Source organism: Schistocerca gregaria, chromosome 7, assembly GCF_023897955.1.
Source record: "Schistocerca gregaria isolate iqSchGreg1 chromosome 7, iqSchGreg1.2, whole genome shotgun sequence".
Lineage (NCBI taxonomy): Eukaryota > Metazoa > Arthropoda > Insecta > Orthoptera > Acrididae > Schistocerca > Schistocerca gregaria.
The window spans coordinates 84,531,462-84,603,550 of NC_064926.1; positions in this window are offsets into that span (position 1 = coordinate 84,531,462).

Here is a 72,089-nt window from a genome sequence, read left to right on the forward strand (position 1 = left end):
ATATGAGCTGTAAATGGGGATATCCACTGACATAAGCGACATTCACAAACGGCAGATTATTATTACGCAGAGCCTGTGAAGGAGTATCTCGAATACGGCGAAGTTGCTCGAATGTTCACGTGCTACTGTCGTCAGCATCCACGGAATGACGTAAAAGGACAGTGAAACTATCACTAGACGTTAAATGTATGTACGTCCCCGACTCTTCACAGAACGTGGGGTTCGGAGGCTTGTCTGCTCTGTAAAGTAGGACAAATGATGATCTGTGGCAACTCTGACCAGAGACCACAATACTGGAGTACGCACAAATACACTACTGGTCATTAAAAGTGCTACACCAAGAAGAAATGCAGGTGATAAACATTTATTCATTGTACAAATATATTATACTAGCACTGACATGTGATTACATTTTGACGCAATTACGGTGCATAGATCCTTAGAAATCAGAAACCAGAACAACCACCTGTGGTCGTATTAAAGGCCTTCATACGCCTGGGCATTGAGTCAAACAGAACTTGGATAACGTGTACAGGTACAGCTGCCCATGCAGCTTCAACACGATACCACAGTTCATCAAGAGTAGTGACCGGCGTATTGCCCGGACCAGTTGCTCGCCCACCTCTGGCCAGACGTTTTCAATTGGTGAGAGATCCAGAGAATGTGCTTGCCAGGGCTGACCTACTGTGGCGAGCCAATTGCTCAGCCACCATTGACCAGACGTTTTCAGCTGGTAAGAGATCTGGAGAATGTGCTGTATTCAGAAAGGCCCGTACAGGACCTGCAACATGCGGTCGTGCATTATCCGCTGAAATGTAGGGTTTCGCAGGGATCGAATGAAGGGTAGAGCAACGAATCGTAACACATTTGAAATGTAACGCCCACTGTTCAAAGTGCCAAACAACAGGTGACCGAGACGTGTAAACAATGGCACACCCACACCATCACGCCGGGTGAAGCCAGTATAGCGATGACGAGTACACGCTTCCAATGTGCGTTCACCGCGATGTCGCCAAACATGTATCCGTCCATCATGATGCTGTAAACAGAACCTGGATTCATCCTGAAAAAATGACGTTTTGCCATTCGTGCAACCAGGTTCGTCGTTGAGTACACCATCGCAGGCGCTCCTGTCTGTTATGCAGCGTCAAGGGTAACCGCAGCCATGGTCTCCGAGCTGATAGTCCATGCTTCTGCAAACGTCGACGAACTGTTCGTCACACACAATTGCGATAGGCAACAATCCGACCTTTATCAAAGTCGGAAACGTGATGGTACGCATTTCTCCTCCTTACACGAGGCATCACAACAACGTTTCACCAGGCAACGCCGGTCAACTGCTGTTTGTGTATGAGAAATCGGTTGGAAACTTTCCTCATGTCAGCACGTTGTAGGCGTCGCCACCGACGCCAACCTTGTGTGAATGCTCTGAAAAGCTAACCATTTGCATTTCACAGCATCTTCTTCGTGTCGGTTAAATTTCGCGTCTGTAGCACGTCATCTTCGTGGTGTAGCAATTTTAATAACCTGCAGTGTACTTAAGAGCACAGTGTTAATCGTATAATGTTGAACATGGAGCTCCGCAGCAGATCACCCCTACGGGTTCACATGTTGATCAATCGACATCGTCAGTTATGATTGCAGTGGGCACGGGACCATTGCGAATCAACCATCGATCGATGGAAATGCGTAGGCTATTCGGGTGAATGACAATTTTGCTACATTGGGCTGATGGCAGTCTCCATAAACGGCGTCATCGACGTGAACAGCGGCTCGAAACGTGCAGCTCGTCATGGACGCAGACTGGTGGGCGACATTCTCCTGCTTTTCTACGAGACCTGTGATAGTGATAGAAGACTCACTGACAGCTACGAACCACCTGCACCCCTTCGTGCTTGATGGCTTCCCCGACCGACGATGTCATCTTACAGCAGTACAATTGTCCATCTCTCGGAGCCAGAATCGTGATACAGCGTTTGAGGACTAGCTTGCTAAGTGTGCCGACCGGGACTCGATGGAATACATTTCGGAGGGGTCCGAATGTCGACCTGCTCCAGACACCAGCATCTTACATCGCTAACTTCTCTGGTTTCGGCTCCTGAGAATGAATGGATTGCCATTCTTTCACACATCTTCGAAGTTCACAACAGAGCAGGTCAAACGATCATAAAGCGGAAGATTGAACACACTCCATAGTAATGTCCACAGACAGTTATCCACATACTGTTGATCAGATAGTGTTTAAGATCCAAGCTAATGTTCAGCGATACTCGATTGCGGCAGGGCAGAGACAATGCACAATAGGTAGAGCACTTGCCCGCGAAAGGCAAAGGTCCCTAGTTCGAGTCTCGGTCGGGCACACAGTTTTAATCTGCCAGGAAGTTTCAATACACAACAGTTTGCTAGAAGCCAATCATACGGAAAAATCATACATTTTCTAAAATTGAAAAGTTTCGGAAGGCAAAGCGAGCTTTCATTTATATCTACATCCATACTCTAGAACCACCATGAAGTGCAAGGCGGATCGTATGTCCAATTGCAGCGGATATTTGGATTTCTTGCTGTTCTGTTCAAGTATGGAGCGCTAGAAGAATAAGTGTTTGAATGCTTCTGTGCTTGCAGTAAATATTCTAATCTTGCTATCCGTATGTGAGCGATACGTAGGGGGTTGTAGTGTATTCCTGGAGTCATCATTTGAAGCCGCTTATTGAAATTTTGTTAATAGACTTCCTCGGAATATTTTAATTCTGTCTTCAAGAGTCTTCCAATTAAGTTTCTTCGGTATTTCTACGACACTCTCCCACGAGTCATACAGACCTGTGACCATTCGTGCAGGCCTCCTCTGTATACGCCCGATCTCTCCTGTTAGTTCTATTTGGTACGGGTCCCACACAACTGAGCAGAATTCTGGAAATGGTCGCACGGGTTATTTGTAAGCAATGTCGTTTGTACATTGACTGCACTTCTCCAGTGTTCTACCGAGCAAGGAATGTTTATCACTTGCTTTACCCACAACTCATTCCATTTCATATCACTACAAAAAGCTACACCCAGGCATATGTATGTGTTGCCCGATTCCAGCAGTGACTGAAATTATAGTCACAGGAGAGTAGTTTTTTTTTCATTTTGTGACGTCCACGTTCAAACATTTCTGAACATTTAAAGCAAGCTGCCAATCTTTGCGCCACTTTGATACCTTACCAAAATCCGGCTGAAAACTTACGCAGCTTCTTTCGCACTGTACGTCATCACAGATAACTCCATCATCTGCAAAAAGTCTGTGGTTACTGTTGGTATTTTCTGTGAGATCACTGATATACAACATAAACAGCAAGGCTCGCAACACATTTTCCTGCGGCTCATTTCAGGTTACATCTACATCTGACGATGACTCTCCATCCAAGATAACATGCTGTCTGCTCCCCAGCAAAATGACCTCGATAGAGTCATAAATTTCACTTGATACCACATATGATCGTAATTTTGACATTATGCTTAGGTGTGGTACTAAGTCAAATACTTTTTGGAAATCAAAAAATACTGCATCTACCGTGATCCAAAGCTTTCAGAATGTCATGTGAGAAAAATGTGAGCTGCGTTTCAGATGGCCGATGTTCACGGGCTCGTTGCTGGATGGCATTTAGGATGATGATGATGATGTTTTGGTTTGTGGGGCGCTCAACTGCGGGGTCATCAGCGCCTGAGCATTTAGGAGGTCATTTAGTTTAAGATACCTCATTATATTTGAGCTCAGACTATGTTCTAAGATTCTACAACAAATCGATGTCGAGCATAGTGGACGGTAGTTTTGTGGATCACTTCTACTGCCCTTCATGTAGAGGGAGCAGAGAGAACCTCGCCAGAGACACTGCTGCTTACGGCTCCTGTCGAGGGTAGACTATTTCAACCACCCGCCGCAACTGCTCGTAGCTGGCACGTGAGCCACAGCAATAACACGTGGTTCCTAAATTGCCCATTTTCGCTCCGGGCGCTTCCTTGACTTTTGCGACTTTCGGGCTGTGTGGGGCCCGTCCCGGCGGCTGCAAGGCCAGCCCTCATGGACAGGGCGGCCTTGTGGCTGCCAGAGGCTCCCCGCAAGGTCACGGGTGAACAAGGACGCGGCTGCAGTTGCTAAGTCGAAAGCCGCGCCCGCCCAAACTGGGTGAGTGTCGACCACTTTCCGAGGCGAAAGCGCTCTCCAAAACTACGTTTTGAGGTCACTGACATCGTAGTGAATGCAGCTGCCGTTTACTTTGTATGTGTGTGGTGAAGTTGTTATGCGAGGGCTACAGGGCCTGATCAAAGTGATTATAACTGTGGAAGGACAATTTTCTAATTAAGCCAAAAGGAAACCTCACTGTGAATGCTGTGGTCCGCTACTCCTGTACTACCTGTCTGATACGCTACCAACATTCAGACAAATGCATTCCCTCCGCAACAATTTGATGACAACTGTAGCTGCTGGTTGCAGTGTAGGAGGGAAGGACCGATAGTGTATTTCTTTAACTGCCAACCGGCCGGGGTGGCCTAGCGGTTCTAGGCGCTACAGTCTGGAACCACGCGACCACTACGGTCGCAGGTTCGAATCCTGCCTCGGGCATGGATGTGTGTGATGTCCTTAGGTTAGTTACGTTTAAGTAGTTCTAAGTTCTAGGGGACTGATGAACTCAGAAGTTAAATCCCGTAGTGCTCAAAGCCATTTGAACCATTTAATTGCAGCGCAACCCAGTGTGACACTCATACGCTAATTTTAGGGATTATTCAGGAGCCAAAGGCATCGGGGAATACGATGTACTAATCCAGAGCATATACCACGGGAAAAGTAAACAGAGAAATACATCCACGTACGAGGCGTGTCCTAATTCTTTATTTGACAGCTCTTAAAGCTTTTTAAATAAAACAAACTTTATTAATATTCTGTATTTTTAGATTCATGACCACTTATCTGCAGCCCTCTCCAAATTGTAGGATATAACTTGGGTGTGTAACGTAACTATGTTGGTGCGTGAGAAATAGCGCGCTACAGTCAAGTTTCACGAATTCGAAGAGTTCGTCCACACAAGAAGTACCCTCGCCTTAGCATGACAATGCCACACTACACTGGAGAGCTGCGACATCTGCATCACTCCAACGCCTTAGGTTCGCTGTTATCGATCATCCTGCATACAGTCCTATTTTCAGCTGTTTCTAGAGCTTGAGGAACACCTTCGAAGACTTCACTTTGATAGCGATAAATCGATTAAAGATGAGGTGGAGTTGTGACTCCGCAGACAAAGTCAAACATTCTGCAGGTGCAGTGACGATGTGAAAAACCTAACCTCTCGTTGACATAAATGTGTTCAGCGGCTGGGTGACTATGTAAAGAAACAAATACACAGACATGAAGAATAAATATGTAGAATATCAGTGAATTTCTTTGTATTAAAAAAAAAAGCTTTAACAGTTTCCACATTAAAATTTCGGAATCATTTCTTCCACCACACCTTCGTATACACCTTACCTCTCAACGTAGTCTCATTTGAGGGATATACTTTTGGTCTGGAGATCCTCCAGATTTTGCATCCCACTGAAAGAATAGGTTCAGTCAAACTCTGCGAACTACTCATTGACCGCAATTATCACTTCCTTATTTGATGAAAATTGAGTCCCAGCAAGCCAAACCTTGAAGTTAGGGAACAGGAAGAGGTCTCTTGGGGCTAAGTCTGGTTTAGTAGGGAGAATGAAAAACCAATTCAAAGCCCAGGACGTGCACTTACACCATTGTTATCATTGGTGTGTGGAATGGTGCATTATCCTCGTGAAAGAGCACTTTTTTTTACGTGCGAACTTTGGTCTTTTTTTAGACACCGCAAGTTTCATGCGATTCAAAGCTGATGTTCAGCTGTGGTTCTGTCTTTTTCCAAATTATCTATCAGGATTATTGTATAAGAATGCAGGCTTCAGCGGCCGGTGTCATAGTGATTAAAATTCTTCTGGGTATTATGCCGTGTCATTGCTAAAAAACTAACAACAATGATAAATTAAAACCGACGTTTCGGCCGAATTGCAACGGCCTTCCTCAGGGGACGAGGACGGCCGTTGCAGTTCGGCCGAAACGACGGTTTTAATTTATCATTGTTGTTAGTTTTTTAGCAATGACGCGGCATAATACCCAGAAGAATTTTAATCACTGTGAGGATTATTCCTTGGAAACTACAGAAAACAGTGGCCATCACCTTACCAGCTGACAATATGGCCTTTGTCTTCTTCGTTTGCACTAGCGTTCTCCCATTGTTTCGACTGTCGTTTTCACTGGTGTGTAATGATGGGTCCATGTTTCACCAACAGTCTCAAGTCGGCAGAAGAAATCATGTCACATACTTTTCAGCCGTGGTGCGCCTTTTCTGGCACACAAGTTCTTTGGCAGTACTATCGATTACCCTGCTGTACTACGATCTTTGCCCCTGTTGTGATCTGGCGGCGGGTATTGGCAGGTCGGCGAGTTGGTCACCGGACACTCTACGAGGCGCTAGGACGTGCTCGAGGAGACGACGGAGCAAACACGCGGGCTGGGGCACCGGTGGCGCGACCTGTGTACCTTGCAAGTCGGTCGCGAGTTTGAGGTGGACCTGTCTGACGTCAGCTTCGGGCGCTGCTCGTCGCATTGCTTTGGGGCCTGTTTTCTCGGGGAGACCCAACCCTCGAGATCATCTCGAACAACGCTCTCCATCGTACGTGTTAGTGGTTTTGGTGCCAAACGATTTGCGTTGCAGCGAGTGAAGTTGTTAGTCGGTTGGCAGCTGGCCCAGACTGTGACTGTGCAGACCAGCATTTACTATTTGCTTTAAGATCCGCTGGTTGGATGACTGTTAAAAGGCAGATTAGCACGAAGGAGTGCGTGTGATTTTGGGTTTATTGCCATCAAGCGACGTCCCTGATATATTGCAGTAAAAAAAAAATTGCAACTAGTTCTGTTATTTGTGAAACGTGCATTTGGTAAAGCTACTCATTTGTATGTATTTCCTTATATACGTGCACTTATTGAATGCACCCACTCAACAGTAATTGGTATGTGTATTTTATCAATTTAGGGAAGTGACTCCCGGTTGAGCCCCGACGTTTAGGTGTTGTTTGGACGGCTGGTCGGCTGCTTCCGGCATTTAAGTCACCCTTTCCTGGTGTCACTGTCCGTTTGATAAATATAACCAATTTCATGTTTGTTTGTTTTTTATAAAAAATGAAGGGTTTTTAAATTTCATTGAATCTGAATTATTATAGTCACGTGTTGTGCTGCTTGGCTTTTTGTTGGTTCTAAACGAACTGATGCTTTTGGTAAATTACTTTCGTATTGTAACTTTTTTTAAAAAAGTTCGTCCAATTTTTTTTAAAAATCAGCTTCATACTGTAATTTATTTGAAATCTCTGTGGGTCATCTCTTTAAGTCTGTTGGTAATTGTTATCTGCTGTCTTGCTTGTGAAGCAAGATATCTGTAATATTATATAAAAAGATTCCGATGTTGTTTCTTACCTGTTTTGAATAAACAATGAATTTGGTGGTTGTCGTGTTTAAGGAGTGACATTACAGGGGCCTTGACCTTCCATCCTAGGTGCACCCCTCATCCCCACTTCTTAAGTAACAACTGTGTTGAAATGTTGTGCCCCTCATCCCCACTTCTTAAGTAACAACTGTGTTGAAATGTTGTGCCCGATGCCCTCTTGGTCGTCTGTGACCAACTGCGGCACCTACTTCGCACTCAGCTTCTTGATAGCCACTTCTGCGTGCCCCATTTTATACAGCCGCTCAGCTGAGATGCCTGCAATCTCAGCAACATCACGAATTATTAATCTACGGTGTTGCACTTCATGGATTTTTTTTTTTTTTTTTTGTGGTTTCCTTTGCGATGACCTCAATTTTACGGCCGGAAGCGCACTTCGTCTTCGGTGCTTCTCTGATCACTTTTAGATTCATTAATCCAAAAGTACATGGTCTTCAATGATGATGCTGAGACCTTGTGAATTTCGTCTAAACCTGTTCTGATTTGCGCCGCAGTCCAACCCTTCAAATAAAAATGTTTAATAGCAGCAGGAAACCTGGTTTTCTCCATTTTAAATCACACTCGATAGACTGACCAATTTAGACAGCTGCCAACAATGAATTGCATGCTGCACATTGTTGAAATTCCTTATACAATCCTTGGAATAATCAAGCTAACGAACCATGAAGATCCAACAACACTCTTCCATTCATGAAATTTTACCAGACTTTATAATAAAGGGTGTAATGGGTGTAAGTGAATATATTTCTGTGGGTGTCTGAGGACAGTGTATCTAACAATGTTACATCAGTATCTACTTCATTTTCATTGTAGCTATTAGGAATAGTGTGTTTTTAGGTTGGCTAGTATGCTTATTTTCCCTGAGTAGTGGATCACGTGTTGAAGTGCGGACATGTGGACGCAAACTGGTCAGGCTATTCTTATGGATGTAGTCCGCTTAGTGGTGCAGTTACGCTTTTGCAGAAAACATCAGATCGTTAAGTTTGTGTCGCACCTGTGAGAAGACGATGTGACACAGAGGAGAACAACCAACACATTGATGTATATGCCACATATAAAAAATCTGCATTTATACCTGTTACACCTGGTACATATAAAGTGCAGTCGCTTTCATGAGTCCATCTGTATGTGCAGGCTATCCTGCGGTTGTGACTGATACGCACACTGATTCGAAAACTATATATTCGTTTATAGGGTGATTTTTTTCATGGAGTACAAACCGTAAGAGTTGATCGATCAGAGGATATGGAGCAAAAAAGTTCTAATGAACTTGTCCGAAAATGTATGGTTTCTGTGCTAGAAGCCGTTTATTCAGTCATACTTTGTTACAGAGACTGCGACCTAATAAGCGCTGTACCATACACACACATATACAGCACGCATGGTTTCCTCCTAGCTCCCTGTCCTGCCATAGTTGTTGCTAATGGTGTTGGATTCAAGTCTCTTGCTGACTACCTTGTAGTGGATGTGATACAGCGTTGTATACAGTGGTTCCGTAATCGAATGGAGAGCTTGCCAAAATGGTGCTTACTTACATCAAGGCAAATGGCTATGGGCGGTGGGCAGCAAGGTTGTATCAGCACACCTACACCCGCAGTCAACAAACACAGCATTCAAAGTTTGGAACAGAGTTTCGCCGCTTGTCTGAGGCAGGGTTATTTCAGGAACAGGAAATCATGAAGAACGTAGCAGAATGATTAACACTGTGGAAGATGACCGCCGTGTCAGTACTAGGCAGTTGGCCCGCCAGTACGTAGTACGCCAGACACCGTGTGGAACATTCTCCATCACAATTGTTACTACCCTTATAATTTTCAGCGTGTGCAGGGCTTACTAGCAACAGAATTTCCATATCAGGAGCAGTTTTGTCGCTGGTTTCTTCCCCAGGCAACCACAATTCCGGAATTCGTGTCATTCATCCCGTTCACAGCTGAGACCACCTTCACGCGGAGTAGTACCTTCAACTTTCATAACATATGTGTGGGATAGTGTGCAGAACCACCATGGTATAGTGACAGCCAATCACGCTCAGCAATGTGTGGCCGGGAGTAATTGGCGACAGTATTTTGCTACCAGTCTTCCTTCCAAGTCGCCTAAAAGGTCGGAACTACCGGCGTTTCTTGCGGGTGACTTTACCCACCTTACTTGAAGAAGAGCCATTTACCATTCGAAGGTTTACGTGGCGGCTACATGATGGTGCTCCAGTCCGCTTCGCTGTTAACGTCCCGACGCATTTCAGTTGTGTCTTCCCTGGTCGATGGACGAGACGAGGGGTCCAGTTGCATGACAAGCTCGTTCACGGCAACTGAACCAGTGCGATTTCTGGTTATGGGGACATCTCAAAGGTGTCGTGTATGCAGACCCCATTTCAGATATGGTGACACTGTAGCAGCGTATTCAAGCTGCCTTTAACACTGTTGGGATGCAGCCGGCCGATATGAACGTTGAGACAGAATATGCTATGGGCGTACATGCATGTGTTGAGGCACATGGAAACCATTTGCAGCACATAGTGTAACTGTCGCTGCATCGTACAGCGCGTATTAGACCGCAGTCTCGGTGGTAATGTATGATTGAATAAGTGACCTCTAGCATGGAAACCATGCATTTCCGGACATAAGTTCAAAAGACTTTTTTGGACCTGGGTAGATCACATAACTAATGAGGAGGTATTGTGTAGAATTGGAGAGATGAGGAGCTTGTGGCACAACTTGACTAGATGAAGGGATCGGTTGGTAGGACATGTTCTGAGACATCGAGGGATCACCAATTTAGTATTGGAGGGGAGCATGGAAGGTAAAAATCGTAGAGGGAGACCAAGAGATGAATACACTAAACAGATTCAGAAGGATGTAGGTTGCAGTAGGTACTGGGAGATGAAGAAACTTGCACAGGTTAGTGTAGCATGGAGAGCTGCATCAAACCAGTCTCAGGACTGAAGACCACAACAACAATCCTCTCATCGAACAATCCCTAGAGTTCGTACACGGTGAAAAAATCACTCTGTATAATTAATAAATATTTAGTACAAATAGTCTGAGTTATGATGAATTAAATTTAAGCTGTGAAAATGAAGTCATTGCCATCTAATGAACGGCCGCCATAAATATAGAGACCAGCAGTGGCTTGAGAGAAAAGAGCGCGTATTTTAACTCGCAATTGGTGTGGTGGTCTAGCGGTACGCTTGTGAGTACGTATCATAGCGGTGCAATTTTTTTCTCACTCTGCCTTTTAAGCCGTCATTCACATCTCAATGGCACGAAAATTCGACAGAAATGAAACTCCACCTCAGACTCTAGCTCCTCTTTTCCCGGTAGGGTAACTGGTTAGGTACACGCAAGGAGCCTAGGTGACATTCAACTGACTGGAATCGTTTCAGACAGACTGCATAGAGAAGAAAAAACATCCTAATCTAAAACCCGTACTTCGCAATTCTGCGCCGCACAGCATGTATCTCAATGATGAGTTTCCTGTATCCTTCAGTCAAGCTTTGTTGTGGAGATGATTCTTTGTGACAAGAATCAGCAGCAAAGATTTGCGTCAGTGACTCTCGAAAATGCATCACAGTGAATATTAAGCTTCAAAAGAGGTGAGCTCCAATGCTAGCTAAACATGTCGATCATTTATGTCTTTTTTTAATTATTTTCTCGTTTATTTGTGCCACCCCAGTCACACTCCGATTCATACAGAATCACTCACACACACCCATGATTCGCATGGAACACATAACATTCATACTTTCACAAAACTCTCTTCCTGTGTGCTGATTATATCGACTAAGTTACATGAAAGTGATGATATTCAACTATTTACCATCGTTCTCTCAACTTTATTCATAACTCTTCACACTGACCAACAAACAAAATGCGCTAGGTCAGTCAAGTCATTAGGCCGAACATATTTAATGTTACCTGAGTAAAGCAGAACCATGTCTCCAGAATACACTCTGATAATCTAAAACAGTATGGCCACTGCCAGCCGTGACGTTGGATGCCTCATTTTTGGTGTTGAGGACACGCAAAGTGGTAACAAATGTATGAAAGCGCAGCACATACGGACGGGGCATCACCGTAGCGAAGATAGAGGCTGCAAATGGGGAAATCTATTGAGATAAGCGACAAACGGCATATTATTATTACGCAAAGCTTGTGAACGACTGTCTCGAAAACGGTGAAGCTGGTCGCATGTTCGCGTGCTACTGTCGTGAGCGTCTACTCAAAGAGGTAGAAGATCAGAGGAACTATGACCAGGCAGTAAGTGGTTGTATGTCAACGATTCTTCAGAGAGCATGTGGTTCGGAGGATTGTCTGCTCTGTAAAGTATGACAGGTGGTAATCTGTGGCATCTCTGACGAAAAACCACAACGCTGGCGCGCGCACAAATATTTCGAAGCGCACTGTTCATTGTTGAACATGGAGCTCTGCAGCAAACCACCTCTACTTGTTCACACACACACATGTTACGACTCCAGTGGCCACGGGACCATAGCGATTCAACCATCTATTAATGGAAACGCGTCGGCTCTTTGGGGGAATGATATTAATGCTACACTAGGTTCTTCGTTGTCTCCACGAACAACGTCGTCGAGATGAACGGCTGCTCGAAACGTACAGCGCGTCATGGACTCAGGCTGGTGGAGAAGGAGACATTCTCCTGCTCTTGCATCAGACCTGTGGTAGTGATCGAGGACACGCTGACAGCTGCGAACCACCTGTATCCCTTCATTATTGATGTCTTCCCCGACGGCAATGTCTTCTTTCGGCAATATAACTGTGCTTGTCTCGGAGCCAGAACCGTACCACAGCGGTTTGTGGAGTATTATAGTGAACTCACGTTGATGTTGTTGGGTTGTTTTTTTGGGGAAGGAGCCCAGACAGAGAGGTCATTGGTCTCATTGGATTAGGGAAGGATGGGGAAGGATGTCGGCCGTGTCCTTTCAAAGGAACCATCCCGGCATTTGCCTGGAGCGATTTAGGGAAGTCACGGAAAACCTAAATCAGGATGGCCGGACGCGGGATTGAACCGTCGTCCTCCCGAATGCTCACGTTGATGTCTCAAGGAACGTATTCGTCATATGTAAACCTTATGGAAAGCATCTGGGTCACTGTTGGGTGCCATCACAGCGTAGGAACATCAGTGGCCCGTTATTTAGGCGAATTGAAATGAGGTCATCAGTCCGCTAGAACTACTTAAACCTAACTAACCTAAGGACATCACACATATCCATGCCCGAGGCAGAATTCGAACCTGCGACCGTAGCGGTCACGCGGTTCCAGACTGAAGCGCCTAGAACTGCTTGGCCACCACGGCCGGCTTAGGTGAATTACATCTGTGCGTAAACATCGAATGCCACATGCCTCTACAAACCTACCAGTAACCTGTCGGATCCCTGGTACGCAAACTCAGTGATGTATTTCGTTCTAAAGACGGACTAACAAGTTATTGAGCATTTGGTCACAATGTTTTGGCTCATCAGCGTATATACAGAGTGAACAAAAATTAAACCAACAAACTGCAGGGACGAATTCCTGACTAGAAATGGAGGAAAAATGTGTCCTATCAATATGTAGCGGGAAATGCAACGTTGCCACGGTAGATGGCGCTGACCAATAATGGTTCCTCAGACCATGTGTTGTGTGTTCGTTGAGTGATTGGCCCAGTGTGCTGTAAGCAGCATAATGGTCCGATATTCGTGTTGGGAACAAGCAGACATTGTGTTTGTGAACACCTAAGCAGATGGAAACAGATGCAGCTCAGATATGCCAAGCAAGTACCGTCACAGACATCAACCCCATCACACAACGTTCCAAGCCCTTTTCGGATGATCGTGCGATCAGGGGTCCTTCCAGATAGACGAACATGAGGGGAGGCGGCGGACTGTGTGTATACCAGATTTGGAGGATCAAGCGCAACTGGATACCCTAGTACAAGGCCCAGGCAAGTGACCTACTAACACGATTTAAGCCAAAGGACGATACATATATCCTGCAAGGCTACAGCTACAATCCCTGCCACTTGCAGTCCCATGGAGGCCAGTTTGAACATCCGATGTGATGTGAATGTGATGCACCTCTGCGCTGTATTCCGTCGTCGTTCCACAAACACCGTTAACTTCTGGAAACATGTTCACAGGACCTTATTTTCCTCCATTTCCAGTCAGAAATCCGTTCTCACGGGTTGTTGGTTTTACTAATGTTGGCCCTGTACATAAGCAAAATTATTTTTAAATCGAAATTTAATATTCTCATTCGATAGAGTGGTCCCAACTTATTATAACGCGGCATTCGTTTTATCGATACGTATTAAAAGGGACAGTAAAACGCGAACTAGTACTCCAGATAGGAATGAGCAGCGCTGCTGCTTGGCGGTTGTAGTCAACAGGGGCCAGGGCGTTGTTCGGCTGCTGTTGCAGTAGTGGTTATTGTTCACGTTTTAATCTCCCTATTAATACATAAACGAGTATAACACAAGATTAATTTCAGACTACTCTATCGTATGGGCACGTAAAATTACGCTTTAAAACTCGTTTTGTTCATAACAGGAAGCACAACTGATGTTTCTGATCGACACTAGCAGTCATATGAGAGAGCCAATGAGCGGTGTTTGTCTTGGGTGATTCCAGCTACTGCAGTAACGAAATAAAAATATCTACCGAAACGCCAGAGGACATTCTCCAGACGAGTCTTAGGTCGGACAGTCTTGAGAGGAGAGTGCTGTATCGCGGAACACTTCTCACACTTGTGCCTCTAACCAGATTCTTAAGTGGTAGCTTTCGCTTTACGTGAGCTGCAGTCTTTTTCCCAAATTACCAAATTACTGAAAAAGGTAAGGTTTCTCCAAACGCGAAAAAAATTACAAGGTATAACATAGCTATTTATCTAGAAGCAAATATTATGCTGAAATTTAAAAGTGGTCCAATTAAGAACACCTTGTTCAAATTACACTGTGTTAGATTATTAATCTACTACACACCGATATTCAGTACATGAAATAAAATTAAAAAGTATTGTGAGAAACTGCTGCAAGTAAAAAATTTTAGAATAGTAGCTGCTGCCTACTAACACAAGTTTCCATTTTCAAGAAAGAGAAAATTGTTAAGACTTTAGAGAGACGAAATCCATTTTCCAGTGTGGCGTGCTCCATGGTTGATGAGATTCTTAAGTTGCAAAATGGTTCACTACTGACGACGTGTGGCCTCAACGTTAACACGTTACGTAACTAATATAAAAATATATGTAATCTTACTTACCACAGAACTCTGGAGCTGAAGAATCAACAGCCGACCGCTGTGACGGAGCGGTTCTAGGCGCTTCAGGCCGGAAACGCGCTGCTGCTACGAACGCAGGTTCGAATCCTGCCTCAGGCTTGGATGTGTGAGAGGTCCTTAGGTTAGTTAGGTTTAAGTAGTCCTAAGCGTAGGGGACTGATAACCTCAGATGTTAAGTCCCATGGTGCTTAGAGCCATTTGAACCATTTGCAGGATCAACAACATTCTCCAAATCGCTTTATTTTATACAGCACTTAAATATGTAGAATTCGTAATACTTATAAATGCTGCCCTAAAAAACAACCTCTTGTCTCACAATAACAACAAAAAGTAGGAAATTTCAGAAATTTTCCTCTGCGCTTCCGACCATTAACAAACGATTTCAGTTACATAGAAAGTGTAGTGCAAGCTTGGCTTCGTAAATGATTAGAATGTCGGTTCGCTACATGCAGTAGGTAGAACAGCCTTATCTAAATTATGTCTGTAAGGTAACATTACACAAGTACGCAACGAGTTACGCAATCAGAAGTCGTATTTGAATGCGGTTTTTTGTGATAAGGTAATTTTATGTCTCGCATAAGAAGGAGAAACTTCTAGTAGCAGGTAGCGGTATTCGATAGCGATAGGTCTGTGGCCTGCCAAGACTGCGGATTGTGATTTCGGAATTTATTGCTCGTGTTGCTCGGGAACCTATGAGTATCTCAGTGGTCAAATGTACCTAGCGCTCGAATGAGTGACGTACTTTGCGCTCAGCCGTCTAGGATAATAAATCCTTATCATATGCGTTCAGTCAGAAGATGTACACGTTTACAGGACTTGCGCCCACGTTAGGAGTATGCACGGAATCTCAACATAGTGACCATTGCTGCAGATTCCCAGACACGACCAACAAAGGAAAGTGCACAGGCACTGGTGTGCCCTGACGTAACTACGGGTAAGGGCCATGGCGGCTTTGTCCCAAGTGTCGATATCTCTATTCTTATGATCCTTGACTAACATGTTACTGTCGGAGCGCAGCGCCCTCTGTTGTCATGGCACCAGACCTGATGGCCAGTTCAGTAGGCAATATGAGCTGAGAAACGAAGGTGTAAGGAGCTCACCGTGGGACATCTTCGACATGATGTTAGCTGCTCGGTTGCGATCAGTATTGGGACCATAGTACCCCATGCAAGTTACTGTGGACGTGAATTAATGCTGTTATTTATCATCAGAAGGGAGCCGAACTGTCAGGGCATTTGTTACGTCTTCCTTCTGTTTGTCGGATATGGACTCCCGCGTCTCCAGGGTATTCGAAGGGCAATGTGACTGCAAGGTCTGGTAAACGTTTTAAACTGATTCATTGGCTGATACCTCACTACAATTTGTTTTTTGTGTTAACCTTATTTATCATTGGTGCTTGTGAACCTTTAGCCAGTGTAAAGCGCCGTGTTGCAGAAGAAAGCTTATTTGGAAGGTTGGTGGTGTGCACTAGTGTCAGTGTTACCTGCTCTCTGTCCGCTCTCCCCATAATTCTTGTGTTTTTTTAACGTAATGATTGATAATGTAATTTTCAATTGGAGATGCAGCGAAACGATTAATATTACCAGTTACTGCGGATGATTAACTGATCAAGTCAGAATGTGTGTCGACTTTGCTATTTTATTGGCCAATTTACAATTTCCTTTTGTTGTTCTATTTTTCATGAAGCTAATGCTAAAGGCCCATGCTGTCTAAGAAATTGTTTAGTGTGTCTGCTCTATTTAAGTGACTCAGATTATTTTTGGTTTGCTGCAGGACGCATTTGTTCTCTCCGAACTGCTATGGACTAATGTCTGTACGGATGAGCTTTGAATTTCATGCGACTGTCCTTGTGCTGCTTATCTGGTTTGCTAGAAAGTTTACAAATTATTTTTATTTGCTTATTTGATAGTTAATTTAATTGAGATTATTATCCCAAATTTGTTCCTTGAAATTCGAACTAAAAATGGCATAAAAAAATAAAACCCTAAGCAATGTAATGCACCAAGCCCGCTTTTCAATGTACCAAATGCAGGAAAAATTCTATTGCAGAATTTGGCTTGTGAACCTAGAAAATATAGCTTTAGAAGGCTGTGATTTTTGTATACATAACAGCAGTGTTGTAAAGAAGGCTCTGGAGCTATTTTCTGGTTCAATCAGTGTGGTATAGAAGGCTGTGGAGTGTTGTAACAAGTTTTGTGCTGTTCAGTGGAATTCGAGTGAAGTTTGATTTATTGTGCCATTCATTGTGCAAGGGTGAATCTGTTGATCCCTTTTTACAATGCCTAGGGCTGGTAAAGTATTTAAAAATGTAGTAACTCCCATATTTCGAATATAAAGCGAAAAAGTGACATTGAGGTTAGGGTTGGGCCTCCAGATGCAAACATCAGCTTGTCTCCAAATGCAGCTAAAATAAAACTTGGGACAGGGATTGTGTCAGAAGAAACAAATCATGAGAGAAATACGGGTTTCGGAATTATGGATCTGGAAATGGTGGCAGAAGCACTTAGAAAAGCCTACAAGTGCTCTGTTTGTGGAGGACATGTGGATTTGGTTGATGATGGAAAGAGAGAAGGTTTGGTTTGCACATTGCACATTTTGTGTCAAAACTGTGATGCTGACAGGCCATTCTAGACATCAAAGGTCAGTAATAGAATCTATGAAGCCAATATCTGTTTTGCTTATGGACTAACTTGTATAGCGATTGGAAGAGATGGTTGAAACCTTCTATGTGGTATTATGAAAATGCCTGGTCTTCCCTTAAAATTTTCTGCAATGAATACTGCCCTCCTCAATGCAGTTCCAGAAGTGAAGAGAGCATGAAAATGGCAGTCCTGGGGGCAATTCAAGAAAACTGTGAAGCAACTAATAGCAGCGATAAAGCAGATTCCTGTGACAGTTACTGGATGAAGAGGGGGCATTCTTCACTGCATGGAGCTTCAACAATCACTAGTGTCGACACTGGAAAAGTATTAGAGGTGATGTCTAAATATTGTTCTGCATGTTCCTTGCACAAGAAATATATTGATGCAGGTAAAGAAAGAGAATGGCAAGAAGCCCATAAAGCTGTTTGTAGCAGAAATTACGCAGGCTCCAGTGGTGGGATGGAAGCTGCAGATATGAAATTCATTTTCCATAGATCTTTGCAAAAGTATGGAGTAAGATATGTACATTATTTAGGAATGGAGACTATAGTGCTTTCTAAAATGTAATTGAAAGATTGCACTATTGAGAAACTGAAGTGCTTAGGCCATATTCAGAACAGGAGGGGTGGATGACTCCAAAGACTTGTTGCACACAATAATGGCAATTTACTAGAGGATGGGAAGCCACTGGGAGGTAAAAACAGACTAACAAAGAAGAGCATTGACAGCCTACAAGTCTATTATGGCGCTGCAATTAGAAGTAACCTCACAAGCTTGGACAGTATAAGGAAAGCATTATGGACCATTTGCTTTCATTACTTGTCGACAGACACTACACCTCAACATGGCCTCTGTTCTAATGAATGGAGCAAATTTTTGAAAAGTAAGGAAAGTGGGGAAGCTTATACTCATAAAAATATCCTTTCTTATGAGGTTTCAATGGCCATTAAATCTACTTTTAGAGCACTGGCTTCACCAGAACTGCTAGAAAAATATCTGCATGGGAAAACACAGAACCCAAATGAATGTTTCAATGCTCATATTTGGAAAAAATGTCCAAAGACCGTGTTTATTTCGAATTTGGTGGTGAATATTTCTGCTTTGGAAGCTGCAGCAGTGTTTACTGGTGGGAATGTGACAAGACTTCACATCCTCAGCAAGTTGGGCTTTACACCTGGAGTCTTCACTGAGCAGATACTGCAGAACATCGATAAGCAAAGAATCGTGGATGCAGAGACTTCAGTCCAGAACATACAAAAAATTGCTAGGCATAGGAGCACAGAAGCTAAAATAGCTGTAGAAGATGATCAGCAAGAAATGGAATATGGATATGGGCAGTTTTAACTAAGGTATGATAGTTTTTTTTTTACATTTCATCCAAACTTTAAAATGATTTTTCTGCAGCTGAAGGTTTTCTGCTTTCAGGAAGACATATATAAGAAACTACTGGAAGGATTGAAATTAAATTTGGCACAGCTATTCTTTTACTTTGAAGCAATATTTAAGTAGAACAAAATTTTAATCGAGATATTATACACAGTTTTTTGGTTCATAATATATTGAAAAGTTTGCATGTAAAAAAAGTTCAAATCTAAAATATCACAGAAAATAATAGCACTAATTTACCAAAAAGTTACTGCACTTAATTGTACACATATTAGTGTTGATTATTTTACCATTAAAAGAATTTGCCAAATTTTCCTCGAAATTATGAAAAAGTGTACCTTGAAATAATAATGCAATAAAAAATTAAAAATTATCTCACTGAATTAGATTGTTATTAAAAATTATGATTAAAAAAAAATCTGATTACATTTCGATACACAAGTGTGCAAAATTTCAACGAAATTGAACAAAACTTGCAAAGATATGGATTTACAAAAAAAAAAACAGTGCAAGACTGCCACCGTCTCCCCTTAAATTTCTTTTTTAACTTATTAAAATAAAAAACAGTTAAGTTCTCATCATGAGATCAGTTCGTGCACAAAATCTTGCATCAGCAACACTTTCGCAACTATATGCAGCTATAGAAGTAGCATGGCCCATTATTTCTGCAGGGAACTTATTGGGTCCACGCACGCCAAGTCGAACTGCTGCAAAGTACCAGACAAAAGGAGACTCTACACGATTTCTGGAGATATCCCATTACTTTTGTTACCTCAGTGTGTGTGTTAAAATGCTGTGCGCAGAACTGCAGTTAGAGGGCCTTGGTGCTCGGTTCCTATTTGAGTTAGGAACGTGGGATGGAAAATTTTTGGTTTAACCCAGACCAGCACCCATTTGTGTAGCATTTCGAACATCTGTCTTACCGTGCCGATGCTACAGTATATTAAGCAAAGTTCGAACGACGGACAGGAGCTGGTGCCCAGACACATTGTGCGAATCGATTAATTCCTTTGCAACAGGTTTTAGTTAGGCCGAAATTAATGTTCAGTTAATGACACAAACAGTATTTCACCGTGTAATTGTATACTTTAAACATATAGACCGATGGTAATATAGAGAAACCCCATATGCTTTTTGTGTTTTCATGTATCCATTATATCAGGTAAATTGAAGAGAAGGCTCACATGCACAAAAGATATTTTATGTTGTCAACATATCTTCAGAGAGAATAATCGATATCTATCTGTAAATGAGGAAAAATTGCCTCATGTAAAAGAAGAAATCATCCAGAACTTCTACACTAACATGTACAATAGGCCGACATGTGTCACAGACTCGACCATGAGTAGAGTATAATTCCAAAGTGAATGAAAATAGGCATAATTTGATTAATTTTTGTCTATATAGCAACAAAGTATGATTTACATAATGATATATGCTTATTTACTACAAAATATTGAGGAAGCCAACATGTGTTTACATAAATTTTAACGTAACATCAAGAAAACCTATCATGATTGTCTACAATGCATTGGGCTTCTTCTCTCCACATTTGTTTTGGCCAAGAGTAGATAAACGACGCCTAGAGTCTGCTGGGTTATTGTGGATGTACTGAAGGATTTTGTAAAAGTGAGTGCTCAGAAGTCGTCATTGCACAAACACAAAAATGAACAAAGAAGACAATACGACAATGTGCATGCGCCAGTCACCCAACTCTGCTTTGTTTTTACTCATTGACCATAAACTGCCAACTCAATACAAAACTTCCCACAACTAACTTTTAAAATTCACGATTTCGAACAGCTGTTCACAGTAGATGAAAACTAAGTCAAACTTCGAGTTGAGGATAGTTGCCAATCGGGCTTGCTGGAGTTGGTTTTTGGTGTGAAGGTACCTTTACGCGCTCCACTTCTCTGCTTCAGACTTGCGCGAAACGGTTCAAATTTTGTGAGAACGTAGACAAATACATTTAATTAATGGTCGTGAAAGCTTCGTCCGTTTCCACGATATAGTGGCCTACATTCCCACGTAAAATCCGGTTTTACATGAATCGTGCGTGTTGAGAAGGTTTAAAGCGATGCAAATGGTAATAAAGAATATTTACTAACGGTAATTATGAGAATCATTTCTAAAATCTTTCATCGTTCGTATTCTATGTACGAAATATCACTCGTTATTATATGAAACTATGTTTCGTAAAAATGCGTTACATTTTGAGCGCTCCATTTGAATTAATTAAAAAAGCTGGATACTAGAGTTAATCATAGTTTCGTTAGAGACATGTTATTCACCAGTAGTTCAATATGACCGAAAAAATCTTTGGACTTGCAAAACAGTGCATATACCAAACCAAAATTATGCCCAGCCCTGTACAAAATGATGTACTGCTTCATCGAGCATTTAAAGCTTTGTCATTAACTACGTAGAAAATTACTCTAACACTAAACTTGCTATACAAATAACTTATTTCTAACGAATAGAAAATGTTTTACAGCCTTTTCTTTAAAAACTACTATGCTACCTTGCAGATAACTTATTTTTGGACAAAACAAGCCTAAGCTCGTCTACTTTAGTACACGATTTAATAGTTCATAGTATTATGCGATGCATACACTGTTTCGCTTTCTTGTGCTTATGTCAGGAAGCCCAGACTAATAATTAATTCGGATTGGTTGTTGCAACATTTTGTGCCAAAATTATTCCTGTGAGATTTTCTAGCGGCGGTTTCTTAAGTTTCAGTTTTCATTGTTGCATAATTTAAATAAACGATGACAAAAATTTTGGGATAAGAGGTAATAACAAGCTTTATGTTTTTCAGTAGTTTATTACTTTTTGTATGATTCGTTCAGCATTCTTGTAGTGCGTGATTGGAACATCATTCGGGAATTTTTCAAATATTTCGATACAATACGTTCTCTCAGCTGATAGGTAAGTTGCAGTTAACAACAGATAGGTTGGACTGTCAATGGCTTGTGCATATTTTGGTCCATCAGTTAATTAGTGAAAGCTTAAATCAACTAGTTAAACGGTCAAATGTATATTCAATTAGACTTATTTTTATTTATTTCTTTATTTATTCAGCATACCCTCTTCAGGCACAAGTCCTACCGGGACCATCCGACCGCCGTGTCATCCTCAAAGGAGGATGCGGATAGAAGGAGCGTGGTGTCAACACACCCTCTCCCGGTCGTTATGATGGTATTCTTCACCGAAGCCGCTACTATTCGGTCGAGTAGGTCCTCAATTGGCATCACGAGCCTGAGTGCACCCCGAAAAATGGCAACAGCGCATGGCGGGCTGGATGGTCACCCATCCAAGCGCCGACCACGCCCGACAGCGCTTAACTTCGGTGATCTCACGGGAACCCGTGTATCCACTGCGGCAAGGCCTTTGCCATCGTCAATTAGACTAATTAATTAAATTGTATGTTTGTTCTTTCAGTGTCTGAGGATGTTTCGTCCTTCTGGCAGTCAAATCACTGGATGTCGTAGAGGCAGCCCATCGTAGACAAATGTTGCACGCACTTCATGATGCATAACAAAAATCCTTTCGCATTTTATAATGACAGATTATAATTTTGTCTGTGTATTATTTCATACTATTTCATTACGTGATCGGTAATCGGTAACATGGGTCTTGTGGGTTACTTAGAAACTACTATTAAGGAGCGCCATAACGTACAGGTTCATGCTGTGTAAATCTTTCACTTTCCAGATACCATTTGACAACTAACCTTTTTTAACAGATTCGCACAACTTCCGAAGCAGCGAGACACTTCACATGGACAATAAGACAACATCGCTTTTTTTAAAGTGGAATTCTACTTTTTTCTTCGTATCGTAAGTTTATCTATGTAATGAGGTCGTATCATAAGTTTATCTGGGTAATATGAACTATTAAGCTACGTCATTATAATAAACTTCGCACAGAATTTAATATTTCATTCAGTACTGTATTTTTGTTTCCTGTTATTCTGTGCACTGTTTTAAGTATTTAAAGTTATTTTTGATACGTTTATGTAAACAGTCTCATGTGAATGAGATTAACTCCAAGACGATCAACATTAAAAAAAAAAACATAAATATCGAACAGAAATAAAAGAAAATTAAAGAATACGAAAGAAAATAATAAAAAGTATGAAAACCAAAATAAAAAATAAAATAAAACGCATGTGACCTTGACGCGATAGTCAGGCTTGTGTGCTCCAACGACACGGTACGCTTTTCAAACATGTATAACCATACCAGGCAGCTAACCGTACATGTGCCAGACTAACCACGCGCACCTCAAGCAACATTAGTTCAAAAGTCAATAAGAAACCTATACGGAATCAGCCGTTGCCAGTCTCAACAAAAATCGACACCGGTTGCTCAACTATTTTTAACTGTGTTTTGAATTTCTTTGAAACTGTCAGCCGAAAAGCTGGTTTCCTTATTTTAGGCCTGCGCCTCTGACACTCCCCAGGACATATTCTCCTCTTTTTGAGCTGTGACAGCAGTATTTTTTATTCTGTTATGGTATACTGCTAGAAGCCGACCTAGGGGAAGATCGGTTTCGATTCCGGAGAAATGTATGTGCTCGTGAGGCAATACCGACCCTACGACTTCTCATAGAAGATAGGTTAAGCAAAGACAAACCAACGCTCACAGCATTTTCAGACTTGCAGAAAGTTTTTGAAGTGTAGATTGGAATCCTCTCTTCTAAATTCTAAAGGTGGCAGGGGTAAAATACAGGGAGCGAAACGCCATTTACAAGTTGTACAGAAACAAGATGGCAGTTATAAGATTCGAGGTGTACGAAAGGGAAGCAGTGGTTAAGAAGGGAGTGAGACAAGATTGTAGCCTATCCCCGATGTTATTTAATCTGTGTATTGAGCAAGCAGTAAAAGAAATAAAAGAACAATTTGGAATAGGAATTGAAGTCCAGGGAGAAGAAATGAAAATTCTGAAGTTCGCTAATGACATTGTAATTCTGTCAGAGACAGCAAGTGGCTCGGAAGAACGATTGAAGTGGACAGTGACTTGAACGGAGGGTATAAGATGAACATCAGCAAAATAAAAACGAAGATAATGGATTAAATCAGGTGACGCTAATGGAATTAGCTTAGGAAATGGGACATTTAAAGTGGTAGATGCATTTTGCTATTTGGGAAGAAAAATAAGTGGTGGTGGTCGGAGTAGTGAGGTTATAAAATGCAGACTGGCAATGGCAAGAAAAGCATTTCTGAAGAAGAGAAATTTGTTAAAATCTATTTAAGTGTCAGGAAGTTCTTTCTGAAACTATTTAAATGGAGTGTAGCCATGTATGGGAGTGAAAGAAGTTTAGACAAGAAGTGAACAGAAGCATTTTAAATGTTGAGGGTGGATGGGTAGGTCTCGTAACAAATGAGGAGGTGCTGAATTGAATTGAGGAGAAGGGAAATTTGTAGTACAGTCTGGCTAGATGAGGGGATTAGTTGGTAGAACACATTATGAGGCATGAAGGGATCACCAATTGGTACTGGAGGGAAGCCGGAAGGGTAAAATAGCATAGTTAGACCAAGAGATGAATACAGTAAGCAGATTCAGAAGGATGTAGGTTGCAGTAGTTATTCGGGGATGGAGAGGCTTGCATAGGACACAGTAGCATGGAGAGCTACATCAATCCAGTCTTTGGACTGAAGACCGCAGCAGTAACTACAACAACCCACGACCACACTACACAGATAAACTTACGAATCAACAAAATAGTTCAACAAATAAAAAAAAATAAAGGAAAGAAGGAAAGAGAGAGACAGGCCTTATGCACCATGTGAAATGTTTGCTTCGAAACTTAGAAAGTTGTGCGACTCTCTTGGTGTACACATATTACTGTTAAGAAAGGTTACTTGTCAAATGGTATCTCCGTGAAAGATGGTCACAGAGACCACAAAGATATGCACAGCCACCTGCTGTTAGCCATTCCGACTTATGACGGTTGCCGTCCAACGTGCCGGTTATTCGAATCCGAAGTAATCGTTTCGTGCGCCCAATCGCATACAATCACGGGAGGTAGTGGGTATGATGACGAAATCAGGCCGGCAACGTTCTCCCTCGTCGGTGTTTTCACGTACGAACATTTCCGCTGTGATGTGTACAGGGGGCTTCGAATGAGAAGGCGGCGCGGTGTCGCTCCCGTGTTGTCGCTGGGCGCACCGCATGGAAGTGCCTCTGCTGCCGTGTCAAGGGCAGCCGCAACCTGGCCGCCATGCCGACAGCCCCTTGTGATCTACACGACGATGAGCCGAAACAGGCTCCGGTTCAGTGAGTGTGTATGTAGGCCTGATGTGAAAACCACATCAAGGAACCATCTCGGGCGCCTGATCTTCACCTTCCGCTCACTGTAGGTTGAACACCTCGATCCACCTGTGCGCACACGACGCCTCATTCATTTCAAAAGAGACAAAATCGCGACTTGTCTAACCACACTACGGTCAGTTACTATCTAGTTGGCATTGTTTTCTCAATTGAGGACGTTCAGCTTTATACGTCACTATGGGCGAAGTTCTGCCAGCTGGCGACTCCAAATTTCCGTTACATGCAGTACTTCAAAAGAGACAAAATCGCTACTTGTCTAACCACACTACGGTCAGTTACTATCTAGTTCGGCATTGTTTTCTCAATTGAGGACGTTCAGCTTTATACGTCACTATGGGCGAAGTTCTGCCAGCTGGCGACTCCAAATTTCCGTTACATGCAGTACTCTTAGCAATGCTCTGTCATGAAAAGAACTGCAAGGAACCTGTTGCCGTCGTGTTTGAAACCTGTTACCATTGACAGTTCTTGATACTCGTCTCCCGTCTCTGGTCATCAGCCTCTATCCACGTCTCCTTACCCGCCTGCGAGTGGTACACCACTCCATGCTGACATATCGGACAATCCGCTTTGACGCAGCAAGAAATCTGACGTCTTCGTACTGTGCTGACTATATAACCGACTAGCACAAACGCACTACTCCACTGCCATGAATTACGACAGCGGTGGTGGATCACGTGATCACCTTGAACCAGTCACAGTGTAACATGACAGTTGCGACACGCTGTCACGTTTTTGTTACCCACAACGACGGCAACGCCCCAAGTGTCCAGCAAGCGACAGTTCAGAATACGATATCCGATGGTTACGAATACTAATGTTTGTATTGTTTTATAATTTTTACAACAGTGAATGTATGTAGTGCCATGAGAATCGGCAATAACTAAAAAATGCGGCACATTTTTCATTCTTCAAATACGAAACCGTCCACCACATGACAGTTGATCTACTATTCTCTTGTAAGGTACAGATACTATTTATAGCGTAATGTCGCTTTCCTTTAATAACAAAAAACTGCAACGAAACGCCTGAAAATCCGACCGTTTACAAAAAAAATGCTTATGTCTACCCAACAAAGCCGAGATATGCTCGCTACATTTTCAGCCAAATCAGTGAATGTCGAACGCAGGAAACCTATATGGAATATAATACCAACATTAATTAACGTACCGAACAAGCTACCACAACTGTAGCTTAAGGGAAAACCATATAGACGTGATAATAAATCGTCAGAAGCAATGAAAGGGCTTCCCAACACAGGAGAAACCACTTCCTCAATTGTTGCTATAGCTGAGCTACAAACAGCAAAGAATCTTCAACACATTCGCTTTTGAGTCAAAGATAATTGCATTTACAAAAATGTTAGTGTATTAGAAAAAGTCGAATGAAGTGTAATATTGACAAATCACTTCCGTAGGTTTTTTTTTAAGTTTTAAAGAAAGTGCCTACAATAATAAAAGCATAAAGCAACATAAATATATGCTTCTCTGGCATGAAGTAATTGTTTACATTCTCTTACTTTCAGTGGAGGAAGCTGTAAATATACACATATTCGAAAGTATTTCTTTGTGAATAACGTGTAAATTTTGTCGCTCAGTCAATATGAATCAGCTTATTTTTACAAGAGTTTCACGATTATTCACGTATCTTGGTAACATATATAACGAGCATTCGTTAATCAACCTGAAAAAAAAATTGTCCTTACCAAGCATGTCACTGTCCGCTTTCTCACCACCTATATATAGTGTTTCAAACTGACCTGAATAATAGGAGATGACCAACATCTTGTCCTATGAGTTTACCATCAATGTCCTCCATAGGGGACGTGTTGCCAAGTTCAGACACCATCGCAGTAGCGTAATTTTTTAAACTGGATATCGCATTTAGGTAAGAAGAGGAATGCAAATGCAGAACTCGTGTTCAAGTGCCAAAGAGCTATATCATTTCCGTTTGGGAAAAGCTGTATTCAAGCTTCATTTTAGTGCATGCAGGGTAGCTCGTGTGGCGTTATACAAATGAAGTCGGTATCTTCCAAAAGCGATTCCGAAGGCTGTGTAATAGCAAAATAAATTTTAAAAGGATTCTATGTAAAATGAATATTCGTTATTTTGTATCACATCCTACAATCTACGCCTACAAAAATTTATTCATGTAGTGTCAACTTCTTTTCAATCATTTCCCACAGGGAGACTTGCTGCTGCTGTTTGCCACAATTAATACAGTCAGAACCTTACACGCCAAACTAAGTTAAAAGTGTGGAATCAGCCTTTCAGTAAAGGAACTTCCGTTTCCTTCAGCCTTGCAGCCTGTATCGGTCTCATTACGCCGATAACAGATTACCTCAGTGCACTCTTACTCAAGTAGTCTGTGACATGCAGCAGATCCCATCAGAATAAAAACGATTCAGCAGATCATTGTGACTACTACGTCGCCGACGACGCGGTTAATGATGGTAGGATTCCTTGAGGGCAAGGCTTTTAGCGTCAAAGCACACAACGGCAGCTTACAACCATCGATTTTTTACGAAATACTTTATACAGAATCCTCGTAAGCTACCTAAAATTCTCACAATTCTATATTTTGGTTACGTAGACATACACTGACATTAGTTTTGATTAGCTTACTAAAATGTATTGAAGGAACGACATAAACAGTATCATTAATTTTTAATTAAAGGCCAGCCGTGGTGGCCGAGCGGTTCTAGGCGCTCAGTCCGGAACCGCGCGACTGCTACGGGCGCAGGTTCGAATCCTGCCTCGGGCATGGACGTGTGTGATGTCCTTAGGTTAGCTAGGTTTAAGTAGTTCTAAGTTCAAGGGACTGACGACCTCAGATGTTAATTCCCATAGTGCTCAGAGCCACTTGAGCCATTTTTGTAATTAAAATGTTAAAATGAAGAATTTCGAAACGAAATTCCTTGACACATCTTGTGTAACTCGCACACGAAGGTGAAACCGGAAACTGGCTCACATACGTGTATATGTGAACGGATATCGCATTTATATGATTTAATTACACCTTCTATACTAGCATACCAAATACTAATATTATAATGTCGATTAATCCCGCACAAACAAGCAAAAATGTTGGAGCACTGTCTTTGCATTTTTCAGGCGGCTAACAATGCACTGTTTAGAGATTTTCTGGCAGACAAGAGGAACAATTTTGTATGTGTGAATAATGTTGTACGCAGCACAGAGCGATGTCGAGGTAAAGGCACTTGACTAGCCAACCAAGCGGCGTATGGCCACCGAGAAATCTGTTATGCGATACTGCCATTTAATTCTTTCTGTTTTTCCTTGTAACTGCGCATATTCTGCAGAAATCAGTGAATGGATTTTTTACTAGTTTTTTTTTCGCTTTACGAGACGTGCTGAAGGCAGACAACAGATAACCAGTCGCCGATGAGTCCCTTTCTATCACACGTCTAGTACGGAAATAAACCAGCACGGCAATCAGAGGAAAAGCAGCACCTGATATGAATATTCAAACAAAACGGAACCACACTCATGGTTTTAGCATTCTTTCCTTTTCCTGTGGGAAAGCTTCTCCAGAACCTAAAGGGTCACCGATACGTTAACTAAGGCATCCAAGGTTAGTCTGTTAGATAACTGACATGCGGAGGCCACGATGTACAGATATACTTCAAACTTTGTACACCTTTAGTAGGCCATTAAAACAATATAATGTGCAAGTAGTAACGTTCAGTACTCTGACAAATAGAAAACCGCAACAGAAGTTTTATGCGCATTTATGTAGCTGACGTATTTATGGGTAGCAACAGGACATGAGAGTTCATGGTGGTCCAGCGGTTAGCGTTTCAACTACGTCAGACGAACGTGTGTGGGGCGACGGTTCGACTCCCGTTCAAACGTTCATTTGTGATATTCAAAAACGATGCACCTACACTGTTCGTTCTTGCTACATTAGCAATGTCTCACCGCTACGCCGGTTAACTGCCAAAAGAGTCCTGCCTCTGTGTCTGCATCTCGAATTAGTTCCGGGTATCTAACGAGATTGCATGTATAAGGGATTTCGCAAATCCTGACACGTATACATTTTCATAAAAACCCTATGCGTATCTTCATTGTCGATATTTGAAAATATGTTTGTTCTAATAATTAAATTTAATTAAAAATCGGAAATAGGCAAATAACATGAAATTCACTAAAACTTCATGCAAATACGAGTGTTTTTTTTTTCATTATATTATCTCTCAAATGTCATATAAATTAAATAATACGACCAGTGAATAAAAAATATACGAGGGTTGGAACTTTAATAGTGGCAACTATTTATTTACAGGTCGCACAAAATAGGTACATGTTTCAAAGTTTTACCGACCTTCAGAGTAATCACCAGCATTGTGTGTAACCCGTTGCCAGCGATGTGGAACTTGTAGGATACTCTTAGCAGTGCCTTTGAGTTGACAGTTCGAGCGGCGCGTTCTAGTGGTCGACGAATTTATAGCAGATCTGCAGCGAATGCTGGGAAGTGTTTCCTTCAATTTAGAAATCGAGTAGAACTCACGAGTGCTTAAGTCAGGGGAGTGCAGTAGGGAGTGAAGTCTTATCAGTGAAACAAATCAGTAACAGCTTGCACTGTACGTGTTTGAGCATTTTCCTGCAAAATGATAGTCAAGTCCTCCAGAAGGTGTCATCACTTCTGTCGCTACGCTGTTCATTTTTGGAACACAACTTACGACCAGGGATGTCTCAAGTGGTCAAAAGGTACGTATGATGAAACGTTTTAGCATTAAATTGCAGTGAGAGCGTAACCTGGCTAACAGGCGTATCTTAGGTCCGGACGAGTTCGCTTAAGCTTTTCCTCTTGCGACGATCACGCCTGTCACACGTCAGCGTCTATGATGCGGTGTGACAGCCGCTACAACTGACAGACGTAACGAGCAAAAGGCGTGGTCGCGCCGCTAGAAGCAACATGACATCTCATTTCATAGAAACTGCCGGCAATCTGTGCAGTAGCTAATACGTCAAACAGATTTAGATCGTTATGTACCTTTCTTCTATTACGTTTCCGAATGCCGTATTCCAGCTGGACATATGACGACCCAGGTCCCCAGAAGGCTATTGGGAGTAAATGACACTTCCTTAGAATTATCGAGGTGCTTCGGCGAGCTGAACTATCGTACGCGGTACGCTAAATATATGAGACAGGATAAATACCTAGGCAGACTTCAAAAAGTATGCAATAATCCCAAACTGAAGTAGGTGACTACTTACAGGGGTATAACCGATCCATAACTTTAATAATTCATGGTCTCCAAACACCAACACGAATTATCTGCATAAGAATGGAAGATTCTTCGAACCTGACCAGGGGGAAGGTCACTTAGGGTTTTGGGGAAATGTTGGAATACACGGGACAATACGGACCGTACGACTTATCACTGAAGGAAAACTGGAGGGAAGCGAAACTACGTTTACGGTGTTTTGTAGGTTTGGAGAAAGCTTTAGAAAATGTTTTGGAATAAACAGTCTGAAATACCGAAGTTATCAGGGATAAAATGCAGGGAATACAGCTTGTACACAAACCAGGAAAGTCGAAAGGCAGTGGTAAATAAAGGAGTCAGAATTATTCATTTTGTACATTCAGTAAAATGGTTCAAATGGCTCTGAGCGCTGTGGGACTTAACATCTGAGGTCTTCAGTCCCTTAGAACTTAGAACGGCTTAAACCTAACTAACCTAAGGACATCACAGACATCCATGCCCGAGGCAGGATTGGAACCTGCGACCGTAGCGGTCGCGCGGTTCCAGACTGAAGCGTCTAGAACCGCTCGGCCACAGCGGCCAGCAACATTCAGCAAGCATCAATATTTTAGTGGAAAAAATTGAACCTCTAAGTCCTCTCGATGACACCTTAATTTCAGCAGACGCAGCTTATGGTTTGAAAGACCAGTAGATGCTCGAAATGAGTGTAGTCGGACAAATGCAAGTGATGCTGAGGGATTAAGTAGTAAATAAGACCATTTTTGCTGCTTTTGCAGTAAAATGATTACTGATGGCTGAAGTGAAGGGGATATAAAATGCAAACGGACAATAGAATGATAAACGTTTCTGAAAAAGAGCAATATGCTAACATAGAATATAAAGTTACGTGTGAGAGAGTCTTCCCTGAAAGTATTTTCTTCTGAAATAAAGCATTACATGGAGTTTTAACCTACGGTAACTAATGAGCATGTACAGTATCGAAATGGGAAGAAGAGAAATTAATCGCACAACTGGATTGAAATATGCGATACGATTTCTTAAAGTAAGAGTCAGTTGTATGACGGAAGGAAGTGTTGTGACATAAAAGCTGCAGAGGGAGACCAAAACTCCTCTACAGTGAGCAGGTCCCAACCGGTTGTGGACTGCAGCAGGTAGAAAAACACTTGCTCATAATGTACTAGCATGGAGAGCTACATCAGGCCAGTTTTAGCACTGATGACCGCTACAACAACAACAATATTTACGGAAATTTGTGACGAATCCCCAAAGAGACCGAGTGCACTTTTTAAGCATAAGCACTCGGGTATTGTTATGAGTGTAACCAGTCACATCAATGTTGTTGGTGCTGTTACTTTCATAACCATTCGCGTATTTATGATACATGTAACAAATTTACCACACTTTTTTTTAAATACTATGGCATATTACTTTCCCTCTTGCAACGTGGCAAAACCAATTTTTTTTTCTGCTTAGGTTGCATATGTGGCTTTACTGCCAGACTGCCAGCACAATGACAAAAGTTTTTCTTCTTTACATCCATGACAATGTATTGTACTGCTACTCGCTACAGTGAGCAGGCTCCAAAAACGTTGTTGGCTGCATCAGGTACGAAACCACGAGCTCACGATACACTATTATGGAGAGCCTACAGTTTGTACCCTCTACATCTATTTCTAGTACCACGGAAGTTACTGTTTCATCCGCCATGTGTTGTTTTTATTCCAAGGTGGGAGAGTTACCGAACTGCAATTACTACGTGTCCCATATCTTGATGCAAAACTTATCGCTAATGTCATTTATGCTTCTGCTCAGCACTTTCGTCTTTCTTCGGTTTACTCTTAATTCATATTACAGAATATGGATTAGACTGATTGTTCCATTCAACACGTCCTGTAATTATTCTTCACTTTGTCTGAGGATAGCAGTATAATCTGTGAATTTTACCACTGACATTGTTTCAATCTTACTCTTCAATCCCTCTTTCATTTCCGCTCTTGTCTGTTCGATGTATACACTGAAGAACATTAGATGGCCACTCTACATTGGGTGGTTTGTAGATATTATGGTTAGTGAGCTCTTCACACCTTATTGAATTTCGTCAGCTGAATTTACTAAGATTAAGCTAAGCATTAGCTCTAACGTAAATAGCAACTCAATAAACGGTGTTGTAGGTTATACCAATAAGCTCATAGCCGTATATTCTTCCTCTTTTACGAAAGTCTTTGAGCCATGCGTGGCTAGTGTTCGTGCCATATCTCATTTGACATCCTGTTTTTACTGTACTACCACCTCGTTATGTTAATTTCAATTACTGGTGTCATTGAGTTGCCGCTTTGCCTGCCGTGAGCGGCAGCAGCGGCGCTTCTCGATATAAGCACTCGCGTATTATCTTTGCTGACTGCTATTACTCCCCGGTTGTCGTGTGTTCAGAGTTAGCTCGAATTAGCAAGTGAACTGGGAGGCGCTAGCAGTGCAGTTCGGACCTGACTTACGACGCGGCAGAAGTTCAGTCGGGGCACGCTGCAGTAAGTTCCGGACAGCCATGTCTCGCCCGACGGTTGCCGATACACGTCACTTGAGGGCGGACCACCTTGGTCGGTGGTCGGTCGGTCGTCTTGTCGGACGACGTGCATGTTGTCCGGCGATCACATGCGGGTTGCCTGCGTCTGCCGACTCGCCATTCGTCCTTGTTATTGCACAGTCGCTGCCGTTATGATTGTCTAGTCCTTCATGCAAGTGCTCGTGAAACTGTGTGTAGCTTGTGACGTCGACTGCTCAGTTATTTTAGCGCTGTCCCGTGCTGATGAGTGGCAGTCGGTCGGTTGGCGTGGATCAGCCAGGTAGTCTCCACGTGGCGCAGTGGGCTGGGCCGCTGGTGGTATCTACTCAGTGTCGGAGTGTGTGGGAGCTGTTCCGATTGCTGCGGGGTTCTTTGATCACCGACCCACGACATCAAAGTTGAGTGGTGATTTAACTACCGAAGCCAGACCGTTCACATTGTTCCGTTGGTTTTGTTGGCTGGCTGTTGGGGGTATTCCCGTGAGCAACAGCGAGTGTTCGAGTTGGCGAAAGTTTGGCCACCATCCGATGGAGTTTAACTGTATTTTGGTTATTTGAAGTCCAAGTGCACCAGCGGAATTTTCTGCCTTGTGGCCGTTAGCGTTCCGGTTACCTGCCCTGGTCGCTGACGTAAAAATTCAGGCGGTGTCCTTTCCTCACCGTGTTGTCGCTGTCCAACACGTGTGTATAGTTTTCACACCTTATGCATACTTGGTTGTGTGCGGCTACGCCTTTTACGTTTTGGCTTTGGAGTTCCTTGTGCACTGGTCGGGTGGAGAGCAAGTCGTCGGTGGGTCCGTTGACTGCCGGCGGATCAGATATAGTTGGGCCGACTGCCTAAGCTAACGTTAATATTTCAAGTGCAGACCGACCCCCGGAAACTTCTGAGCGCCGCTGACTGTACTGCCTTTCCTTATTGGTGTTTGATTGTGTATTTCAAGGGCTCATAGCCGATGGTTTGAATTTGTACGCTTTTAGTTGGGTTTTTAATTAATGGGCCTCCAGTATCTTTGAAATTGAATGTTCCTTACTTGTCAAGTTTTGCATTGTTTGGGCCATCAGCCTCATTTATTTATTTCTTTATTTGATAAATCTTTGGGCTTTCCGCCTTAGAAAATCCATTATAGTTGTGTTTTTCAATCATGGATCTTCAGCCGTCTTAAAATTTAAATTCCTTATTTGTTAAATCTTTGATTGATTCGGCTTTCAGCTTCATTTAAAAAAATATATTTTAGGATAAAGCCTTGGGCTTTCTGCCTTGTAAAGATTTATTGTAGTTGTGTTTTTAATCATGGGCCTTCAGCCGTTTTAAAAGTAAAATCCGTTATTGTTAAGTCTTAGATTGTTTGGGCCTTCAGCCTCCTTTTTTAAAAATTATTTAAGTATAAAGCTTTGGACCTTCTGCCTTTGAAAATTTATTGTAATTGTGTTTTTAACTCGTGGACCTTCAGGTGTTTTAAAAATTAAAGAGGTTGTGCCCTTAAGCCATAAGACTGTGTGACATATTCAGTCGATAGTTAAGCTCAGATATTTGTGCTGTAATGTTTGGGCAACTAAATAAAGTTGTGTGTTCGACTGTAACTGACAGCCGCTCATTTCTGGCCCCTTTCCACAATTCAAATTACCTGTTTTTTCCTGCAGATTTAACTAGGCGTTCTAGTCTTCTTTGCCTGATGCATGGGTTTCTTCGATTAAAACTAAATCAACACAATTACTTAAATAAAATTTTGACAAGTAGTCACTCTTAGCTAGACTAATTCTTTCTATATTTAGTTGGCAAACAAGGACTGAAGATCCCAGTTTTTTAGCTGTTTGGTCTCGAGAAAGGAGCGTTTGTTAGTGTTCCGTCGTCTAAAGTAGTCTGCATGCTTGCGGCCAGGAAGTCTAGTAAAGACGCTCTGTCTCCTTTAGAGTTATCGAGGGTGCTTTTGTAGTATTTTACTGTGAATGAGTCGGTGGTCCTATTTTTTCTGTAAAGGGGCTGCTGTGGAGTCGTCGTGTTGTGTCTGTGCTGCAGTGAAACAGTCTATCAGAGATATAAGAGAGGAGTACGTGCTAGGATGCTGTAAGAGCACGTGGAATGCCAGTGCGATTGCAGTGGAATGGCTTAGAAACCTAGATATTAATATTTAGTTGTTTTATGCAGTGACATTTATTACGTATTGTAAACAAATGGCAGACGCTCTATCCATCTGGTATTGTAAATGTCCCACAATTATGTGACATACGAATGATGATAATATAGACTGAAGAGCAGGGGCGAAACTGCACCACTGCCTCAACACACATTTTAATCTGAATGTATCTTCATTCTTATTGTTCCGATTTGGTTCTTGCACATGTAAATAATCCATCTTTCCTTGTAGCTTATAGCTATTTATTTCAGAATTTCCATCATCTTCCATCATTTTAAACTGTCGGACACTTCTTCTAAACCGGAAAATCAGAGATACATGTCATTATTATTCTTGTTTCCATTGCCTCTGACGCCCTTCCCGAAAACCACACTGCTCGTCATCTAACAGCTACTTAATTTTGTTTTCCATTCTTCAGATTATTATTCGCGTCAGTATGTTAGACGCATGCGCTGTTAAGCTGATAATTCTCGTTCCTATCTGCCACTTCTGTCTTCGAAATTGTGTGAGAGATACAAGTCGTCCATAAATGTTAATCCTGATTTCAAGATTAAATATTAAGTATATTTTTGATAGCAACGTTAGTTTTTTGTTACCGGTCTACTAGGAAGCCAGTGAATTTTCTGTACAACTTGTCACAAGGAGCGCTGTGTGAGCTATATCGTAAATATGCCTTCCTTTCAGGAGAAAGCTCAGTGTCATGTGGCTAGCAGAAACTAAATCACCCATTACTTTGCAGTGAAAGTTTGTGTCCCACTTTGGAAAGAAAGTACCTGATGTGAAATTAATCAGAACATGGATGGAAACCTTTTCAGTAATAGGGTCGGTTGAGAAACGGACACGCAAGGGCAGACCATCTGTTGTGGAGACGATGGTCCAGGCATTTACAACCACATTCGTGAGCTCACCACAGAAATCGAATAGACAAGCTTCGCGGGAACTTCAAGTTCCAAAGAGTACATTGCACAAAGCAGTTCGCATGGTTCTTAAATGGTACGCGTACATGGTCCAAATTGTTGAGGCATTATGACCAACTGATCGCCCAAAAGTGGAAAATTTCCAATAGACATGCTAAGTCGTTTGGATGAGGACAATTATTCCTTGAAGCACGTAATTTTTCCGATGAGGCTACAGTTTGTTTTTGGCTCAGTTAACCGCCATAATGTCCGGAGCTGGCGATCAGAAAATCCTCATATGGTACGATAACACGTCCAAAGATTAATGTGTGGTTCAAAAATGGCTCTGAGCACTATGGGACTTAACAGCTGAGGTCATCATGCCCTAGAACTTACAACGACTTGAACCTAAGGACATCACACACATCCATTCCCGAGGCAGGATTCGAACCTGCGACTGTAGCGGTAACGCGGTTCCAGACTGAAGCGCCTAGAACCGCTCGGCCACTCGGGCCGGCGATTAATGTGTGGTGTGGGTTAATGTATAATCGAGTGATGGCCCCTTTTCCTTCCTTGAAGGCAATGTAAGTGGATATGTTTACCTATGCATGTTGGTACATTACACCGTTGCCCAGCTACAGGATATGTAAGACACTGTCATATTCCAACAAGACAGCCCTCCCACTCAGTGCGCTCTAGAAGTCTGCGAGTTTCTTGATGAAACCTTCCACAACAAGTGGACAAGCAGGGAAGGTCCAATTCCATGGCACTCAAGGTCATTTCACATTACCCCCTTTGATTTCTATCTTTAGTGGCAAGTGAAAGACACTGAATATAAGAGAAGCCATTGGCGTAACCACATCAGATTTGTTGCACAATATATGGCAAGAGACTGAATACCGGATTGATATTTTGCTTGTTACCAGATATCAACGTGCTGGTGATGGTTCAAATGGCTCTGAGCACTATGGGACTTAACTTGTCAGGTCATAAGTCCCATAGAACTTAGAACCACTTAAATGTAAGTAACCTTAGGACATCACACACATTCATGCCCGAGGCAGGATTCGAACCTGCGACCGTAGCTATCGCGCGGTTCCAGACTGTAGCGCCTAGAACCGCTCGGCCACCTCGGACGGCTGTTGAAGTGATTTAAATGTTAAAGTTTATTATCAATATTAAATGCTTAGGTAAGATTCAAAACTAAATGAGTAGACGCAAATGTGTTACAACACATGTTTGATTTACTGTATCCAATAAAGTTAGATTGTTTTGTCATCAGACTAACATTTATGGAAACGCTGCATTTTTTCCGGAAGATCTTGGAGTGTGTTCAGACTCGCAGTTTCTACATAACATCTTGAATACTCGCTTAACTGCTAACTACCTCCATGAATTCAGAAAATTCGAAAGAATGTTATGTACCCCTTTCTTCCTCACTTGATCGCAAATTTTCCAAATTTCTTTTAGACTCTGACTCCAACACTGGCTCACCTGTTTCTTCCACATCGACTCCAGTTCCTTGCTCAGTCACTACATCAGACAAGTCCTTCCCATAGAGAGGGCTTTAGTGCTCTTTTAACTACATCCGGTCTCCTCTCTGCACTTGACGTTGGAATTATCATTGCGCTCTTAATGTTGACACTCTCGCTTTTAATTTCCCCGAAGGATGTTTTGAATTTTCTAAATGCTGAATAATTCCTTTAGAGGACCATTGTTCTTTCGATTTCTTATCATTTTTCCCACCACTATTTCGCCTTGACTTCCCTGCACTTGCCTTTTATTTCATTCCGAAGTGCCTTGTACTCGTATTTCCGTATTCGTGAACTTCAATGAACATGTTTCTACTTTTTTCTTTCGTCGATCGTTTGAAGTATCCTTCCTGTTACTCAAGCTTCCTTCACAGTTACTTTCCTTGTACCTACATTTTTCCATCCAACTTCTGTAATTTCCCTTTTACTCCTCAAATGAACCACCTAACGTGATATTGAATATCGCAGTAGCCGCAGAAAACTTGAAACATATCATTTCTTAGTTCTTTCTTCTTTGCGCATAGATTCTTCCTGGCTAGTCTCTTAAACTTCAGCCTACTCTACATCATTACTAAACCGTGACCAGAATCTATATCTGCTCCTGATAACGCCTTAAATTAAATACTTGACTCGGAATCTCTGTTGACAATGGTGTAATGTAGATGGAATCTTCTTGTATCTCCAGGCGTGTTCAAAGTACACCGACTCCTTTCGTGACTTCTGAACAAGTGTATTTGCTACTGTAAGGGGTGATCAAAAAACTCCCATTCGAACGCCTTATAGGTCTGAGTCGGTACGCAAAATTGCCGTGAGCGTTGAGGCAAGCATCCCACCGATACCCAGTCTGAAGCACCCACGTGGCAAATCATCGTGAACTGCTGCGTGAAGAAGTCCGTAGCTGCCTGTCGCACATCCTCGTCCGGCAGGAATCGCCCACCCTTCACGTCTTTTTTAAGGAACATGAGGCCTGAGAATAGCGTGGTGAGATATCGGGACTATAGGACGGTTGCTCGAGTGTCTCCCATTTGAATTTGCGTAACTTCTGCGATACGACACGTGAGAAATAGGGACGTGCGTTGCAACGAACTTGGCGCTCCATTCTATAACGACGTTCTGCATTTTCCGACGGATGTCTACGGGTGTTCGTTATGCAGCAACAAAGAAAAGACCCTGTTTCGACGCAATGGGTAATAACGTCGCCAAAGTTCATGTTTCTTCATTTGCCGCCCGTTTGTGAGAAAGACACGAATGCCACCTTAACCCCTTGCCCACATGTCGGTGCTTATATATCTGAGTAGGAGTCGCGCTACGCTGCATATACGCTATAGCAATGTGCTCAAATGGGAATTTTATGACCGCCTTTTATACTAGGAGAAATTTATGGAATAACTCAGTTACTCTCTCTTTTTTCCGTCGTTCCTATCACCAAATCCACTTGTATCGCTTTCCAGTCTCCCATCATTACTAATTATCAGCTCCTTTTACCTACTGAATTAACCGTTCAGTATAATGATAAACGTTCGGTCTCTCTCCATCTTGTGCTTGTGGCGTTGGCATACATACACTGTTGTTGGTGTTCGCTGACGATCGTGATGAGAACGATCGTGTCACTGAACTGTTGCAGCAACTCAATCTCCACCATACTTTCGTATTCATAACGAATCTTACACAGTTGAACCATTTTCTGTTGTTGATGATATAACCCTATATTCACCTGACCAAAAATTTTTATCTTCGTTCCGGTTCAATTTATCGACCCCCACTGTATCCAGACTGAGCTTGTGTGTTTCCCTTTTCAGACCTACTGGCTTTCACATCACCCTAAAATTTCTGACATTTCATGATCCAATTCGTAGTACTCCTATGCAACCATTTCATTGGCTGTTCCACTTTTCTCTCATGGCTACCTGCCCCTCCGCAGTCCCTCCCGGAGATCCAAATGGAGTACTCCCCTATCTGAGATCCAAATGGAGTACTAACACGAAACCTTTTACCAATGGAGTGAACATCATAAAATTATTTTTAAAATTACAGGCTACCTGTTTTGTGACTACACATAGTATGTAATAGCTTCCATAGCATTCTGCACCCTCATGTAGTTGATCGTTCCCGTTTCATCTGCCTTTTAGGCACAGTTTCCCATCCCTAGGGCAAGAGAGTGTCCTGAACTGTCTGCTCCTCTGCCATCTTTTGCTAGGCAGTGCGCAGAACGATGGTGACTCGTTATGCCGGATGTCTTCGTCCACCGTTGCTGATGACTTTTAGACAAAACTTAACAGTGGCTGGCTTCGAATCCAGGACGCGGACATTTTTATTACGACTAAATGAAGCTTCACATTGACAACAGGTCCAGAAATATATCAGTTAGCAGTTCCTTTTCAAATTCTAAGCTGTACAGAATGTAGTTTAAGAACTCTAAATACGTCAAAATGAACGCGGTAAAAAGCCAATCAAAGTGGAGTCTACAAAAATTACTGGTAGCCTTAAGTATTTTAGATAATGCTTAAATATCAGTTCTCTCGTTACATGATTTCATCAATTTTCTTGCGGTGCACCCAATATTTACCTACATTAGACTATTTATCAGTAACTGATATAGTTAGCACCATAAATTATATGAAGTAATTTAATCAAACGTATGTAAGTCTATAAACATAAAGTACATTATGTTGCGACTGTCTCCGTATTTTTCGTTCGTCTTTTGTCTCTGTTATGATGTCTGTATGTACCTTGATATTCGTTCGTTGTATTACAAAGAATATCAAATTATTCGTTCGTTTGTTATCTTATAACGAATATCAAACGTCATATAGAAAAAACACATGCAAACACACAGCCATACAAAGGCGCACAAGCATATTCTAAGGACTACTGAACATGAATCACAAATAAAAAGGAAGTGACTCCTGTATGCTGTGTGGCTGCTCCCGGCGGAGGTTCGAGTCCTCCATCGGGCATGGTTGTGTGTGTTTGTCCTTAGGATAATTTAGGTTAAGTAGTGTGTGACCTTAGGGACTGATGACCTTAGTAGTTAAATCCCATAAGATTTCCCACACATTTGAACTCCTGTATGGAGCAAAACAGACAGGATTTCATTTATTCCCATATACGGATCACATCTCCAATAAAAATATAATAATTTCAGTTCCCAGAGAGGCAGCAGATGAAACGATTGAATGCTACCGAACCATCAGTTTTGTAAGTCATGGATGAAAAATATTGAGAAGAATTATTTACAGGAAATTGGGAAAACAAATAGAATCTGAGTCTGCGTTCCGGAGAAACGTAGCAACACTTCAGGTACTACTGACCCTACGTTTTATCTTAGAAGACAGCTTAAGGAAGGCATTTTGTAACACTTTTAGATTTAGAGAAAGCTTTTGGCAATATTGACTGTACCACACTGCTTGAAAATTTTAGGCCGTATGTATAAAATATACGGACTGAAAGGTTACTTGCAATCTGTACAGAAAACAGACTGCAATTTTACGTTTCAAAAGATTCAAAAGGAAACAGTAGTTGCAAAAGAGAGTGAAACAGATTTCTAGCTTATCACCGATGTTATCAACCTGTACATTGAGCGAGTTGTAAAGGAAACAAAGGATGAACGTGGAGAGGGAACTAAGGTCCACAGAGCAGAAATAATTGTTCAGATTTTCCCATGACGCTGTGAGTCTGTTACAGACGGGAAAACACTCGAGAGGGCAGTTAAATGGAATGGACAGTATCTTGAAAGTGGGATATAAGGTGAACATCAGCAGAAGTTGCACAACGTTAACGGAATGGAGACGAATTAAGTCAGTGGATGCTTAGGGAATTACATTAGGAAATGAGACACTAAAAGTAGTCGCTAGGTTTTGCCGTTTGGGTAGAAGAATACCATGATGGGCGAACTAAAGAGGATGTAAAATGTAGACCTGTAGTAGCAGGAAAATCATTTCAGAAAAGGACAAATTTGTTAAAATTGAATATAAATTTAATTGTTTGGAAGGCTTTTATGAAAGTAGTTGACAGGAGCGTAGTTTCGCAGAGAAGTGAAACATGGACGATAAACAGTTCACGGAAGAAGAGATCAGAAATGTGGTGCTTCATAAATTTACTGAAAATCCCAGGGGTGTTCGAATAATTGATGGGGAGGTACTAAATAAGAATGGGGAAGAAAGAAATTTGTCGCCAAGCTTGATTACAAAATAGTGATTCGATTGGTACGACACGTCCAGTGGAATGGTCAGGGAAGTGTGAGGGGTGAATTTTTTGACGGAGGCGTAAGCACGAATACAGTAAGTAGGTTCAAACGCATGTAAGTTGCAGCGGATATTCATTGTCGAAGATGACTGTACGTTATAGACTAACATGCAGAGCTGTATCAAGTCAGTCTTAGGGCTGAAGACAACAACAACAACAACAACAACAACAACAGGTCATCGCCAGGTAACAACTGTGTGACGCAATATAACTTGAGACAGACACAAACTCCAGTTGACACAGATGTTAAGACTTTTAATATTAGAATTCTGATGTTGCAGACGTTTTGATACCAAATAAATTGTCGGCCGCGGTGGCCATGCGGTTCTAGGCGCTTCAGTCCGGAACCGCGCGCCTGCTACGGTCGCAGGTTCGAATCCTGCCTCGGGCATGCATGTGTGTGATGTCCTTAACTTAGTTAGGTTTAAGTAGTTCTAAGTTCTAGGGGACTGATGACCTCAGATGTTAAGTCCCATAGTGCTCAGAGCCATTTGAACCATGACAGTTTCAGTATAGACAACCACCTGAAATTCTTGTTAGTAACTGCCTTGACAGAGTTTCTGAGGCAGCGTAATGTTCCTGACACCACACTGAGCCCCGTTTAACCATATTCATGCCTTAAGTGCAAGAGAGAGAGAGAGAGAGAGAGAGAGAGAGAGAGAGAGAGAGAGAGAGAGAGAGACTTGCTTCCCGCCGTGGCATTTGTATTTTGAAAATAACGTAGCTGCCTTTTGCGAAAATCTCTGTCGCAGCCTCAGCACGAGTTACTTCACTGCAGTTTTTTAAAGGATATATCTAGTGCCATTAAAGGAAGTGTATTTTTTCCATTTCTTTAGTGTCAATGAGATACAAGAAATAAAAGTGTTACCAGTACCGAAAATTGCTTGCAGATTTACGTAGCATCATTTGCCATAAAACTAGTTTCGATGTCTAAAAGGGTAAAAATAATGTTCGAAGTACTCAAAGTTGTCAGGAACCTTTTTCTGTGATATATTGTAGCAATTTCAGCAAGAGGTCGAGCAGACAGTGTAATACACACATACATTAGTAATTTATTAAAACTCGAACATGTCAAACAGTTAACTTTAGGAGCAAGAAGTGACCGTACATATTACATATAATTAAAGCTGTCGCTGACACTTACAATATTTAGCACTTCATTGCAGATTAGTAGATTCGCAAAAGAGTTCAATTCCTTAGACGACGTGAGGTTCAGAATAGCTTCCCTATTCACACGCTGCCGGTTCTGTACTACGACGGTACAGCCGTTGGCGTAAGCGATGATTACAATTGGTCGCTGATTACATAGGGACTGAGCTAGGCGTCACTGTGCTAGGACATAAATGACTTGCGGCTGCGACGGCGTAACGAAGCACTTGGTAGCGTGTCTGCACCGACGTCTCCGATTCGTTGCTGCGTTTGGTAGCCAATGGCTTTACTTCTGGTGCTTTCTTGAGGTACCAATTTTTGCGTGATACCGTGTTCTACAGACGACGCCACATTTATTGCTGTTGCTAAACGTACTGCGATAACTAGCAAAACCAGTTCGTGTGATGTTTCATAAAAATAAAGAGTAACAATAGAAAATGCTAATTTGCTTCTTACTATAATGAATATTTACTTAAATTTTACTCTAACTGGGACTGTCCTCGTAACAATTTCAAATACATCTAACGCAATTTCTTTTTTCATATGAAGATTAATGCAAGATTCCCTAAGTAATTGAATTTTCTCGTTTTGAGAAGACCGAAGGAGTGATCTTTTGCACTAGCTTATAACATTCAACAGCAAAAATCCTAATAATATTTCTTTATTTAAGACAACCTGTTTCGATAGACTTTGCCGACCGGTGAGGCCGAGCGGTTCTAGGGGCTTCAGTGTGGAACCACGCGGCTGCTAAGATCTCAGGTTCGAATCCTGCTTCGGGCATGGATGTGTGTGTTGTCCCTAGGTTAGTCAGGTTTACGTAGTTCTAAGTCTAGGATAGGATAGGATAGGATATGGGGTTATGGGCGCTCAACAGTGTAGTCTTTAGCGCCCGAACGGAAACAATAACGGACGAGCGTCACTAAAATGCAGCAAGTGCAAAAATAAGACTAAAATTAAAGGTGACAGTCTACATAGGCACTGTGCACGTCAACAGTAGCAAAGTGGAAAGCAGCATGTAAAGAGGAGAACTGCAAGAGAACGTAAGGTAAGGGGTTAAAATGAAAGACATAGCACATGTTTGGAACTGGCCTATTACAAGAATAAAAAGGGCTGGTCAGCCACTCGGCAACACACTAAAAATTCCAACCTAAAATTTTAGGCTGAAGCCCAGAAACAGTACCTTAGAACTTTCTTGACACTCGCCTCGTCATCGGCTAAAATCGAGGCCAGATCCCCACTAATATGAACTTCCGCTCTGACAGAACGATATAAATCACACTCAACTAAAATGTGGCGTACAGTGATTCGTACGCCACAGGCATCACACAGTGGGGGTTCCTGTCGCCGTAGTAAGAAGGCATGCGTAATAGGGCACTGCCCTATGCGAAGACGTGTAAGGGTGTAAGGATCACATTGTCCCGCCTAGGTGACCGGCAGGAGGAACACCACGACTGGATGGTGGGTTTCACCAACAGCAGCTTATTTTCCCTCACCGCCAGCCATTCCTCCTCCCACAATTGCATAGACTTCCGCCGCAGCACAGAAACGACACCTTGCAAAGGAAAAGAACATTGTGTCACCTCCGGTAATCTGCAGGCATCCTTGGCAGCTCGATCAACTTGTTCATTTCCTCGTATGCCCACATGCCCTGGCACCCAGTAAAAGGACACTTGCTTGCCCTGCCGTCGGAGGATGTACGGTAGATCGTAAATCAGCTGTTCCAACTTCTCCGCTGGGTACAGGTTCTGCAGTGACTGTAATGCGCTCACTGAGTCAGAGCAAATTAGAAAGTGTTTGCCCCGAATACACCGTATCTGCTCCAATGCCTTCAGGATCGCGTGAAGTTCTGCGGAAAAAACAGTGTATTCCTGGGGAAGGCGAATCCTGATGACACGTTCTGGGAACACTACGGAGCATCCAAGGAAATCCCCCTGTTGGTATCCATCAGTGTAGACTACTGTAAAATCATGATGCCTATCTACAATATTAAAAAACAAAGATTTGAAAGTAAAATCTGATGTACTGTCTTTCTTAAAATTTACCAAATCTAAATGCAGTCTGGCCCTCTGGAGAAGCCAAGGTGTATATCTGCTCCAACCTCGACGTGAAACATTAAAAGCGGCCACACCCATCTCTAAAATGCAATGCTTTGCACGAATCGCATAGGGCCTTGTTGCTCGTTCCAGAGTCTAGGGGACTGATCACCTCAGATGTTAAGTCCCATAGCGCCTAGAGCTATTTGACCACTTTTCTCGATGCACTTTGTTGTCATCACCAGGTCCTGAAAAAAAAAAAAACATTTTTGTTATTGAGCTGTTCATTTTACTTTAGACTCCCTCAGTGACCGCATATGGTTGGTGCTCCCGTCGCTGTCGATCAGTGATCCCAGCACGCATAAACCCGATACCATAGATGTCTACGTATGCGTAGCGGTACTTCCCTTTCGGTAATAAATTGGGCGTACCTGTTACTGGTTCATGATCAATCAGCAAAGCGACGACCAGCGGTATAGTCTTCAGTAAATCCACATCAATCATTCACTCTACACTGCCTCTGATGTTCAACCTACTGCAGCCAGTTCGTATTCCCAGTAGCAAAATAACATATATTTCTTACATTGAGCTTTCCATCATTTGTAAATGAGTGAGACAGAATTTTCTGAAAAAAGAAAATATTGTCATGGTATATCATCAGAACTGAACGACATAGTTTCATGCGTCTTCTGCAGTCTCAATGGTTAATTTGCGGGTAAAACGACACATAGTACGGATGGAAGCAGTGTGATGCCAACTGCTGACATCGCGAGGCTGATTTACTCTAGAGCCACTCGCGATTTCTGTGGAGGTAAGGTCCGAATTGTGAGCAACAGGCGTCACTTCCTGTGGTGTCTGGCCCTTCGAAGACGTGTACTTGTGTGTGTTTCTGCCTGCAGTTCGCTCCGTGGTGTTCGCTCGGGAACTGGTTGAGACAGGCCTTTATTTACTGACAGGATCTTTTTGTGACTCTTTGGTTGTGCCACGTTGCATGACTGTCGGTGGTACACCATTCCCTGCAGACACGTTGGGCAGTCCGCGTTGATAGCCCAGGTAACCGAGGAACTTCATTCACGATGTACTCATCGGAATGTCCAGACATAAAAACACTTTTCTGAAATTCAGTCTCTTCTCCATGGCGACGACCTATCTTACCACGATGATTCCGTACAACTAAGTGATACCTACACGCCAATTCGCTGCCATGATGAACGTCATCCTTGGAGCGTCACTTCGCCATCTAATACCAGTTCTGTACCGTCTACAGCACTCGAGTGACCAGTACTCTATTTAAAGGACTTGACTAAGATTTTGCTGGTGAAATTAATATGCAATGGTCAAAAACCACCCTATGTCCTACAGCATATCAGACTGATCGCGAGTAACATACACTCCTGGAAATGGAAAAAAGAACACATTGACACCGGTGTGTCAGACCCACCATACTTGCTCCGGACACTGCGAGAGGGCTGTACAAGCAATGATCACACACACTGCACAGCGGACACACCAGGAACAGCGGTGTTGGCCGTCGAATGGCACTAGCTGCGCAGCATTTGTGCACCGCCGCCGTCAGTGTCAGCCAGTTTGCCGTGGCATACGGAGCTCCATCGCAGTCTTCAACACTGGTAGAATGCCGCGACAGCGTGGACGTGAACCGTATGTGCACTTGACGGACTTTGAGCGAGGGCGTATAGTGGGCATGTGGGAGGCCGGGTGGACGTACCGCCGAATTGCTCAACACGTGGGGCGTGAGGTCTCCACAGTACATCGATGTTGTCGCCAGTGGTCGGCGGAAGGTGCACGTGCCCGTCGATCTGGGACCGGACCGCAGCGACGCACAGATGCACGCCAAGACCGTAGGATCCTACGCAGTGCCGTAGGGGACCGCACCGCCACTTCCCAGCAAATTAGGGACACTGTTGCTCCTGGGGTATCGGCGAGGACCATTCGCAACCGTCTCCATGAAGCTGGGGTACGGTCCCGCACACCGTTTGGCCGTCTTCCGCTCACGCCCCAACATCGTGCAGCCCGCCTCCAGTGGTGTCGCGACATGCGTGAATGGAGGGACGAATGGAGACGTGTCGTCTTCAGCGATGAGAGTCGCTTCTGCCTTGGTGCCAATGATGGTCGTATGCGTGTTTGGCGCCGTGCAGGTGAGCGCCACAATCAGGACTGCATACGACCAAGGCACACAGGGCCAACACCCGGCATCATGGTGTGGGGAGCAATCTCCTACACTGGCCGTACACCTCTGGTGATCGTCGAGGGGACACTGAATAGTGCACGGTACATCCAAACCGTCATCGAACCCATCGTTCTACCATTCCTAGTCCGGCAAGGGAACTTGCTGTTCCAACAGGACAATGCACGTCCGCATGTATCCCGTGCCACCCAACGTACTCTAGAAGGTGTAAGTCAACTACCCTGGCAGCAAGATCTCCGGATCTGTCCCCCATTGAGCATGTTTGGGACTGGATGAAGCGTCGTCTCACGCGGTCTGCACGTCCAGCACGAACGCTGGTCCAACTGAGGCGCCAGGTGGAAATGGCATGGCAAGCCGTTCCACAGGACTACATCCAGCATCTCTACGATCGTCTCCATGGGAGAATAGCAGCCTGCATTGCTGCGAAAGGTGGATATACACTGTACTAGTGCCGACATTGTGCATGCTCTGTTGCCTGTGTCTATGTGCCTGTGGTTCTGTCAGTGTGATCATGTGATGTATCTGACCCCAGGAATGTGTCAGTAAAGTTTCCCCTTCCTGGGACAATGAATTCACGGTGTTCTTATTTCAATTTCCAGGAGTGTATTTCACCCTGACACCACTGCCACACACACTTCATCCATATCGCTTTCTCTTGCCTAAGCATTACAACCAGAATCCCATCCAACACTGCACCAACCATATCGTACTGTACCCGGGACCCACCATAACCACCCAACCTCCCTCTGTAACACCATTCCGTCCAGCATTTTAGCCGTCAAGACCCAGAAGTCTACAACAAATAGAGCCACAGCATCTCCAACATCAAGTGTGTAGCAAGCATTATAACGCCATCTCCATCGCCATCTCAGCCATTCACAGGTACATGTAGATTGCTTTTTAAACTTCTCGCGGCGTAATGAAAAGTCCATTAAACTTCGAACATGCAGCAGCACAAATACTTTTTTTCTTTTTCCTTTGCGCGGCTGCGTGCCCGAAATTTAATGTGCATGGTGGTTATAATTAACGTTAAACTTTCAAACCGCTGTAGGAATAACGTCACTGATCAGAATGATGTCAAATTCCAAGGGAATATCATCGGAGAAGGGGGAAAACATATGGCAGCAGAAAAAATGTGAAAATTGATCAATAGATGACGCTGTATCTGTCACGCTACGTAAGTAAAACACCTGTCATGCTCACGACCGAGTGAAGTTGGTTTAAAAAAGCCAGGTACGAGGCTTTACCGCCTTTCGCGTCTGCGACGATCGCCATGACAATCTCAATGGTGGGGCGTGCTCTGCTTGTAAAGAAGCTGTGTTACAAGAATGATGACTGCACATGTCGCTCTACAAAAGTTATGGGCACTGAAGGGTTTGAAAAAAGGCGTTGGTCCGGTGACTGATGTGAGTCTGGAGACAATGATTCGGAAATTTGAAACGACGGGTTCTTTTGGTGTGCAACCTGTTAGAGGAAGGAAACAAATTGATTCAATGTCAGTGTAAGCAGTGGCCACAGCTCTGCAAGAGAAGACGAGCGATGGTGTGCAAACGTGTAGTGCACAGAGAATTGCCCGAGCATTAGACATACCTGTGAGTACGGTGCGTAAAATCCTACGAAACATCCTTCTTTTGTATCCATTCAGAATTACCCACGTGCACTACTTTATTCCAGCTGACCTGCCAGCAAGAGAGAACTTTGCTTTAGAATTTCTTGCTCGCATGGAAGTGGACAATGATTGACTGTGGAAGATTTTGTGAAGAGACGAAGCCCACTTCCATCTGCCAGGATATTTCAATACACGGAATTGTCGAATATGGGCAACGGAAAATCCATACTCAAATCAACCAGAAGCACTTCATCATGAAAAGGCCACTTTACGGTGTAGGTTTACAGCATCATTTACCATAGGGCCATATTTTTTCGAAGAGACAGGTACTTCCGGTGCTGTTACCTGTACCGTCACTGGTAAGCGCTATGAGTGTCTATTGCGCAACCTCGTGATTCCATGTCTCAAACAGCGTGGATGTGTGGATAGGATCATTTTTATGCAAGATGGCACATTTCCGCACATCCCAAATCCAGTTAATCAGCTGCTGAAGCGCCATTTCGCAAATGCTAAAACTATTAGCCGCCATTTCTCTACAACCTGGCCGTCCCGATCATCTGATCTTAATCCGTGTGACTTCTGGCTGTACGGCTATCTGAAAGATCCTGTGTACAGTGGTCCGATTCCAAAGTGAGTTGCACTGAAGGCACGCATTGCCGGCCGGTGTGGCCGTGCGGTTCTGGGCGCCTCAGTCTGGAACCGCGTGACCGCTACGGTCGCAGGTTCGAATCCTGCCTCGGGCATGAATGTGTGTGATGTCCTTAGATTAGTTAGGTTTAAGTAGTTCTAAGTTCTAGGGGACTCATGACCACAGATGTTAAGCCCCATAGTGCTCAGAGCCATTTGAACCATTTTGGAAGGCACGAATTGTGCAACACATTCTGTACGTGCCCCCGGAAAAACTTCGATCACTTGTGAAACATGCTTTTGTCAATTTCAACTTGTTGTAGGAAACGATGGACAGAATATTATTAATCATGTTTTGTGACAGTGACACGGAAATTAATCATCCGATTTGATTTTGGTTGACGGCTTTTTTGCGGTTGTGCCCTCAGGACAGTTAAAAACCTATTTTATTGGTGCTTTGCATGCGTTTTTTGGTTACAGAACAATTAAAAACCAATGTGATTGATGCTTTGCATGCGTTTTTTGTATTAGGGATAATTAAAAACCGATGTCATTGATGTTGTTTATGCGGTTTTTGGCCTCAGGACAAAAACCGATGTGAATGATGCTTCTTATGCGGTTTTTGGCCTCAGGACAATTAAAAACTGATTTTTGCCATCCGATGTGATATGACCTTGCCGTGATGGATGGGCTTACGTAACCAATAGTATGACACTTGTACACCCAAACACACTGAGTAGTACAGCTTGTTTAACGTCAAACGTGAACCTTAGGCACTGTTGTATGATTCATTTGTCATTTGTTGTCGACCTCTACTAAATTATTATGCTTACAGCGCCATCTATTGCTACATTTAGTAACTTTTTTTTCTGCCATAGGTTTACCCCTTCTCCAATAATATTCCGTTGCAATTTGACGTCATTCTGACCAGTGGTGTTGCTTCTACATCGGTTAGAAAGTTTAACAGTAATTATAATCACCCTGTACTATGTCGATTACAAGTTTGAATGAATGAAATCCACACTTTTTTAACATTCTGTCGTTCTGCAGCGTTCATGTTTTCTTTCAACTATTTCTTATTAAAAGCCTGTGTATGTGAATAACAACAACAGCTATCACCAGACAGCTCTGAGTTTGTAATGAGGCACAGTACAGGGAAACACCATATCGTGTTAGTGATGTTCCTGTTGCTACCACGCATGTTATTGTATCTATGGGGCGTAAAAAGCGTTACATGTTGAGTGAAAAGCTGTGAAGGACACAGATATGTCGCTTACCCATGTGAGACAATATTATTAGTACCTGACAATGCTTGAAACTGTGTCCACACGGCCAGTTGATCGACGCGTGTAAAATTCAGATTTGTCGGGCATTCGGAAGTGACAGCGGCCCCGACGTTGAGCTGTATGGGAAAGTGAGGGCAGGAATACTGTTGGCCAAAGGTTGCGGTCGACCACGTCTGATGACCGCAAGGGACGATCGACATACATTGTGCACCAAGCATATTGGGAGTTCTTCCCATTTCTACCAGCAGCCACTCGAGAAAACTGACAGCCCCGTGCAACACTATTTGTCACAACACGCCATTGGTCACTTACCAGCAGCTGCCGTCGTCCAAGGGTAGGCTGCCGTTGACACGCCAACGCAAGCGGCAGCGTTTCGAGTGATGGCCCTCCCACGACGCACCGTCTACTTATGAATGGCGTCGCACTGTATTCAGCAAAGAATAGCTGTCCTGCAGTACCCCGGACGACCTTCGTTGACGAGTATGACGCTCTCGGGACAGGTCCTGTTCTTCCATTGTTCTGGAAAGGCACAGGGCTGTTACTGCTGGCGTCATTGTGAGAGGAGCCAGAGGCTACGACTCGAGGTCGCAGCATAACTCTGACGTCACAGTGGTACGTCACGAACATTCAGCATAACTACGTGTTATCACTCATGTAATGTGTCGTGCTGTTTATCAACTTGTCAATGCTCTTCAACCCGTATATTTTATTCTGTGGTCTATAGGGTCCCCAGATCTGTTCCATAATAGAACATGTATGGGCTAGCTTCTGTATCAACTTTATGTTAGTGAAAGTACCCAAGATATGGAGTTTCTATAGGATCCCCAGATGTGTTCCACAATAAAACACGTATGGGCTAGCTTCTATATCAACTCCATGTTAGTGACGGTACCCAGGATATCAAGGACCAGTTACAACGGCTGTAGGAAAGCTAACGAGGCTATACAAGGGCTTTATGTTAGGCATGCATCCAAGCCAATTTGTTTGTAAATTTGGTACAGATTGTTAATCGCTGAAATGATATCAAGTAGTCTCTCAGCCCGCGAAGTTCCAATCCGTTCCCTCCTCTACTGCGTGCTGCATCTTTTCCTTGTCAGGCAGTGTATATCTGAAGTAGCACCACAGCTTAATGAGACGTGGCGCTAACCTCTCCTGGGAGTCCCTCGCACACTCCCATTGACGGAAATTGTGTAGCGATTAAAAACTACAGGCTACATGCCGACTGCTCTCCAAGAGAAGACTAACACGGCTGGCTGCGGTCGCCGCATGGAGCCTCTCCTGGGAGTCCAGTAGCTTGCATCCGATGCACCCCTGTCCATTTACTGTAACCCTCGCACCCTCACATTGATGATGCAACAGAGAAGTAGCGTCGCGATTCAAAATTGCAGTCTCCAAGCCGACTTCTCTCCAAGAGACTGACACGGCTGCGATCGCCGCATGGAACCTCTCCTGGGAGTCCAGTAGCTTGTATCCGTTGCACCACTGCGTAACAGTCATGAACGTAACATCTACATCTACATCTACATGATCACTCTGCAATTCACATTTAAGTGCTTGGCAGAGGGTTCATCGAACGACAATCGTACTATCTCTCTACCACTCCACTCCCGAACAGCGCGCGAGAAAAATGAACACTTAAACCTTTCTGTTCGAGCTCTGATTTCCCTTATTTTGATGATCATTCCTACCTATGTAGGTTGGGCCCAATAAAATATTTTAGCATTCGGAACAGAAAGTTGGTGACTGAAATTTTGTAAATAGATCTCGCCGCGACGAAAAACGTCTTTGATTTAATGACTTCCATCTCAACTCGCGCATCATATCTGCCACACTCTCTCCCCTGTTACGTGATAATTCAAAACGAGCTGCCCTTTTTTGCACCCTTTCGATATCCTCCGTCGATCCCACCTGGTAAGGATCCCACACCGCGCAGCAATATTCTAACATAGGACGAACGAGTGTAGTGTAAGCTGTCTCTTTAGTGGTCATCTTCTAAGTGTCCTGCCAATGAAACGCAACCTTTGGCTCGCCTTCTCCACGATATTATCTATGTCGTCTTTCCAACTAAAGTTGTTTCTTAATTTTAACATCCAGGTACTTAGTTGAATTGACAGCCTTGAGAATTGTACTATCTATAGAGTAATCGAATTCCAACTGGTTTCTTTTGGAAACTCATGTGGATCACCTCACACTTTTCGGTAATTTAGCGTCAACTGCCACCTGCCACACCATACAGCAATCTTTTCTAAACCGCTTTGCAACTGATACGGGTTTTCGGATGACCTTACTGGACGGTAAATTACCCTGCTAAAGTGGACACAGGCGCGCGACGCCGACCATGGCTGGGATGAAACAGTGACTTCTGAAGTATTTTCACAGTATCACAAATAACACGCGTGGAATGTAAAGTAGGTGGCCAAATTGGGGGCGCCAATGTACCGGCAGTGCGGAGGGCCCCCCCAAGACCCGCCGAATCCCGCCCGCCTGCCCCTTGACTTATGTAGAACAGGTCCCGCACTGCACTCGCAGACCGCGGCAGGCCGGCGTCCTTGTACAGCTGCCCCAAACCACTTTCGCCGGCACGGCGCAGTGTGTGGCGCCGCGAGAGTTTCACCGCAAGCGCCAGCCGCCGACACGCACGTTGGGCGGTGCGCGTTGCGTCACCACATTCTCGCTGCTGAGGCGCTCCTAGCTCCTGGGCGGGCATCCGTTCCTCTCACATTTCTTGCAATTAGCGTTTACAATACACCGACAGAAAATAGTGTGACAGCAATACGAAGGCTATACGAAAAGTACGGTGACCTTCGATTTCTTGTAACATGGGAAGAATGGGAAGAACAAGTCAGTCTATTTCCACATCTACAAATAAACACTACGTGATTAAAAGCAAACGTCTATGTACGAGGGGGGGGGGGGGGGGGGGACCTAAAAGAAACTGGATTGTTGTCATAAAACATTTGTTGACGAACCTACAAAATACTCTCCATTACATGCGATGCATGACGGTCGAAGTAGAGAGGATATAAACTGCAGAATGGCAATGGCAAAGAAAGCGTTTCTGAAGAAGAGAAATTTGTTACATAGAGTATAGATTTATATGTCAGGAAGTCGTTTCTGAAAGTATTTGTATGGAGTGTAGCCATGTATGGAAGTGAAACTTGAACGATAAATAGTTTGGACAAGAAGAGAATAGAAGCTTTCAAAATGTGGTGCTACAGAAGAATGCTGAAGATTGGATGGGTAGAGCACATAACTAATGAGGAGTTATTGAATATGGCTCTGAGCACTATGCGACTTAACTTCTGAGGTCATCAGTCGCTTAGAACGTAGAACTAATTAAACCTACTAATTAAACCTAACTAACCTAAGGACATCACACACATTCAAGCCCGAGGCAGGATTCGAACCGTAGCGGTCGCGCGGTTCGACTGTAGCGCCTAGAACCGCTCGGCCACTCCGGCCGCCAGGTATTGAATAGAATTGGGGAGAAGAGGAGTTTGACAAGAAGAAGTTACCAGTTGGTCGGACATGTTCTGAGGCATCAAGGGATCACAAATTTAGCATTGGAGGGCTTCGTGGAGGGTAAAAATCGTAGAGGAAGACCAAGAGATGAATACACTAAACAGATTCAGAAGGATGTAGGTTGCATTAAGTACTAGGAGATAAAGAAGCTTGCACAGGATAGAGTAGCATGGAGAGCTGCATCAAACCACTCTCAAGACTGAAGACAACAACAACAACATATGCGATGCTCTTGTTAAGACTCTTTTGCCACTGTTGGAAGCATGTTTGGAACTCTTCAAGTTTGATATTGTCCAGTGCCCTCTGAAAAGCTGTTTTTACCGCCTCCACATGGTCATAATACTCCCCTTTTAGCGTTTTTCTCATTCGTGGAAATAGGAAATACTCGCACGGGGCTATGCTCGGCGAATATGGAGCGTGGGGAAAGACAGACCATCTCTGAGATGCCAGATAGGGGGTCACTCGTAAGGCCGTGTGTGCTGGAGCGTTGTCTTGATGCAGAAACCAGTCACCTAATCGCCAAAGTTCCGGGCGTTTCCTCCTCACATCCTCTCCCAGACTCCTTAAAACATCCAAGTAAAAGATCTGATTAACACTCTGGCCAGGGGGTACCAATGCCCGACGCACAATTCCACGAACATCAAAAAAAGACAATGATCATCGTCTTTACATTTGACCTCAGTTTCCTTGCTGACACACATTCATGCGGATGATTTTTTTGCTCCTGTGTGAGAAGGTGCGGAACAAATTTAGCGGCAACACGTCTCATGTGCAAATCCTCCCTCAAAATCCGCTGCCACGAGCTCCAACTGATTCCTGTGTCTGCTGAAATTTGGTCGATCGTTTGGCCACGCTCCTCGTTGATCTTTTGGAGGACCTTTTCAATGTTCTCCTCATTTCGCGATGTTGTAGGGCGTCCAGAACGAGCTTGGTCTTCAACACACATCTCACCACGTTTAAAGCGCCCAAACCACTCGAAAACCTGTGTGCCGCTCATAGCAGCCTCCTGGAAAGCTTCCTGAAGCATATGAAGTGTCTATGTTACAGTTTTTTCAAGCAGGAATCAAAATTTCACACACCCTCTTTGTTCTTTTAAAGTTGCTATAACGACTTCGCAGAGGTAACCCACCACTAATCACAGAAACACAATACCACACTTGCACGTTGAAAGGTGGCTACACTGAGTCACAGCGCCAGAGATTGCGATAAAGAGTATTATTCAGCCGCCTCCACTAACAGTTGCAGCTGAGAAGTTGCTGAGGGCATAATAGTTCTGAGGTAGCCGTAGTTAGAGTACTAATTGTGACCATGTCGTATGTAGTTGTTCTGTTGGGCAAGACACCAGATGTTGTTGGATTGGGAATGTTGTAATGATCAGAGTGCATTTGTTGTCAATATATATGAAGGTAAAGAAAATTTTTTATTTCAAATGTCTTATGCCTCTTGGTCACAGGTTCAGTCAACAAAGCATCTGGCTCGTGTTCTTGTGTCAGACTGTAATTCTGGTTTCTATATTCAACTATAGTATTTCTAGTTTTTTTAAAATTACTTCAGTGTAAGTCGTGTTTAAAATATCTTGTCTTATTGAGGTAGAACCGTGCCAGATGTGTACGTTGACTCACACTTCCACACACAGAACAGTTACATTTGTACTCTGCTGTTTCGTAGCTTTTATAGTTGCTGGGGACTTAATTAATTAATTGTGTTAACGGAAATTTTCTTTCATTCTTTGTTGTTGCTCTATGCAGTCAGATTGCGGAGTAATACCAGTCAGGGCCAACCAGTTACGAGACTGCGTAACTGGACAAACAGCGACTAAAATTAAAATTATATGCGTTCTATTTAATTAAGCCTCCATGCAACGTTCAGCTCTACACTGACGCCATCTGCACAGCTGTTTCATGAAGGTCTCTACTAACATCATCTAGCGTAAGAACCCTGCATTACGTCTACGAGTGGCAGCGCCCTTGGAGTCCGGTTTCTTCTGGGTCCCCCCTCGTTTACCCCTTCGTATAGAGAAATTAACCTCCAGATGCCACAAGAGTCAGACTGGAAATGAAACCGGAGATGGGCAGTATTGCGTCATTAGAGAAGCAAAAACAGCGCAATGGTTCGTCAGGAGGGAGTAGTGACTTCCTACGTAGTCATTGGACTTCATCTGATTAACAACTATGTCATGGGCATTTCAATCCTTTTAAATCGGCCCGTCGACTGTCGACTATGGAAACGTGCAGGAACAATTAAATAATGACCAGACAGACCTCCTTACACTGACGGACAAGGACCTCCGAACGTTGCATACGGCGGTTATAAGAAAATCCATGAGCCGAAGTAATCATTCGTGAGTTCCAAAACAATACCACCAGTCCATCTAGCACAGTGAACGCTAAGCTACGCTGGGTGGAGCGAAGAGCGACGGCACTGGTCAGTTAGTGACTGCAAACAAATGATCTGGAGTGATGAATGACCCAGTGGCGATTCGGTGGAAGGGTTTAGCGAACGTTACCTGCTATCTTGTGTCCCCATATAGGGATACGAATATATTTTACACAGTAGAGAAGATTGCGCTCAGTAACACACCTGAACCTGACTAGCGTAGTACAGTGCACCGATCTGAACCCAATGGTATACACTTCCGATGACTGAGAACGCCGGCCATGTGGCCGAGCGGTTCTAGGCGCTTTACTCCGGAACCGCGTGCCTACTACGGTCGCAGGTTCGAATCCTGCCTCGGGCATTGATGTGTGTGATATCCTTAAGTTAGTTAAGTTTAAGTAGTTTTAAGTCTAGGGGGCTGATGACCTCAGATGTTTAAGTCCCATAGTGCTTATGGCCGTAACCATTTTGACTGACAACATCGCTCTTCAGCTCTTGAGGAACAATGGTCTACTATTCCCCACAGACATTCTAACACTTCAAAGAGTCTCCAGTAAAGCTGTAATACGGCCGAAGTGTGGACGCACCCTACTTTAATGATCACTTCTCTGGACACTTTTGATCGGCTGGTGTATTCGCAAATCTCTGTGTACAGGTACTGTATTGTGGAGGGAATATCGCACCAGTATTAATGGAGTTCTTTCCCATTTTATTCACGTACTGAACGAGACAAAATGACTACATGCCTCTGCGTGCTCTCGAATCTCCTTTACATTCTCGTTAGTTACACAGTAGTGACAGCGTAACGACCACGCACTCTCCCTTCCTCTCCACCCCCAACCAGTTGCCGCGCCTTTACCGTTGTATCCCACCCTCTCTCCATCTCCACACCCTCCATCTCCTTTCCCAACGCAACTTCCACTGTCTACCCCTCCTGGATGATGAGCTTCGCCCTGACATCTACCCCTTACTACCAACTCTAACTCCATCATTCTGTCTCCTTCTCAGGGCTCCCTCTCCTCCCCTCCCTCCCCCTGAGCGGCTTCCCCCTCCTACTCCCCCTCCCTCTCTTGTGCCCCTTTCAGTGTCTGTGCATTCCCTTCTGCCCTGTCTTCCCTCTTCATCTCCCACCCCACGTGTCTCCTGCCTCTCCGTGTACCCGCTGATGCCCCTACTGTCTTCATCCCGCCACTTCCCCTGCTGCCCCTTGCTCTCCCCTCCTTTTCCACACTCTCTGACCTTTCCCTCGGCAGGTCCCACCTGGCAATTTTATTCTTCGTCGTGTGTGCTACAAGTGGGTTTTAAGTGTGTTTCTCTGGAGTATTTTTAACACTGTGGCCGACTTTTAATCTGTGCATGTCCATTCAGTGTCATCTCTGGGTTTTAAGAATCGCCAACCGTGTTTTTTAACTTTCTGGTGACTTTTTTAACTGTCGCCCATGAACGTCTCCCTGTCAGTCTGTTTTTACCTCCATTTTCTCCCTCTACTCTGTTTTATGTTCCCATTTTTTATCGCCTTATGTATGTACCATTTCATTCTTATTTTACTTGCCATGTCACTCGGCTTAAGAGCGGCGGATTGTGCCGCTGACAGCCCTCCGCTGCCCATATGGGGCAGGGGAATGAAATCACAATAAAGAAAAAAAAAAGTGGCCAGGTAGACTTCATCGAATACACTCGCAATATACCCGGCAGGGTATCGCAACAACTACATCGTCCTCTTTCCTAAAACTTTCATTTCATTTCCCCGAATATTCCTAGCACACTTTCGTGTGGGCTGTACCGAACTGTTATAATCCTACACTTCATATGAACTTCAGACATTAGAGAAATGCCCTGAATTGACGTCTTGCATGTAGTTTCCTTAAGAGATGCGTTACACTTTCTCAAAATTCGTCTAAGGAATTTAACTCTTTCATTCGCCTTGCTAATACTGCTTTTAGGTGATCGTCACATTTCATACTGTTTCTTAGCGTATAGGTAAGATATGACGTGCTGAGCACGTTCATGACTAACCTTAAAATAATATATTATTGTGTTCTTCCTATTTTTCTTACGCTTTTGTCACTCAGGAGATCAGCATATTTAGAGCAGCTGCAGCAAGAACGCCAGATCTGCTTCTAGTTCGCCTACAATACCACGTCAAAATGAATGTAGTAACTGAAAATACCACTAATTACGAAAAAAATCTCAAATCTGTTGACAATCATTTTAAAATTTGTGCTCACTACGGGCCGAATATGATGAATGTGGGTGTCATTTGTCTGAGAGTGGTTGTATAAATTTTCATGGTGATAACAGAACTGGTCGACCGTTCATAGTGAGCAACTATCTGATACGCGGAGCTGACGATACGGTCGTCAGCCGTCGGCTAACGTGTTGCAGATTTCTCAGCGTGTTTTGCATGAGGGCGTGGTTAAACGATTAAGGTTCTACAACCTCTGTACTCGTTGCATTCAGAAACTTTCTGGTGGCAAAATGTTATGCAGAATGAATTTGTCAACTCTTGAAGAGGTTACGATAAATGCTTAAGTCTCAATACTGATTATTCTGAGAAATAATACACAGGTGCAGTTTTAAGATTTTTCTGAAAAATTTTTCTTCAGTATTAGAGTATTTTGTATTTTACTTGTAGTCTGACAGAGTTTATGTTTCGAAATGCCTTCGAATCTGTGCAGAGGACAAATAGATGACAGAACGAGAGAGGCTGAATTTACGACTTTTTGCCTCTAGGAAATAGCACTGTTCCGGAATCTGTGTATCTGAAAAGAAATAAACTTTAAATTTGTTAATACTACTTTGTCATAAATACTGATTTCATGGATCGCAACAATAGTGTGCTAATTCTGGGACGAACAGCATTTGTATCTTTCGTGTTCGATGGATGTGCTGATATTTGTAGCTTAGTTATGAATTCCACACCCTCATGGCCTAAATCAGCGTCTAAACTCTGTACATTAATGGCATCGTACCACGTACAGGTAAGGCAGCGAAAGTCATTACAGACAGGAGCTTAATATACAGTGTACGCTCAACTCACCAAGCCTTCCCATCTTCCTACGGTTTGAGTGACAGCATACACATTCATTTGTTGCGTACATTCTATCGTTATGCAATATCCATTTCGAACCAATCTTCATTTTACTTCCGTTCATGCTCAACGTTAAGGTCACAAAACCGTAAAAACGAGAAATTTATTTGGATTTCACACTGGGTGCATAGCTTTCAAATCTCTGCTGAAGGCCCGTGTGACATTTTTACGTTGAACTGCACAGTAGGTAGACGAGCGAGCTGAAACCGAATGCAGAATGAGTCTCCTTCTACAGTCTACAGCTGCCGTTGTGTAATGCTGACAGTAGGTCCCCATTACTTTGTGCAGGCACGTGTTACACCATCGTCCTCGCCGTTTCCTTCTGGAACAGGCCGTTCACAGTGCGGGAGTTTGCATTTTCTACTTGGTTCGTTTCCTGAACAGCACATAATATGTATATATGGGATTTTATTCGTTTTACAAGTTGTAAAATCTCTGATTTCCTCCAGTTCAAAACATATTGCAATCTGCTACAGATGACTTCAACATGAATACCTACAGAACATCTGTTTTGAATAAATCACAGCTCCAGATCTATAACTAAACCCACGATTTACCAAAGTAACTATTTCTAAGAGTCTCTAATATCCTGTGTCGAGTATTAAGAAAATATTGCACATGGAAGGGATCATGTACTCTGCCCACAACCGTCAGCACATAAAAACAGAATTTTCTTCTGAGATCAAATTCACAATACATCTACATCTAAATGCATACTCCGCAAGCCACCGTATTCTGCGTGGCGGGGGGTACCCTGTACCACTACCAAATCGTTTTCTTCACTATTTCAATCCCAGATAGAGTGAGGGAAAAACGACTGTCTATATGTCATCGCACGAGCACTAATTTCTCTTCTCTTATCTTCGTGGTCCTTACGCTAAATTTGTGTTGACAGCCGTAGGATTGTTCTGCAGTCAGTTTCGAGTGCCGATCATCTAATTTTTTTCTGTAGTGCCCCTCGAAAAAACGTCGCCTTCCCTCCTTGGATTCCCATTCACGTTCCAGAAGCACATCTGTAAAATTTGCGTATTCCTCGAACCCACCGGTAACAAACTTAGCATCCCCCCTCTGAACTGATTTGATGACCTCGTGCGGATACCAATCATTCGATTAGTACACAGGAATAGGTCCCATTAAGGTCCTATATGCGATCTTCTTTACAGGTGAACACAACTTTCCTAAAATTCTCCCAATAAACCGATGTCGACGATTTGCCTTCACAATCCTCACATGATCGTTCCACTTCATGTCACTTTGCAACGTTCCGCCCAGATATTTAAACGTCCTGATGTGCCAATCAGGGCACTACTAAGACTGTAGTCGAACATTCCAGCTTTGTTTCTTCTACTCATCCGAATTTACTTACAGTTTTTTTTTATTTTTTTACATTACGAGCCAACTGCGATTCATTAAACCAAGTAGAAATTTGGTCGAATGCATCTTGTATCGTCCTACAGCCACTCATCTTCGAAACCTTGCCGTATACCACAACGACGTCAGCAGACAACTACAAGCTGCTACCCGCCCTAACACCCAGTCCATGAAGATTGCCACAGCTTTCTCGGGTCCGTGTCGAAAGAAAGAAGTGAATAAGATTAATTCCCCGCTTCCTGTTAACCTACTAGTCCAACAAGAAATAATAAACAATGTAGAAAATTGTGAGTTCTTAGGTGTGTATCTTGGTGAAAACTTAAAGTACAAAAGCTGTACAGCAAATATGTTAAGGCGTTTGGATTACTTGTCAAGTTTGTGGATAAATTAGTCAGTAAGATAACGTATTTTTCATATTTCCATTCATTGATGTGTTATGGGACAATATTATAGGGTAAGTTCTCGCTTAGGCAAAAAGTATTTATTTCACAAAAGAAAGCAATTAGAATTATGTGTGGGGTCCACATATGTACAGCCGGCCTCGGTGGCCGAGCGGTTCTAGGCACTGCAGACCGGAACCGCGCTACTGCTACGGTAGCAGTTTCGAATCCTGCCTCGGTCACGGATGTGTGTGATGTCCTTAGGTCAGTTAGGTGAAACGTCCCCTTAGAACAATTTATACAAGACTGTGCTTATGCTGACACACAATATTTTTAGCGCAACGCAATCTGACTTCCAAAAATCCCTACGATAGAATGGTCCTGACTAGCATTAACCTATGCGTTTCACAAATCACTTACCTCACAAAAATCTTCGTTACTCAAGCTACTGCAATACAGCGAGCGCCACTACTGCCAGCTAAATAAAAGATTCAAACTACTGAAGGCACTAACTACTGATAGGCATAGTTAGCAAATGAAAGATTTTAATAGAGAACAAACAATGTATTTACCTCAGTAGTCATAATATATATAGCAGTTCATGACACCAATTCTTACAAATTTCAAAACTCCGCCATCTCTCTCCCCACGTCCACCACTGCTGGCGGCTCACCTCCAACTGCGCAACGCTACGCGCTGTTAGCATCCAGCTGCCTCTGCCCGACACTACAATGGCAGACAACAATGCAAACTAAACACAGACTGCGCACAGCACAGCCAGTGATTTTTCATACCGAGCGCTAAGCGGCGTTACCAGTAAGAAAACCTAAACAGCCTACTTACATAGGTTTAAGTAGTTCTAAGTTCAAGGGGACTGATGACCTCAGATGTTAAGTCCCGTAGTGCTCAGAGCCATTTGAACCATTTGAACATACGGGTGCAACTTGCAAGTCTCTCTTTAACTACTTGGGAATATTAACCACAGCCCCACAGTACATTTATCCGCTTGTTATCGACAATCCATCTACTTTTGAGAGTAACAGAGAGATTCACAACTGCAAGATTTGAAGGAAAAATTATCTTCGTTACCCTTCAATCCAGCCAGTTTTGGGTCAAATATGCAGCTATAAAACTCTTTAACAATCGACCGATAGAAATATAATGTATGACACAAATATGCAGCGGTAAAGCTCTTTATCAATCTACTGACGGAACTATAACGTGTGACCGACAGCAGAGGTTTTTTCCTTCTAAACAGCTTGTTCCGTGTCATTGAGGAATGCACCCATATAAATATTATTTTTATTGAACTGAATGTAAGTTGTGGTGTCGTCCGAAGAACAATATGCCACAGTAAGGTGGTCAGTAGGCCGTGAAAACACAGAAAACCGTAGTCAGGGCATGCCGCACTGAGGAATGGGCGACGTCTGCATAGCCACGTCTACTGTAGATTCTCTGTGCAGTCACAGACAATAGTCTACTACAGCTGAGCAAAGGCATGCTCAGCCCAGTTCTCGGTTGCCTCTGAAGACGACAGCATAGTCTTACATAGGCCATCAGTGTATTAAATCTGTTGCGCAGAACTTAACATGAAAGTCTTACCAATTACACTTCAACTAAAGTGTCTCGCAAATTTCTCTGTATCAAATGCAAATGCTCATACCATTCCTGTGGAAATGGAGTGCACCAAATTAAGCAGATCTTCATATCTGTATTTTAACAGAGTGAACTAAGGTTTTATGTGTTACAGTTCCATTAATCTCTTCCCAGAGCAAACCATAGAACCTACCGTTTACCGGAGGGTGTATTTTTGCCCGGTGCAACGTAAGTGTTACGTATTTGTTTCCTTGACACGTTCCACACAATAATATTAACCGTGATGTTTTGCAGCTCGTGGATTTCTTTGACAGACAATAGAGAGATTGGTGCGATTTAATTGTCTCTATTCCCTTTTATGTTTGTTGTTATTAAGGCAGGAATTTCGATTTGTCTTCTCAGCTTCTTCGCTGCGTTTCTTTTATAAGCACGAATTGTCGTTGGTTTCTACTTTTTTAATAAAGATTTTGAATACTACCACAGTATTATTGCAATGTTATTCCATCCACATTTCACCAATTTTTCCAGCATGTTGCCTTCGTCATTTCTTGGATTCGTAGTCGCAATTTGTTTTCTGCGTGTTCAGAATAGCTATTATCGCTTTTTTTTTTTCAAACGCTCTTTGGTTTCACTAACGCTTGTTGGCAGCTCTACACCCACTTCAACTTCCATAGGCGCATTTTAATGTCCTCAGTGAGGGTGACAGCACCTTACTCGATTGACTTACTTTCTTACAATACGGCGGTAGTTTCACTAACGCTTGCCGCCAGCTCCAAGTACTCTTCCACTCCCAATGGTTCATTTTACTGTTCCTCGTAACACGGATTTTGAGGGACGCCGATATCCTCCTCGGCGACTGATTTACGTATATTGCCAGCTGCATCGTTCTCCACTCCGTTCGCTTGCTCTTCGACCATACTTTCTGTAACATCCTCATTTGCACCCACTCCTAGACCATGATGCACCGACGGAGAATCCAGTCCACCCTAACGCAACACCTGCGTATATCATTACACGTGGTTGACTGTTTACAATAGACAATAGTAAAGGATGTTTACTGTTGCAATTTAACTTCAGGTGTTCAAAAATGGTTCAAATGGCTCTGAGCAAAATGGGACTTAACTTCTGAGGTCATCAGTCACCTATAACTTAGAACTACTTACACCTAACTAACCTAAGGATATCACACACATCCATGCCCGAGGCAGGATTCGAACCTGCGACCGTAGTGGTCCCGCGGTTCCAGACTGTAGCGCCTAGAGCCGCTGGCCCTTCAGGTGTTCCGCCGAACTGGATACGGAGAGCAGGATAAGTTGGTTCTTATTTACTATATATGCTCTATCGATGCATACAGTAACATAAGATGATTTGTAATTCTAATTTGGCTGTTGGATTACCACTGAATGCTGCATTCCAAAAGTTACGAGACCACACTTCTTTTCTGATACCGTACACTGTTCTTCATAAACTAAATACTACTGTGATCGTTTCTCGCGACTCTTCGGACGGTATAATGCCCTGTATATATTATACCACTGTGCTAACGAAACTATCATTATGCTTAAATTTTACGCCACCGCTAGTATCCCTGACAAACCGCTCACAAATATCGTTACAACCATCACAAGTACAGCAGATTCGTAGTTAGATCTGACGAGTATAACGATGTAATGGTTTACTTCATGCTGCTAAAAATTTATTTTATGCTCAGCTAACCTGGTGGCATAATAAGGCCAGTCAAAGTAGACAAAATAGGTTGAAATTGGGAATTAACTCGTGCAGTCCTAAATTTTTGTATGGTGATAGGTGGGAGAGCCATGGAAAACACTAGAAATCCTGGCCTATGGGGCTGAGCGTGAGTGTAGGGAGGAGGAGGCGTTTGAAGCTCGCTTTTGCACATTTATCTTAAAGAACTGGACAAATTCAGCGTGTAGCGAAAATGTATCTTGCTACAAAACACACACATAAAAAAGTTTTGCATCAGTTCGGTTCCCAAAACTTCTGAAGATAGACGTTGACTGTGGATATTGACTGTTCAGAGATATCACTAAACCCGCACAAAGAGTAAACAACCATGAGTTAGCAGCGCCTATTAGTGAGAGGGGGTCCGACAGCCGGTCATTTACAGTCATTCCACCAGGAAGGAGGTACACGGCTCGTGTTGTCTGTGGTTCAATCATGCATGCCTACATGGTCAATACCGCGGTTCGATTGCGTCCGCGTTATTACTTTCTGTCAGGAACGTCTCACAACAAGGGAAGTGTCCAGGCGTCGCGGAGTGAACCCAAGCGATGATGTTCGGACACGGAGGAGATACAGAGAGACAAGAACTGTCAATGACATGCCTCGCTCAGGCCTCCCAAGGGCTACTACTACAGTGGATGACCACTACCTAGGGATTATGGCTCGGAGGAACCATGACAGCAACGTCACCATGTTGAACAATGCTCTTCGTGCAGCCACAGGACGTCGTGTTACGACTCAAACTGTGCGCAATAGGCTGCATGATGCGTAACTTCACTCCCGACGTTCGTGGCGAGGTTCATCTTTGCAATCACTACACCATGCAACGCGGTATAGATGGGTCCTACAACATCACGAATGGACCGATCAGGATTGGCATCACGTTCTCTTAACCGATGAGTGTCGCATGTGCCGTCAACCAGACAGTCATGGGAGACGTGTTTGAAGGCAAAACCGATCAGGCTGAACGCCTTAGACACAATGTCCAGCGAGTGCAGCAAGGTAGAGGTTCCCTGCTGTTTTGGTGTGGCATTATCTGGGGCCGACGTACTCCGCTAGTGCTCATGGAAGGCGCCGTAACGGCTGTACGATACGTGAATGCCATCCTCCGACCGATAGTGCAACTATATCGGCAGTATATTGGCGAGGCATTCGTCTTTATGGACAACAATTCGAGCCGTCATCGTGCACATCTTGTGAATGACTTCCTTCAGCCGGCCGCGGTGGTCTAGTAGTTCTAGGCGCGCAGTCCGGAGCCGCGGGACTGCTACGGTCGCAGGTTCGAATCCTGCCTCGGGCATGGATGTGTGTGATGTCCTTAGGTTAGTTAGGTTTAAGTAGTTCTAAGTTCTAGGGGATGACCACAGATGTTAAGTCCCATAGTGCTCAGAGCCATTTGAACCATTTTGACTTCCTTCAGGATAACGACATCGCTCGACTAGAGTGGCCAGCATGAACCCGAATCGCCGTTGAGGAGTGGGACAATCTGGACCAACAGTCTCTTGATGAACTTGTGGGTAGTGTGCGGCGACGAATACAGGGATGCATCAGTGCAAGAGGACGTGCTGCTGGGCATTAGAGTAACCGTATGTACAGCAATCTGGACCATCACCTCTGAAGGTCTCGGTGTATGGTGGCACAACATGCAATGTGTGGTTTTCATTAAGGCTGAAATGATGTTTACGTTGATCTCTATTCCAGTTTTCTGTAGAGGTTCCGGAACTCTCGGATCCGAGGTGGTGCAAAACTTTTATGGATGTGCGTATAAGTACATTAAATTAACTACAAGGTCCTTCATTTCGTACCGTACGACTAACAGCGTATGCATACTGAGTGAAGGAAAACGAGAATCGTGCGTGCGGTATTTGGAAGCGTTGCAGGTTGCATGAAACCCATCAGTAAGCGCAGATGTATCACCCTGTATATTCAACTTACAGCGTTGTTAATTTGAATACCTATCACATTCTCATCGAGCAATTTCGTCTTATTAATCAGACTTTTACGAATAGCGACGTGGATGGACCTGTTCGAGTTTCTTTCTAAGCTAGTTTTCTTCGTTTCTCCCCTCGAGAAAGACATGTTACTTGGAGTCCGGTTGTTACACTCCTTGACCACAAAGGACACTGCGCGGTAAACAAGCGGGCCGCAGCGCTGTTCCGGAAGCCACGGCGTCCAGAAGCAGACTCGCCGCCTAAGCTCGACACAGCGACGCAGCTGTCAGGTCTACTTCCGCGATCACCTCTCTCTCTCTCTCTCTCTCTCTCTCTCTCTCTCTCTCTCTCTCTGCTACTTTCCAAAACACGCAGACGACCTCGTGCCCACCGTGTGGGACTGACGCACCTGCAAGGAAGAGTGGGCACCTGCAAGGAAGAGTGGGGGCAGCCGCAGGCTGTGAGCCTCAGCACACTGCGCTGCAATGCGATGGACTCATTCTAGACACTGTGAGAAACTTCTGAAACGAATAAAGAATAACGTGCGGCAAGGAAATAATTCTGTTCGGATTTGGAAGCCTGATTACTGTAAAAAAAAATTATAAGTTATTCATTTATCGTAGGAGATTTGTTGTACATCGTAAACAAGAGTGGTGGGGTCAGCTGGAATGTAGTAGTAATCAGGTTGTTTGAACATTGCACTCAAACACAGATACGTTACTCAACAGAAACGTAATTTATGGTATTTTATTGTTTGCAAATATGAATCAAACTTTCACAAAACTGCCGTCCACACAGCAAGGAAAGCGTTTTTTTTTCCTCAAAATGTATTGACTACAATTTTCGTCTTTATTTCTTTTTTCCACGCCGAAAGTCGCACAGCAAAAGAAACAGTGATCATTATTACATTTTCCAGTAGACCTACTTGTCAGAGAATAAATAAGTTGTTTTCTCCTTTCTCCTTATTACAAGATTAATTCTGTTCATCATACTACTAACTGACCTGTGACACTTCTTCTGATTATTCACTGCTTCTATTGGCGTTCTTAAGCTTTGTGAGTAAAATACACTGACAAAATTAATGTTAAGTCCGAAATTTCGGGAGTGTGTGTGTGTGTGAAACGTCTAAGGTCATCATTCCCTAAGCGTACACACTACTTAACGTAAATTATCCTAAGAACAAACACACACTCCCATGCCCGGGACCGGCAGCACAATCCATGACTGCAGTGCCGTAGACCTCTCGGCTAATCCCGTGCGGCCCAAATTTCGGGAGTACGTTTGTCTAGGTAACATATTCGAGTGATTAACTTTGCACCATCAGAGGTTAATGTAATCGTGAGACAATCCGTGATAACAGGGGTAACAGCCAGCCTGTTGAATGCGAGTGTGCAAAGGTGAATGCATGGTGTTGTGTCATGGAGGATGAAGTGCCACGCCTGTTGCAGCTCATCAGTCAATACAAGGAAGCTGCAACTGTCGCTCGATTGTATCCCGGATGTGCTCGATTGGAAGCGAATCTGGTGACAGAGTAGGCCAAGGCAACATGTCAGCACTCTGTAGAACATACTGGGTTACAACAGCGGTACGTGGACGAGTGTTACGCTGCTGGAAACCCTCCCTTGGAATGCTGTTCATGAATGGCAGCACAGCAGGTCGAATCACCAGACATATGTGCAAATTTGCAATCAGGGTGCGCGGGCTAACCAAAAGAGTGCTCTTGTTGCCATGTCAAATCGCGTCCCAGACTATAACTTCAGGTGTAGCTTCAGTTTGTCTAGCACGTAGGCAGGTTAGTTGCAGGCCCTTAACCAAACCTCTTTCGAACCAACACACCGAGGCAAAACTACATTTCATCAGAAAACACAAGAGACTTCCGCCCTGCCCTTCAATGAGCTGCCGGGCGCTGTGGCCGAGTTTTCTAGGCGCTTCAGTCCGGAACCGCGCTGCTGCTAAGGGCGAAGGTTCGATTCCTGCCTCGGGCATGGATGTGTGTGATGTTCTTAGGTTAGTTAGGTTTGACTAGTTCTAAGTCTAGGGGACTGATGACCTCAGATGTTAAGTCCCATATTGCTCAGAGCCATTTGAACAATTTTTGAACACCTGAAGTTAAATTGCAACAATAAACATCCTTTACTATTGTCTATTGTAAACAGTCAACCACGTGTAATGATATACGCAACTGTTGCGTTAGGGCGGACTGGATTCTCTGTCGGTGCATCATGGTCTAGGAGTGGGAGAAATGCCAATGAGGATGTTACAGAAAGTATGGTCGAAGAGTCCCATAGTGCTTAGAACAATTTCAATGAGCTGGTTTTTGGGCTATGGAATGAGCGCTACAGAGAGCCTGGTTCGCAGCTGTCCATGAAGTCAACGATTTGTAACAGTTCCTTGTTGTGTCACTGTGGTGCCAACTGCTGCTCAAATTGCTGTTGCAGATGCAGCACGGTACGCCAGAGAAATACGCCGAACACGATGGTACTCGCTCTCAGTAGTACCACGTAACCGACCGAATCTCGGCCTTCTTGCGCCCGTACTTTCCCGTGACGGTCGCTGCCAATAGCTAAGTACAGTGACTTCATACCTGCCAAACCTTTCGACAGCAACGCAGAAGGAACTTCCAGCTCCGCGTTACCGTATTACACGACCTCATTCAAAATCAGTGCTGTCCTGATAATGGCGTCTTTGTCTCCTTTAAGGCATTCTTGGCTAACATCAGCTCCCCATGTCCAGTGTCACAGCTAACTAACGCTCACGACCGTCACAGTTTGTATTTAAAGCAGACGCGACTTCTATCCTCATGGCCTCGGTACTGGCGCCACTTTTATACGACTGGCGCCAAATTTGAACAGTGTGGTGTGCATACTGTAAGACCTTCGGTACACACACCGATTATTTGACTTGTCGCTCTAACGAAGTAGACGAGTGTCAGCAATACGTCTCGTGGTCTTATCGTGGCGTGTTTATGTTCTGCCGTTAGGTCAGACGATAGAAATGCCACTTTCACGCTTAGAGTAGCAGGTTGACGGCGACCAACTTTAAACAGAACTTGATTAATTTTCACACACATTTATTAAAACAATAAAAATCATGGATATTACGTAACTTAATTCTGGATGCTGTTTACAATTGACAATTGACAATTGACAATTTGGTCTTGGTACGTTAATCTTATTGTCACATATCTCGGATACTTGACAAAGTGTCTATACAGTTATCTTCATGGCTATGTACAGGAATATTATAATCTTATTAGGTGCAGACTGAAACTTGACTATAGACTGGTACAGACTAATGCAAACTGATTAATCGGAGGTCTGTACACTCGTTATAATACCTCGAGTGTTCAGGTATCACTGCGCGAGTGTGATCCGCGAGGGGAAAAGGATCTACGTTAGCAGCAATCTCATTCGCTGCGTGACATATTAATACACGGATCGGCGGAAGCAGAATTCGGTTCGTCTCTGAGACAGCGCTGACACGGATGAGCGCTGCGCCAGCGCTGTTGTGCTTAGCGGGGCGCGCTCTATTGGGAAAGTTGTGTACGCGCTGACTACGCGGAACTATGTACATAACAAACAGACGTCATCTATCGTGCATAAACATGCCCGTCATCTTTCGTATATATCGTTCAACTCTGCCTGGGCGTTTCAATTTTTTTCTGTCAGTGTAAATAATACTAGTACTTCAAAACGGACTAACTTTCTCGGACTTAATCACGCATACAAACCACGTTTTTTTAGAGTAATGAAAAGGGAAATAACAATCATATATGCCTAATTTCACCTAAACATTATTTTAATATAAATAGATAATACAAAAATAAAGCTCTGAGGCTCAGAAGGTTGGGATTGCACGCGTCCATTGTTTACAATTGCGTCTACGACAGATACAGACTAAAATATTGGCGCTCATCGTAACGAAGATTATTACTCATCTCATTGTAAACACGTTTCCAGAATGAGATTTTCATTCTACAGCGGAGCGTGCGCTGATATGAAACTTCCTGGCAGATTAAAACTGTGTGCTGGACCGAGACTGGAGCTGCTACAGTTTTCATCTGTCAGGAAGTTTCATATCAGCGCACACTCCGCTACAGAGTGAAAACCTCATTTTGGAAACATCCTCCAGGCTGTGGCTAAGCCCTGTCTCCGGAATATGCTTTCTTTCAGAAGTACTAGTTCTGCAAAGTTCGCAGGAGAGCTTCTGTTAAGTTTGCAAGGTAGGAGACGAGGTACTGGCAGAAGTAAAGCTATGAGACGGGGCGTGAGTCGTGCTTGGGTAGCTCAGTTGGTAGAGAACTTGCCCGCGTGAGGAAGAGGTCCCGAGTTCGAGTCTCGGTCCAGCACGCATGCTGATAACGATTTAACTGTCTTTTGCTACAAAATATCCATGTTCTTTGTTACAGGTTAACATTGTTTTACCTCTCTACCTGTTCTCAAAAAAATAAGTGAAGGCCGAGCTACATTTCATTGCAACAATTTAAATGAACAGCAATCACAGATATCGTTTTCCATGTATTGATTGGCGACTCCTTATAGTGTCGTGTGCACAACGACCATATGATAAGTAAAATTAGAAGGAAAGTCAGCATTTGCCGTAAATCGATTTTTCGATCACATAATGATCATCTTCAGTGCTTTAGCGTACAAACTAAAGCTCATAGGCACTGGTGTCTAGTTATTAGCAGTAACAGAAGCTATGAAACGATCACAATAATCGTTTCGTATATAATCCGATAGTTTCATACCTTCTGTTACTGCTAATAACTAGACACAACTGCCTACGAGCTTTAATTTGTACGCCAAAGCACGGAAGATGATCATTATATGATCGAAATGTATTTTGCAGTTAATAATCATCCTTCTAATTTTATTTTTCCTCATAGTTACAACATGTGAGCTACATTTCGCCACAAATATTTTCTCAGTAAAAAAAACTTATTACAATAATTCAAACACATTTTTTATAATTTTATTTCAGTTTGCATGGGCGAAGTTCCATTAAATGTTTGATCTGGGTGAGAATATTGTATACATCTACTGAACATGAGTACAATTAACGTGGCTTTGTGACACCAGATCAGGAACTTAGCAAAAACTGTCCTTCGAAATATGTGCCTAAAAGATGAATATTCTTAATGAAATAATAAATTTTTATTTAAATTGTAAATTTAGTTATATCTGGAACAACAATAACAGAGCCAGTAACAAGAAACAAGACGTCTTTCTGCCCAATAACATACTTGTCGTTTACTTTTTAGTGCTTAGCAAGTTGTAATAGGAATTAATAAAAGAAGAGGCAGAAAGGCACCACGCAAAATGTAAGAAAGAACTGTTTCGATTTGGCTGTGCGTTCTGAATGTTTCGACAAATGAACAGTAGTAAATACGTACCAGGTGTCAGCTGAA